The sequence below is a fragment of the Nicotiana tabacum genome, chromosome 17 (genome assembly GCF_000715075.1).
Source record: "Nicotiana tabacum cultivar K326 chromosome 17, ASM71507v2, whole genome shotgun sequence".
NCBI lineage: Eukaryota > Viridiplantae > Streptophyta > Magnoliopsida > Solanales > Solanaceae > Nicotiana > Nicotiana tabacum.
The window spans coordinates 13608867-13680955 of NC_134096.1; the positions used below are offsets into that span (position 1 = coordinate 13608867).

At 36.9% G+C, this 72089-nt stretch overlaps 3 protein-coding genes across 4 annotated transcripts; all 3 read left to right on the forward strand.

Annotated features, from left to right (window-relative positions):
- Positions 1 to 33930: 33930 nt before the first annotated feature.
- On the forward strand, positions 33931 to 37040 carry LOC107781181 (tubulin beta-8 chain-like). Its single transcript, NM_001325310.1, is given in 3 exon segments — positions 33931 to 34324; positions 35534 to 35803; positions 36367 to 37040. Coding segments are annotated over 3 exon segments (1338 nt in total).
- Positions 37041 to 39138: 2098 nt separating this feature from the next.
- LOC107781186 (uncharacterized) lies at positions 39139 to 40984 on the forward strand. The gene is made up of 3 exons (XM_016601852.2): positions 39139 to 39281; positions 39480 to 39812; positions 40520 to 40984. Exons 1-3 carry the CDS (start codon positions 39224 to 39226, stop codon positions 40756 to 40758), a joined length of 630 nt encoding a protein of 209 aa, XP_016457338.2. The 5' UTR covers positions 39139 to 39223; the 3' UTR covers positions 40759 to 40984.
- An 11133-nt stretch (positions 40985 to 52117) lies between these two features.
- LOC107828968 (uncharacterized) lies at positions 52118 to 56378 on the forward strand. 2 transcript variants are annotated; one of them, XM_075234040.1, is made up of 3 exons: positions 52118 to 53468; positions 54924 to 55002; positions 55667 to 55810. In XM_075234040.1, the coding sequence occupies exons 1-3, from the start codon at positions 52951 to 52953 to the stop codon at positions 55673 to 55675; spliced, it is 606 nt and encodes a 201-aa protein (XP_075090141.1). In that variant the 5' UTR covers positions 52118 to 52950; the 3' UTR covers positions 55676 to 55810. The 2 variants fall into 2 exon arrangements, with proteins under 2 accessions (XP_075090141.1, XP_016511852.2); XM_016656366.2 differs by lacking the exon at positions 54924 to 55002 and having other exon boundaries at positions 52125 to 53468; positions 55667 to 56378.
- The last annotated feature ends 15711 nt before the right edge of the window (positions 56379 to 72089 follow it).

The following is a 72089-nucleotide window of genomic DNA, read 5'->3' on the forward strand; positions in this document are numbered from 1 at the left end:
TTGTGATCATGTCCGGGTAGACTTAGGTTCACACCATACTTTAATTGTACTATTTGAGTTATCCTTGCTCGTTTAATTCTTTTATTTCGCGTTACGACTTGAGACTAGACTTGCATAGGGTGGTAGACTCGCTATTGTAGAGATGTGATGAGCTACTTGATAATCCACGGAATAATTTGTGCTTCCCTTATGAATTCCTCATGCGTTGTGCATTTTCATCGCAAAGCTTTCCTTAAAGATCATAACTCACACGTTTATTCGTGAGTGGGGTCAAGGACCCGCTAAAGCTTCTTATTCTAATGGGGGTCGTTCGCCACAGTAAGATTTTGTACCACTCTTATGGGAGCAGACCGTTCGTCTCGGTAGTAAATAGATGCATCTATAATTCGTGTCGTTCTACCCTCGATTGTGCACACATTATTATGGGATCGGGCCATTCGCCTCGGCATTTCTATAAATACTCTTATGGGATCAGGCAGTTTGCCTCAGCAGCATCGTGCGTAATATTTGACAAGAAGCCATCATATCTGTGAGCTTTCCTGAATTGAGTTGTGACGATCTACCTAGTGGGGACCATTTTAAATATATACTCCATTTGAGGAGGTGACTGATAACTGAGAGCTTGTATTTACTGTTCAGAGGAGGATCGTACTGAGTACCTATATCTGTTTACAATGTTTATTTACTTTTACTATGCCTCATACTTGTTTACTTTGATATATTGGACCACTAGTAAGTGTCGATGTCGACCTCTCGTCACTACTTCTCTAGGGTTAAGCTAGATACTTACTAGGTACGCGTTGGATAACGTACTCATGCTGCACTTCTGTACTTATTGTGCATGTATATATTTCTGGTGGTCTTTTGGGCGCAGAGGCGCAGCTATTGTGGGGACTTTACGGTGAGCTGCATCCCATGTTACCATCCGTAGCAAATAGAGTCTCCATCAGACAAGACCCAAAACCCACTATAGGTCGTGATGGCGTCCAACATCGCCGTTAGGCAAGCCAACAGTGAACTATCACGTTAATTGTTCATTTTATTACTTTCGAAATCATAAATTTTATAAAGTAAAGAAATTTACACCTTTAAAATCATGGGTACATACATAATTAGTATTACATAAAAATAAAAGGTGATAATAATATAATATTTGTCTGCAATATAAATAATTATCAACTAGAATATTCGTCTGCAATATAAGGATCAACTAGAATATTCTCAAAATCCGGTGCCACAAGTGCATGGGCATTTATTAAGGAGTACAATAATTATACAATATTTGTCTGCAATATAAATAAGACAGGACAAGTAAATAGTACGACAGAGACTCTGTGGGTTGTGATACGTAGTCTGGAATGCAGCTCACCATAAAGTCTCCTCGTCAGCTACGCCTATGCGCCCAAATGACCACTAGATGAACCTATCACATCCTGCACATTTAGTGTAGAAGTGCAGCAAGAGTACGTAAATCGACGCGTACCCAGTAAATATCTAAGCTAACCCTAGAGAAGTAGTGACGAGGGGTCGACATCGACACTTACTAGAGGTCCAATAAAGCAATATGATAAATCATAAGTAGATATGAAGCACAACATCAATGATGGGGTAAAACTATAAGTTACATAATCTCCCATAACTTTCTTTTAAAGATATAATCTTTCTCGGTCTTGTATTCTATCTCGACGGCTCAGATGTATCAAGTGCCAGTATCAATGAATGAGGAATACCATATAATATGCCAGGCATCAGTGGAAGGGTAATGTCGTGAATATTCGGACTGCTAGCAATATAATGCACGATTATGCCGAAGTCATTTAGCTATATCCAGAATAATGTGTAAACTGCCGAGGGTCGAGCGGCATGAACCACATATGCATATATTATACTGTCGAGGCGTTCGGCCCGCTCCACAAGAAAATAAGAAACTTATCGTATTACGAGCCACATGATTACAACACAGATACAGGTGCATAATAATGAATATACCCCTTTACGTTTATCAAATATCTTGGCAACAACTCAAGATCAAATATCTTGGCAACAACTCAAGGTGATAAAGCTCGGCCTAATATATTTATATGTTTCTAAATCAATTTCAGTTATAATTTCAATTAATTAAGCTAGCAAAATGAGTCCAAACAATTCAAATATTATATAATAAAGTCATAAGTCTACCCGGACATAAATATGCTTTAGCTACATACAGACTCTCATCACCTCATGCGCAATATAGCACCCACAACTAGTATCACATAACAATTACATCACCTAGAGGGTAGTTTCCCCCTCACAAGGTTAGACAGGAGACTTACCTCGCTCCGAAGTTCCAATAATCGGCTCCAAAGCCTATCTAACTCCTCAATTCAAAGACAAACGACCTGAAACTAGTCAAATAACGTGCAAACCAATCACGATATACCCAAAAACACTTAATTAATCGATTTATAACAATTCTTAACTCTACTAGAAAAATCAACAAAGTCAACCCTCGAGCCTACATGCCCAGATTTCAAATATTTTCTAAGATGAACATCACCCATGGCACCACGAACTAAGATATATAATTTATTCCTAATTTTATGTCCAATTTCGTGGTCAAAATCAAAAAATACCATTTCTACATTTTCTTCCAAAAATCCCACAATTTTCCACAATTTCTTTATTAAATCCTTATAGAATCCATGTAATTAACATACAATATGTGGGAATTACTGACCTTGCAATAGATGATGAAACTATTGCCTCCAAGACCTCCAAACAATCGCCCGACCAAATGAAAATGTAAGAGGAATGGGCTAAACCCTGAAATAAAGTCTTAATAACAACCTCGGATGTCGTATTTGCGACACAGGGTTCACATTTGCGAACCATTGCAAATGCGAAGAAATGTTCAAAATTGCGAACCAAGGGAAAATTCACAGACTTCGCAAATGCGAAGAAATGTTCGCAATTGTGAACCAAGGCAAAATTGGCAGAATTCGCAAATGCGAAGAAATGTTTGCAATTGCGATATTTGAGCACCAACAACACCAACAATCAAATTGTTGTTTAAAACTATTCTGAAACATGTCCGAAACTCATTCGAGCCCTCGGGGCTCTAAACCAAACATCAGTACAAGTCTAAAAACATCATACGAACCCACTCGCGCGATCGAAACGCCAAAATAACATCTAGAATCACGAATCGGATGCCAAAACGCATGACTTCAATCATGAAACTTAAGAACTTCTAGAAACCTTTCCATGTGTCTGATTCCTATCAAATCAACTCGAAATATCGCCAAATTTTGTGTACAAGTCATAAATGGCATAACGGACCTATTCCCACTTCTGAAATCGAAATCTGGCCCCGATAACACCAAAGTCTACTCCAAACCAAACTTAAAGAACTTGAAAAACCTTCAATGCGTCAACTTTCAATATTAAGCGCTGAAACGCTCCTGGGTCATCCGAACACATGTCCAAGTCTGAAATCATCATACGAACCTGTTGGAATCTTCAAATCTCGATTCTGATATCGTTTACTCTAATGTCAAATCCTGGTTAGCTCTTCCAACTTAAAGCTTTCGAATTTAGAATTTTCTTTCCAAATCAACTCTGAACTTCCCGAAATTCAATTTCGACCACACGTACAAGTCATAATACCTGAAGTGAAGCTACTTAAGGCCTCAAACCGCCAAACGACGCGCTAGAGCTCAAAATGATCGGTCGGGTCATTACATTTTCTCCGACTTAAACATACGTTCGCTCTTGAACATGCCAAGAACTGTTCTGGAGTTATCCAAAATCATTGTTTGACACCTCGTGCACCTAATCGTGCCACTACAACCCATGTGAGCATATTAGATCGAGCCAGACTAAAGATCCTCCCTATAACCTTAGCTAACAAGCTTTAGAACCAAATTCTAACATTCGAAATTCTCCACGAGACCTGATTCTATCATACGAACACTGCATCAATCACCACACACTGTATCAAAACATGATCATGCACCTATTCTGAAATCACACCATGCACCACCTAAGTCGGTTGCCCATAATAACATCCTACGACCACAATAGCTGCAATTTCACGGATATAATGCCCGCAATACACCTCATAACATATTATAAGCCATGTTCCAACTCTCGCAATACTGCCACCACAAAAGAGATATGTAGAAACTCATAACCACCTGCCAAATCAATAAATCATGGAGTCCCTCCACCTAACAAGAACCAGTACCTCATTCTGATATGAATAACGATATTTTCTTTTTAATATACCCGACATAAAACTGATCGCACATGATCTCAGGTCCAATAACCTTGTCTTACCTAGTACAAGCTGCTCGGGCAATAAGACACCTCAAACACTGTCTAAAATCGCATACAGCTCCATCAAAGCGTCAATAAGCTACAACTTGAATATGACCCAAAGGGAAGAACGGACTCTGGCAAACAACCATCCAGCCCGCTAACGAATAATACGGCCAAACCGATGTTATGGATCTATCTCAGAGATGGTAAACAAGGCACACAAAATAAGTATAAGAAATCGTACTTAACATCTCACTGTTGCGGCGTGCAACCCGATCCAACTATGACACTGTTGCAGTGTGCAACCCGATCCAGACATGACACTATTGTGGCGTGCAACCCGATCCAAACATGACATCATTGTAGCGCGCAACCCGATCCACACAATAAACCTTTGACGAAGTGTCACCCAATCCAAACAATATACCCGTAGTGGCGTGCCACACGATCCACACAACAATCAATAAGGAAACACCCATCAAGTTGTAATGCTTATACTTATGAAATGCCCGAATATCAACCACAAGCACGCCAAGTGCATAATACAATCCTGGGAGACGGATAGTGCCATACGCTACAAAAACCCAAGCACGACTAAGGTGCAATAAGGACCTTCATCTCGAGAGCCATCTTACTCATATAACACCACAAGCTACAGAGGATCATAACACATGTGCGAATAATCAAGCCATCTCACAACCCACCTGGCACAATAGAGTATTACATGGAATAGCTGACGACGGGAATAACATCCAATTCCCAATGACTCCTCCGTAAGCAATGATATGTCGTAGAGCACATACTCACATTAGACTCACCAACGGACCTCAAGACGATTCTGATCATACCATATTGGGCCAACAACCTTTCAAGGATCCATAATGGCCCTATTCATGACACACATGGGCAATCGTCCAATCCGGAACAAACTCCCACAGTCCACAACCAAAGGAATAGGGCGTCTTTCAGGCATAAACTCTTACATTAGCGATAGTACCAGAATCTCCATACTTGGTTTGAATCCTTAACAATCAAGTGACTAACATGTCACACTTATACAATTTTCCCGTGGGATGCGCTCTCACGATCTTCCGCACCAAGTAGCAAAGTCTGCACCTCTATACCACCAATCGTACTAATTCTGTAAAGCAAATCATGAATCCGCAAATCAATACACAATGCCTCTTCCACAGAACACCATTCTCAAGCGACACTAAGATAATGTCAACTTACTCTAAACATCTGAATTCTACCATGCCCATCCGAGCTCCTGACATTCTTATCAACACCGAGCCGCAACCTTGATCCTCAACTTCCAATTCTCATGTCGCTCACTGCACTTATCATGTCGCTACGCGAGAGTATAAGAATTCAAGAATTCATCATAACCCCTGAACTACTAGTAGAATAAACACTTCATTAGCTAGAAACCTTTCACTTAACTCATTTTAGAAGAACTATTGCAACACGCAACTGAATTCCCATGAACGCAGAAAATACAAACCTCAAGTCGTAGTATAAAATGCCATAACTCTTCTGGGATCTATTTAAACAACAAGGCCATAGGAATCGAATACCTCCCAAATCAAGAAAATTACGGTGGATGTCAAGACCATACATACAACCACAAACCACCTGTATAACTTAACACGCCAAAGAAACTGATCATTTCCACAATCATGTTGATTCAAACCATTACTAACCGACCCCACTTCTTTTAATTTACTCTTGACTTGCCTTAGAAATAATAATAGCTCCATTCAAAACATAACGAAACCCAACAACACTCATCCCGAGTGACCCAATTCACAAGACCACATCATCTCAATACACATGATCCATCTCATACCCTCTTTATACGCACAATAGTATCTCCAACTGGTACACCCATTCTGAAAAACCTTCCGCGAATACGAAACTGCTTTTCCCATTTATCCAATACTGCCCCGCAAACCCGATGATAACATAGAAAATTCCCCAAGTATTCTTCACACTCTGCTGCAAAATCCTGGTCTTCAGCCACACAACGAACCCATTATAACCACTATTGAAAGTCACCCATTCTAACTTGGTCCCGAATATAAAACCAAACTCTAGTGCGTTGTCAGCACATGAACACTCCAAAAGAAGCAACCGGATGAATTATTTTCCTTGTACATCACATCCACAAGAAGCATAATGTCTGAGTTTTCCCAAAACATGCCTATGAATCGATAAGGTGAAATATAGCACACATTCATCAAAGTTCTTTGCTCGAATTACCCCTGATGTTTTCTTTTCTTAGTCATAAATAATCCACTGATGCACCGATAACCAAAAACTGCACAAGCAGACAACCACGTGATCCAATCATAGATTGTGGGCTCCCCCACTTATCTTTAAGATACAATCACATAAATGTAGAACCCATAATGATTCCTCCTTCTCAATTATCGTGATCTCGCACAGATAACCCGCCAAATTCCTCGTAATCTCTTGTTAAACTTTTCATGAACATTCCGAATTGTCAGTCACAATCGCTTATTCAACCTCCTGCTAGGTAGTAAGTAGATGTCTTCGTAGAAACTTCATCAAAATCGCGCAACCACTAACCTGCTCACAGGAGATAGCCCACATGTGGAATTCCTTACCGACATCTTCCAACGACGCTGCACTGGGTACAACTACCACAAAATCAGTAAACCCTCTTTTGACCATGCTCGTCCACCAGTTGTGCAAGTCTATTCATTCCCCGTTGACATCAACTGAAAGTCCGACAATACATTCCAAACTCGAAGTCACGCCGTATCCCATAACGATAATCAAGCTCTTACACCCCTAAACACTCCAAGCAAACTTCTTTCTCTCATATTCAACCTTACTCGGCATAGTAGCCACCATTCCAAATAAAATTCGTAGACCTAGTCATTGTCCACCATGATCCCCAAATCGCTCTAAACTTTTCTCAAGGCATGTGGCTATCCTACCACAAAATCCATATGCTACTCCGCCACTCCCACTTTGGTTAAACCATCTCCTTTAAGCAACTTCTCGACCTCTGACTTTCATACTTGACATGCTAGCAATTCAATCACCGTGAGACACCTCCCACCATGTCCTTCCTCATTCTTCGCTCCCCAAATACTACCTCAAAGCAAAATCCATCTTTGTAAAACCTGATCTAATAAATTGCTACCAACTATAAACCTCCTCGAATATCATCTTTCTCAAGCCATCAACATCAGAAACATCGATTCAATTATGAAACCGCTACACACCGCCATCTCTGACAACCGCTTCTCAAGCTTTATTTCACAACACCCTACCCCTAAGGCAAATCAAAGGAGACTCAAACACCTATAGGCCTTAATGTGTTCCAACAAGGTCAATGACACCACACCACAAATGAAAATTCCACCACGCTAAAAAATATCAAGTCTCGTTACTCCATCAACCAAAGCCCGAACATCCATAGTCCAATTGCCTTTCCTCCGCTGGAATTAAATGTCGAACCTCTAAGCCATGAACCGAGAAATCCTCATTTTTGAGTCATTCACTGCTTCGACACATAAACAAACACCCTACTATTACACCATCATTGTGCGATAACAATGCATGAACATCATAATAATCTGTGCATAGCCTCAAAACCATAGGAAATACTAATACAGGGCTGAAATGACAAACCCCTTCAATAAGACGACGATAATAACTAGCTCAAATACGCAGGGAGAAACATCTTGCACCACATTTGCAGTACCACTACAACTCCCTGATGCCCAAATGATAACAAGCGCTCCACGTCGCATAAGATTGAGTAGGAAGGAAATGAAGGCGTAAGATTTAATGGAATCAAATCGCACGATGAGGAATCAAGATGGGAAGTGCTCCTAACAGCCATGTAGTCTCTCGAAGATAATTACAAACGTCTCTGTACCGATCCGTAAGACTCTACTAAACTTGCTCATGACTCGTGAGATCCAAGTGAACCTAGAGCTCTAATACCAAGCTGTCACGACCCAAAACCCACTATACGCCACGATGGCGCCCAACGTCATTGTTAGGCAAGCCAACAGTGAACTATCATGTTACTTTTTCATTTTATAACTTTCGAAATCATAAATTTTACTAAGTAAAGAAATTTACACCTTTAAAATTACGGGTACATACATAATTAGTATTGCATAAAAATAAAAAGTCATAATAATATGTGAATCCATAAGCATCAACTAGAATATCCCCAAAATACGGTGCCACAAGTGCATGAGCATTTACTAAGAGAGGACAAGTAAATAGTACGACAGAGACTCTATGGGTTGCGATACGTAGCCTAGAATGCAGCTCACCATAAAGTCTCCTCAGCAGTTGCGCCTATGCGCCCAGTTGACCACCAGATGAACCTTCCAGATCCTACACATTTAGCGTAGAAGTGCAGCATGAGTACGTAAATCGACGCGCACCCAGTAAGTATCTAACCTAACCCCGGAGAAGTAGTGACGAGGAGTCGACATCGACACTTACTAGAGGTCCAATAAAGAAATATGATAAATCATAAGCAGATATGAAGCACATCTGCAATGATAGGGTAAACCTGTAAGTTACATAATCTCCCATATCGGACTGCTAGCGATATAACACACGATTATGCTGAGGTCGTTCGGCTTGATCCAGAATAATGTGTAAACTGTCGAGGGTCGAGCGGCACGAACCATAGATGCATATATTATACCGTCGAGGCGTTCGGCCCACTCCACAAGAAAATAAGAAACTTATCGAATTACGATCCACATTCTTGCAACACAGATACATGTGCATAATAATGAATATACCCATTTACGTTTATCAAATATCTTGGCAACAACTTAAGGTGATAAAGCTCGGCATATATATATATATATATATATATATATATATATATATATATATATATATATATATATATATATATATATGATAAAGTCCTAAGTCTACCCGGACATAAATATGCTTTAGATACATACGGACTCTCGTCACCTCGTGCACACGTAGCACCCACAACTAGTAGCACATAATAATTACATCACCTAGGGGGTAGTTTCCCCATCACAAGATTACACATGAGACTTATCTCACTCCGAAGTTCCAATAATCGTCTCCAAAGCCTCTCTAACTCCTCAATTCAAAGACAAACGATCCGAAACTATTCAAAAAGAGTGCAAATCAATCAAGATATACCCAAAAACTCTTAATTAATCGATTTATAGCAATTCCCAACTCTGCTCGAAAAATCAACAAAGTCAACCCTCATGTCCGCATGTCCGGATTCTAGAAATTTTCGAAGATAAACATTACCCATAGCACCACGAACTCAAATATATAATTTATTCCTAATTTCATGTCCAATTTCGTGATCAAAATATAAATATACCATTTCTAGGTTTTCTTCCAAAAATCCCATAATTTTCCACAATTTCTTTATTAAATCCTTATAGAATCCATGTAATTAACTTACAATATGTGGGAATTACTTACCTTGCAATAGATGATAAAAATCTTGCCTCCAAGAGCTCCAAACAATCGCCCAACCAAATGAAAATGTAAGAGGAATGGGCTAAACCCCGAAATAAAGTCTTAATAACAGTCTCAGATGTCGCATTTACAAACCAAGGTAAAATTGGCATATGTTCGCAATTGTGAACCAAGGCAAAATTGGCAGACTTCGCAAAAGCAAAAAAATGTTCGCTATTGTGAACCAAAGCAAAATTGGCAAAATTCGCAAATGCGAAGAAATGTTCGCAATTGTGAACCAAGGCAAAATTGGTAAACTTCGCAAATGCGAAGAAATGTTCCCAATTGCGAATCAAAGCAAAATTGGCAGACTTTGCAAATGCGAAGAAATGAACGCAATTGAGAACCAAGGCAAAATTGGTAGACTTCGCAAATGCGAATAAATGTTCGCAATTACGATATTTGAGCACCAGCAGTCAAACTTTTGTTCAAAACCATTCTAGAACATGTCTGAAACTCATCCGAGCCCTCGAGGCTCCAAACCAAACATAAAAAAGTCTAAAAATATCATATGAACTCTCTAGCATGATCAAAACGTGGAAATAACATCTAGAATCATGAATCGGATGTCAAAATGTATGAATTAAATCATGAAACTCAAGAGCTTCTAGAAACACTTTCGCGTGTCCGATTCATATCAAATCAAATCGAAATGGTGCTAAATTTTACGTACAAGTCATAAATGGCATAACGGACCTATTCCCACTTCCAAAATCGAAATCTGACCCCGATAATACCAAAGTCTACTCCAAACCAAACTTAAAGAACTTGAAAAACCTTCAATGCGTCAACTTTAATATTAAGCGTTGAAACAATCCCGGGTCATCCAAAACCCAATATGAACAAACGCCCAAGTCCAAAATTATCATACGAACATATTACAACCTTCAAATCCCGATTTCGAGGTTGTTTACTCAAAAATCAAATCCTGGTCAACTCTTCCAACTTAAAGCTTCTGAATTTAGAATTTTCTTTCCAAATCAACTCTGAACTTCCCGAAATTTAATTCCGACCACACGTACAAGTCATAACACCTGAAGTAAAGCTACTCAATGCCTCAAATAGCTGAACAACGTGCTAGATCTCAAAATTACCGATCAGATTATTACACCATCAGAGTTACTTACATTCTCCTGTCTAAATTGTATTTCAGACAGATGTTGTATTTTATTATATTTCTTAGTAGGTGCTCATGCACTTGTGTAATGAATCGACCGGTCATTTTGAGTATTACATCCACGTTCCCCTATTTACTGCTCAATGTATGCTTTACATTTGTTATGTGACTTGCCAGGAAAATTGGTTCGGGTCCGGTGAGGTTCTGAAATTTATTGAGACACTTAGTCTCCAAGATGAAAACTTAAGTTGAAAAGATTGACAGGAATATTGACTTATGTGTAAATGACCTCGAAATATAATTTTGATGATTCCAATAGCTCTGTATGATGATTTTGGACTTATGAGCATATCCGAAAAATTATTTGGAAGTTCGCAGTTTAATTAGGCTTAAAATGGCTAAAATAGAAATTTAAGTTTGGAAGTTTGACCGGGGAGTTGACTTTTTGATATCAGGGTCGAAATCTGATACTGGAAAATTTGAATAGGTCTGCTATGTTATTTATGACTTGTGTGCAAAATTTAAGGTCAATCAGACTTGATTTGATAGGTTTCGACATCGAATGTAGAAGTTGAAAATTCTTCATTTCATTAAGCTTGAATTGGGGTATGATTCGTGATTTTAGCGTTGTTTGATGTTATTTGAGGTTTCGACTAAGATGGTATGATGTTTTAGGAGTTGTTGGTGTATTTGGTTGAGGTCCCGGGGTCCTCGGGTGAGTTCCGAATAATTAACGGATCAAGAATTAGAGTTGTGAGGTTGCTGAAGTTGTAGCCCCTCTGGTGTGATCGCACGTGCGAGGGTCTTGGATGCAGGTGCGGCAGCTCGAGCGCAGGTGCAGAGTTGGAGGATTTCAGCAAAGGTCGCATGTGCGATGGGATTTTTGCACCTGCGATTGTGCAGATGCTGGCAGGGATCGCAGAAGCGGAGGCTCGCTGGGTAAGTGATATCCGCAGAAGCGCATTTCTTCTGCAAAAGCGGATGCGCAGGTGCGAGCCCAGGCTCCGTAGGTGCGGAAATTCTTGGGCAATGTTACAAACGAGAGTTTTCGAGAATTTTCTCATTTTGGATATTTTGGAGCTCGATTTGGGCGACTTTGGAGATGAATTTTTCCACACAACCTGGAGTAAGTGTTATTGACTCCCTTGTGATTATATTTCATGAATTAATCTTTATTTTTGGTGTATGATTATCTAATCTTCAAGAGAAATCGAAGAAAATTTCTATAATATGATAAAACAAATTTTCAAGTTTTGAATACCGATTCGGGGTCGGATTTGAGTGAAATTAGTATGGTTGAACTCGTAATTGGATAAGTTGTCAGATTTTGTGAGTTTCATCGGATTTTGTGATGTGGGCCCCACTTTTGATTTTTCGAGCAGAGTTAGAATTTTTATAAATTGTTAAATTGCAAGTATTGGAGTATATTTTGATTAATTTACACGTTGTTTGACTAGTTTCGAATCATTTGGCGTGGAATTGAGGAGATATGAAGGTGTTCGGAGGTTGATACGCGTTGAATGGAATTTCTAAAGTATTGTTTAGCTTGCTCGGCATTGGATTCGCTTGTTCGAGGTAAGTAACACTTATAAACTTAGTTCTGAGGGTATGAATTCCCGAATTTGGTGTTATATAAATTGTTTGGAGGTAACCCACACGATAGTTGACGAGCGTGTGGACGTGCACCATAGAAATTGTGACTTGAATAAATCCTGTGAAGTTATAAAATTAAAAAATTATGTTATTACCCGAATATTCTCCACGTGTTAGAAAATTGAGTTAAGACTCGTATTAAAGATCATGATTAGGCTACGTGCCAATATTTTTAGGACCCACCGGGTCAGATTGCTATTGAATTTAATTGTTTTTAAAATGTATATTTCATACTCATTCATGTTCATCCATTGTGAGGATATTCATGGGATCGGAGCTGTCCGCCTGCAGCAGGCCATATTGGCTTTATATTATTATTATATGGAACAGGGTTGCCCGCCTACAGCAGGCCATATTGGCTATATATTATTATTATATGGAACTAGGTTGCCTGCATGCAGCAGGCCTTATAGGATTTATCATTATATGGATTGGGGCTGCCCGCCTGCAGCAAGCCATATCGATTTTATATCATGCTTGGACTGAAGGAGCCCATCCGAAGTCTGTACACACCTCAGTGAGCGTAGACGATTATATATTCGGGGTGGACTTCCCAGGGCATAGACTTGCCTTACTTATTTATATTGTGATGAATTTCCCTAGACATAGATCTTGTCCATATCATTTACATTTGGGGATAAATTACCCAGGGCAGGATTGGCCTTATATGGTACTAAGTGACTGACTGTCAGTCAATGTGTGTGTATATATATATATATATACGGGATGGAATATACCTGGGCTAGATTGGCTATAAACAGTATCGAGTGACCAAATGATTAGTGACCAGTAGTATATGAGGCCTTTCCACTGAGATGTCACCTTCCTCATATCATGCAGTGTTGATCTATTTTGCTTGTACTGAGTTTAATTGTTGAACTTGAAAGCATTCCTACATTTCTATACCATTATTTATATGTACTGGATTGTACCTGCGGAGCTCATCACTACTTTCAGCCTAGAGGTTAGTCTTGTTACTTATTGAGTTGGTTGTACTTATACTACACTTTGTACCTCGTGTGCATATCCAGGTGCTTTCTGACTCGGCGACTGTTATATATAAGAGTTCTATCAGTTGGAGACTATCATAGTAACTGCCTGGCATCCGCTGACCTTGACTCTCTTTCCTTCAGTTATTGTACTGTTCTATACTTTTAGACAATATTTTATCACTCAGACTTTGTATTCATATTAGATGCTCATGTACTCAGTGACACCGGGTTTTGGGAGTGTTTATATATGTATTTGTGAGATTTTTTTTGCTCAATTTAAATATTATGTTTTCAAATTTAAAAAATATGGTGGTTTATTGAGATTGTCGGCTTGCCTAGTATTAAGATAGGTGCCATCACGACAGGTGAGATTTTAGGTCGTGACAAGTTGGTATCAGAGCCTAGGTTACATAGGTCTCACGAGTCATGAGCAACTGTCTAGTAGAGTCTTGAGGATCGGTATGATGACATCTATACTTATCTTCGAGAGGCTACAAGGTATTTTAGGATAAACTTTCCATCTTTCTCTCCTTATCGTGCGGAATTGATTCAACTTGAAATATAACTCTTGGAATTCCTTCCACGCATTCGTGTGTGTGTATGTGAGCGCTCGGTATCAGTTGTGCACTGTCGGCTTATGATTCCATGAATAAGGTTCGAGATGAGTATTCTATGTTTTTGTGATGGGCCAGTCTGGGGGACTTCAGGCCAGGGTTAGACCGTAGCTTAAGCTCGATAACTTCAATTGTAACTTGTACATTTGGACTCATATGTCCGGTAATGTCCCTACGAGTGGAATTTGTGGCTCGATGAGCGGTGGAATGGCTTTGTGATGAGTATGATATTGACTGCGGGATGTGTTAAGATGATCTGAATATGACGAGAAGTGTTTCCTTGAAATGTAAAAAGGACCATTGGGTGCTTGAGTTCGTTTTGATGTGACGTACAGTATCGAGTATGAATGTTTTGAAGGACCTTTCACGTTGTTAAATTTTGGGACAAATTAAATTCTCATGTCTTGTTAATGAGTTTGGACTCAGAAAGATTAAGTGATTGCATAGTAATTGTGACTGCGAAATGGTATAACAAGATGCCAATTTGAGGCTAAGTAGGTGGATTATCCCCTGCGGAGTAATCTACGCAGGTGTGTTCCTTATAATATTGAGTGGAGAGTTTCTTTTCTGCCAGCGGGGCGTATGTGTTGAGATTTGAATTTGAATCTAGTTGAGAAAGTTGACTTGAGTGTCAAGAGAATGAATGCGAGCTTAGCGGACGATTGAGGTATTTTCATGGTTGGCGTTGCATGAGCTTGAGAAGAATTTTCGTTAAACTGACTGTGCTATTATGGCAGTAATAGAGTATGGGTATTGTGAGTTATCAAGTGTTTTAATCTATGACTTTGTGCCAAGTGGGGGAGCCTGCTATTGGCAATTCAATTCATGGTTATATGTTAAATTTTAGTTTTGGTCTGAGGCATACTTGTGGATTAGTTATGACTTGTAGAGGTTGAGATCGAGTATGACTCGAGTACTGAAATTCCTAAATACGGGTTATATTGCGCTTTATGAGTATATGAAAATCATGGGATGAGTGAGTTGTTATTTGTGAATGATGTAGTGCGCACGGAGTATGAATTTGATTGGTGGTGTTAAGACAGGGTTACCTCTTTGCGTGTTGTTGTGTTAATGGGACACGTGTCTTTCAGCCCATTTGGGCGGTGCAATTTAGATTTGAGCAAAGTGAGTGACTCCCGAGAAGGTTCTAATGGGTTCGAGATTTATATATAGCAATCGAGATTTTTTCCAGATTTGTGTATGGATAGAATATGAGATTTACATTTAGTGGTACCGAACTTGAGGTAATTATGTATGACTATGGATTCTACATTTTAGTATAAGAAAGGTAAGAAGAATAATTTTAACATAAGGTATTTTCAGAGTGAGTGTTATGATTGTGGTATTTATGGAGGTGCTTAAGAAGAATACAATGGCTTATGGGCCTTAAGGCGATGTGGTTTTGTGTTAGGATGTCTTGTAGTGAGCTTCGGGTAAGGATCGTGGAATCCTCACAGGGAGAAGTGTCAACTTGAGGGTAATTCAGAAGAAACTCGGAGAAAATAGGACGGCTGGGTAGTAGGCTGGACCAGTATGGTATGATCAGTTCTTTGGGTACCTATGAAGTGGTAAGTCTCAACGGATGTTTTAGTGGAAATATTCTTGGGCTGGTGACCTGCGTGGCTTAATCGAGTTAGAGGAATTCAGTTCTGATAGCTTGGTTATGTGCAAATGGATTTCAAAGTGTTCTTGATCGTTTCAACCATGGTTCGAACCAGATATTTTCTACCGATGTGGGGGACATGTTGTGTATTGTTTAGCTTGCTCGACATTGGATTCGTCTTGTTCTAGGTAAGTAACATTTCTAAACTTAGTTATGAGGGTATGAATTCCTAAATTTGGTGTTATATAAATTGTTTGGAGGTAACTCATACGATAGTTGACGAGCGTGTGGACGTGCACCATAGAAATTGTGACTTGAATAAATCTTGTAAAGTTGTAAAATTAAAGAATCATGTTATTACCCGAATATTCTTCACGTGTTAGGAAATTGAGTTAAGACTCGTATTAAAGATCATGATTAGGCTACGTGCCAATATTTTTGGGACCCACAGGGTTAGATTGCTGTTGAATTTAATTATTTTTAAAATGTATATTTCATACTCATTCATGTTCATCCATTGTGAGGATATTCATGGGATCGGGTTGCCCGCCTGCAGCAGGTCATATTGGCTTTATATATATTATTATTATGGAATGGGAATGCCCGCCTGCAGCAGGCCATATTGGCTTTGTATTATTATTATATGGAACGGGGTTGCCCACCTGCAACAGAACTTATAGGCTTTATCTTTATATGGATCGGGGTTGCCCGCGTGCAGCAGGCCATATCGGTTTTTTATCACGATTGGACTGAAGGAGCCCCTCCGGAGTCTGTACACACACCCAATGAGCGTAGATGACTATATATTCGGGATGGAATTCCCAGGGCATGGGATTGCCTTACTTATTTATATTGTGATGAATTTTCCTGGACATGGATCTTGTCCGTATCATTTATATTTGGGGATAAATTACCCCAGGGTTGGATTGGCCTTATACGGTACTAAGAGACTGATTGTCAGTCGATATGTGTGTGTGTGTATATATATATATACACACATATACGGGATGGAATATCCCTGGGCTGAATTGGCTATAAACAGTACCGAGTGACCAAATGATTAGCGGCCAGTAGTACATGAGATCTTTCCACTTAGATGTCATAATCCCCATATCATGTAGTATTGATCTATTTTTTTGTACTAAGTTTAACTATTGAACTTGAAAGCATGCCTACATTTATGTACCATTATTTATATATATTGGACTGTACCTGCGGAGCTCGTCACTACTTTCAGCCCAAAGGTTAGTCTTGTTACTTATTGAGTTGGTTGTACTCATACTACACTTTGCACCTCGTGTGTAGATCCAGGTGCTTTCGGACACACCGGCTGTTAGATTTCAGAGTTCTACCAGTTGGAGACTATCAAGGTAGTTGCCTGGCGTCCGCTTACCTTGACTCTCTTTCCTTCGGTTATTGTATTGTTCTATACTTTCAGACAATATTTTATCAGTCAGACTTTGTATTCATATTATATAATCATGTACTCAGTGACACCGGATTGTGGGAGTGTTTATATCTGTATTTGTGAGATTTCTTCCGTTGAATTTAAATATGATATTTTCAAATTTAGAAGACATAGTGATTTATTGAGATTTTCAGCTTGCCTAGTATATTGAGATAGGCGTCATCACGATAGGTGCGATTTTGGGTCGTGACAAGTTGTGACACCGGATTTTGGTGGTTCCTAGTGGATGTTCATTATTATAGTCACATAATTATTATCATTTTATCTTGTAATTTATACTTTATACAGGAATTGTCAAACCACGAGATCTTTCCATCATTGGATAGTGTAAAAGCATATGAGTCTGCCATGCAATAAGGACAAGCTAATTTTCCCGCTGTACTCCATCCCTACAACATTGAATACGCTGGAAAATTACTTATTGTGCACATCAATACAACGTGCATTTTAAAATTATTCTTACTTGAAACATCATATGTTTAATTTGGACCCCCTCCTCCCATAAATGTTTTAACTCTTCAATGAGGGGTTGTAAGAAGACATCAATTTTCTGTTTTGGATTTTTTGGACCAGGTATAATCACAGATAAAAACATGTATTCATACTTCATGAACATCCAAGGTGGCAAATTATATGGCGTGACTATCACAGGCCAAAAAGAATATTGTTGGCCTGATTGACCAAATGGATTAAACCCATCAGTGGACAATCCCAATCTCACATTTCTCACTTCAGATGCAAAACTTGGATGTGTTTGATCAAAATTCTTCCAAACAGTAGATTCTGAGGGATGACCCATGACACCTTATATTTCATGCTCAGAATGCCACCTCATATGCTTTGCAGTAACATTTGATGCGTACAACCTTTGTAGACGCGGAGTTAAAGGAAAATAATACATCTTCCTATAAGAAATATTAGTTTTCTGCTTGGAATGTTGATATTTTGATCTCTTGTACCGAGGGTGGGCACAAAACTTGCAATTGACAAGTTCATTATCTTCACACCAATAAATCATACAACTATTTTTGTAGCGGTCGATCTTCTCTACTGGTAAGCCCAACCCTCGCATTAGCTTTTTGGTACTATTAAAGCTATCTGGCATTATGTTATCACTTGGCATCAGTTCTGATATAAATTGACATAAATCATCGTACAACTTTTCAGAAAATTGATGTTTTGCCTTTAGATTCAAAAGCCGAGCAACGACGGACAACTGCGAATGTCCGTGTGGGTTTCCCGGCCAAATTTCCTGTTCTGATACTTTGAGCATATTATAAAGATTTTGCATGGTTGGATTTGGTTCCTCTTCTATATTACCACCAAAAGAAGGTCCACCAACATCAAAAACCATAGACTGAAATGCATTATGAGATTGAGTTTACTTTTTATTTTGACACTTACGATGATTACAAGGACATCTTAGCTTTTCACCGTCCATGCATTCTGGATGTCTTTTAGCAAATTCTACAAACTCCTCAACCCCTATAACAAATCTAGGATTTATGAATCCATCTTCCAATACTCTAGCATACATCGACTCACGATCAGAATTATTCATATTGTACGCTCTAACACAAAGAATAAATATGTGTTAGAACTTACATGATGACAAACAAGATTATCTGTTGTAACTAAAGTTGTCTATTATCTAGCTGTTTTTAAAAAAGTAAATTTAATATGTTAGAATATATTTGTACTAAATTAGACATGTCAAGCATGCATTCTGCTATAGAATCCAACAGAAAAGGGCCCTAATTTAATAAGATCCAAAGATAACTAGAAAAGTCACAAGTTTCTTACCTAAATGTATCAACATCAATAAAAGTCCCAAGGAAAAAACATATGTAATGACAAATATTGAAATAGAGGTAACCATTCACTAGATAAATCAGAAAAATATCTAGAACTGCGCACTTCTTGGAACTGTGTAATGTCTTTTTTAATCTTTCTGCTAGGGAGGTGCTTGACTCCTTGCTTATATGTTGAAGAAACTGATCCAAAAAAGAGAATAAAACAGAAAATTATAAATTACCATAGTTTAAGACATTTAGACAAGATAAATAAGATAATTAATATTGTTTAAGAGCACTTAGTTTACTTTATGAGATTCCAGCAATAAAAGGATATAAATCAATTTAGAGCCAGGAAGCAACATATATAGCAAGTATATAACCAAAAATAACCAAAAAGAAGGTATAATCATACAAGTTATAGCAAATTGAAAATCACCACCACTCCTAAAGAATTTTTGAAACACTCAAATGCACTCAATATGAGGCTTATCCTACGCACCCGGCCCCTTTCGACAACTAAGAGTAATTTTGAGTTCCTAACCATTGCGACAGTAACTCTACCATGAATGTTATATCCTATGAGGAGGTTGATGAATTGTCTATGAACTACAATGATGAATTAGCTCAAATAGGGTTTTAACAACAAGGACCATATTCATCTAAGTAACTAACATATTATTACCTAAAAAATATGAGAAATTTATTAAGTATTTATAGGAAACTTTTCAAAAGCTGGAAAACAAAAGCATGCACATTCTTCATCTTTTTAATTATTTTCAAGACAACAAAGTTGATATCTACAATAAGCACAATCGCTCCCTTTAGCAAAATTAGAGCTTTTTCCTTTGATCAAAATTAAGACCAAATCAGAAACAAGAAATTAAAAGCTCACCTATCTAAGAAGTATTTCAAACCCACTTCAAGTGAATGATCCAATATCAAAGCTTAATAAAGACCCATTAAAAATTGTACCTAAATTAGTTGCATGCAAAAGCTTTTTAGCTAAATCAGAGTTTTCCGAGCTTAGATAGAAGAACCCAATAGCAATACCCAAATATTATTCACTTTGGAACAGAAGAAATTATAAATGATTATTTGTAGGATGAAAATGGATAATCCAAAGAAGCATGACATTACACAAAGAAAAAAATTAAAAACAAGAAAAGCCAATAAAATTTTTGAAAAGTTACAATATGATTCATGTATATGATGTCTTTAATTTTAAAAGAATGGTAAAAACTAGAAACAAAAATAAAAATAACAAGCTTAAATCAGTAAGGGATTTTGAAAAATAAAAAATTATGATGAGGATAGTTTTGTCTTGAAATAAATTAATTTTCTGTTTCTGCTTCTTGGAAGAAACTAGAATTTTCTGCTTCTTCCCAAAAGCAGAAAAATTGCTTCTGCTGCTAGCGTAAAGTACTTCTCCTTCTTGGTCAAACAACTTAATTTTTTTTTAAAAAGTACTTTTAGCCTCACAAAAACTTAGCCAAACATGCTCTATGTCATATAATTGAGATAGATGAAGTATTTATCTACTTAATTTTTAATGTATTAAATTTATCTAACTAAACAAGTGTTCATATTCAAGACTTTCTTTTTTATTCATTTCACTTTTGTACACCTTTTTCTTGTTCTTTCTTCAAATTATGTGAAACTAATTGAGCAAAAATTATTTGTAGCCGCAGAGTGAAAATAATGACAACTGGTAGCCATAAAATAAGGTATACAATTTATAGTCCAAAACCAATTATAAGGGTTAGCAAATGAAACCCAGAAAACCATCGGGAGACTAGCTTCTTAATGCAACCACAATAACTACTAGCCTGGCCTTGGATAATCACCTAACCTTCTTTTACACTTAATATTAGTAGTCAAGAAATTTCAAATCCCACCAAATCACACCAAAAATTCTTCAAACCTAGTGAAATCCCCGTCAAAATCTACCCTTTCAGCCTAAATATTCCATTAAACCCAACATTATTCTCCATAACCACCAAACTTCTTCCTATTATACACAAACATTTTTTATCTTTTACAAAAAAAAAAAAATTTTTAGTGATCCAATCTAAAAAAATATAATATTCCAAAGCAAAATTACCCATGACATAAGAAGAAGATGAAGAAGGTGATGTATAGGTTTTACACATACTATACACATTATACACTAGTATAAAGTGTATATAAAGAGTGAACAATATATATATATATATATATATATATATATATATATATATTATGATACACTTTATATACAAAATATATATAACTTATATGAACATTGAATTTGTATAAAAAGTGTATATGCATTATATCAGTGTAGATACACCTTTCATATAATACATAATATATACATATTATATACAATACTTTCAACACTCACCATAGCCACTGTAATCTTTCACGTCCTACATTTATAATAAATGTATCATTAGTGTATAATGTATACACATTGATTATACACCATATTATACAATTATTATACACTGATTACACATGTATAAATAAAGGAGCATTCACAATAATTGAGGATAATGAACTTGGCCGGAAAAAGTTTTTTTCCGACAATGACTATTTTATTTTCTCCATTTCTCATCTTCTTGCAAAATTCATCCAAAAAAATACCATACAATACTATATCTGAAAGTGGACAGAAAGCGACAACCACCGTCAGACTTTTGCCAGAAATTACTCAAAGAAGATAGATATTTTGGCATCTAAGTAAAAGAGGAGGAGATCGCAAAGAAAAAAGAGAAAATTAAAAAAAGACGTGTGTTGGTGTCGCTATAAGATAAGAAAATAAAAAATAAAAAAAGGAGGAAGTGGAGAAGGGAAAAGATAAGAATGAGAGGGAAAAATGGAAGAAACTAGTATATTGAAGATTGGAGAAGATGAGAACAGAGAGAAAGAGGAGAAGTTGTAACGACCCGACTTGTAGTTTTGAACATTTACGCTCATTTCGATAATTTGAAGTCTTGAACAGCTTCGTAAGGTGTACTATGACTTGTGTGAATTGTCGGCTTTGATTTCGGATGATTTAGGATTTAATTGAAAGAACAATCCTTGTTTAGAAGTTTAAATGAAAAGAGTGGACCGATTTTATTTTTTGTACAAATAACTATGGAATAGAGTTTTGATAGTTCCAATAGCTCCATATGGTGGTTTCTGACTTAGGAGCGTGTCCGTAAAATTATTTGGAAGCCCGTAGCTAAATTAGGCTTGAAATGACTAAAATATAAATTTAAGTTTGGATGTTTGAAAGGGGAGTTGACTTTATTGATATCGGACTCGGATTGATATTTCTAAAAATTGGAATAGCTCTGTTATGTCATTTATGACTTGTATGCCAAATTTGAAGTCATTCCGGATTCATTTAATATGTTTCGGCATGAGTTTTGTAAATTGAAAAGTTTGAAACTCATAAATCCGAATCGAAGTGTGAATTGTAATTTCGATATTGTATAACGTGATTTGAAACTCTGAGTACGTCCATATTATGTTATGGGACATGTTGGTATATTTGAACGGGATTCCGAGTGGCTCGGGTGAGTTTCGGGGAGAGTTTTGAGCGAGTTCAGGCATTTCGGCACTCTGATGTTGTTCTAGAACGTTGGAAGTGCGGACCACACAATTTCATATGTTGAGGATCATTTTTGAGTGTTGTAGCAGATGAAAAGATGCTGCAGCATATGAAAATATAAGGCCCGCAGAGAAAAAATGCAGACTGCACAATTTTGTCTGCGGCCGCACTTCACGGTGTTCTGCAGGTTCGCTGGTCCGACTTCGAAAGATTATATATTTTGATCCACAAGAAATTTAGAGATTATGCAAAAACAATAGTTGTAGACCTTCGCGTCTAGTTTCCAGAAAGGTAAAGAAATTATTATTTGGAACTCTGTAGAGAAAGTTATGGCCAATTTACTGCGGCCGCACAATTATTTGTGCGACCGCAGAACTTGGAAATGTGAGACCGCACTTAGGAATGTGCGGACCGCACATTGGGAGGTCAGAGGGTGTAATTTATAACCGAGGCCTAGGTATTATTTTGTTTTTAGGATCTAGAGAGATCGGTTTGTGACGCTTTTTCGTGAGTTTTTCAAGAAATTCATCGGGGTAAGTGATTCTAACTCAGATTTGGTTAACATACATGAATATATCATTATTTTCATCATTTAATCAGTATCTTGAGATGGAAATTTGGGAAAAATTATAGAAATTTCATAAAACAAATTTTTAGGATTTGAATACCGATTCAGAGTCAGATTTAAGTGAAATTAGTATGGTTGAACTCGTAATTGAATGGATTGTCAGATTTTATAACTTTTGTCTGATTTCGAGATGTGGGCCCCGCATGCGATTTTTAGTGTAATTTTGAATTTTGCGAGAAAATATTATAGTATTTCGATATGGAATTAATTCATATAATTGTGTGGACTGAATCAAAATAATTATGACTAGATATGAGACTTTCGGAGACCAACTTTCGAGGCAAGGGCATAGTAGAGTGAGAAATTACACGGTTTGGGGTAAGTAACACTTCTAAACTTGGTTCTGAGGGTATGAATCCCCAAATTTGTGTTATATGAATTATTTGGAGGTGACGCACACGTTAGTTGACGAGCGTGTGGACGTGCACCATTGAAACTATGACTTGAATAAATTCTATGAAGTTGTAAAAATTAAAGAATCATATTATCATCTGAACATTTCTCACGTGTTAGAGAAATTGAGCTAAGGCTCTTATTAAAGATCATGTTTAGGCTACGTACCGATATTTTGGGAACCATGGGGTCGTGTTGCTGTTAAATTAATTATTTTAAAATATATATTTTATACTCAGTCATGCTCATCCATTGTGAGGATATTTATGGGATCGGGCTGCACGCCACAATAGGCCTTTTAGGCTTTACTATTATATGGATCGGGGTTGTCCGCCTGCAGCAGGCCTTATTGGCTTTATTATTATATGGATCGGGGTTGCCCGCCTGTAACATGCCTTATTGGCTTTATTATTATGTGGATCGAGGCTGCCCGCCTGCAACAAGCCTTATAGGCTTTACTATTTTATGGATCAAGGTTGCCCGCCTGCAGCAAGCCTTAAAGGCTATATTATTATACGGATCGGGACTGCCCATCTGCAGTAGGCCATATCGGTTTTATATCATACTTGGGCAGAAAGAGACCCTTCATAGTCTATACACACCCCGAGTGAGCGTAGATGATTATATATATATTCGGGATGGACTTCCGAGGGCATGGACTTGCCTTATTTATTTATATTGTGATGAATTTTCCCTGGACATGGATCTTGTCCGTATCATTTACATGTGGGTGTAAATTACCCCAGGGCTGGATTGGCCTTATACGGTACTGAGGAACTGACTGTCAGTCGATATGAATATATATATGAGATGGAATATCCCTGGGTTGGATTGGCCATAGACAGTACCGAGTGACCGAATGATTTGTGACGAGTAGTACATGAAGTCTTTCCACTGAGATGTCACATTCCCCATATCATGCAGTATTGATCTATTTTTCTTGTACTGAGTTTAATTGTTGAACTTGAAAGTATGCCTATATTTATGTACCATTATTTATGTATTGGACTGTACTTGCGGAGCTCGTCACTACTTTCAGCCCAGAGGTTAGTCTTGTTACTTATTGAGTTGGTTGTACTCATACTACACTCTGCATCTCGTGTGCAGATCCAGGTGCTCCCGGATACGATGACTGCTAGATTTCAGAATTATTTCTGTTGGAGACTATCAAGGTAGCTTCTTGATGTCCACAAACTTGATTCCCTTCCTATTTAGTTATTGTATTGTTCTATATTTCAGACAGGAATTTTTATCAGTCAGACTTTGTATTCATTGAGACGCTCATGTACTTAGTGACATCGGGTTTTGGGAGTGTTTATATTTGTATTTGTGAGATTTCTTCTGCCGAATTTAATTATTATATTTTCAAATTTAAAAGATATGGTGGTTCATTGGGATTGTCGGCTTGCCTAATATTGAGTTAGGCGCCATCACGACGGGTGAGATTTTAGGTCATTACAAGTTGGTATCAGAGTTTAAGTTACATAGGTTTTGCGAGTCGTGAGCTGGTTTAGTAGAGTCTTGCGGATCGGTACAGAGACGTCTCTACTTATCTTCGAGAGGCTATCGAACCCTTAGGAAAATTTCACTTTCTTGTGTTTCTATATTGCAGAATTGATTTCGTTTGAAACATAACTCTTTAAATTCCTTCCACGCATTCGTGTGCGTATGTGAGCGCTCAGTATCATTTGTGCATCACTGGCTTGTGATTCCATGAACGAGGTTCGAGATGTGTATTATGTGTTTATGGGCCAGTCTTGAGGATTTGAGGCCAGGGTTAGATCGCAGCTTAAGCTCGGTAGCTTCAGTTGTACCGTGTACATTTGGACTTATATGTCCGGTAATGTCCTTACGAGAAGAATTCGTGGCTCGATGAGCGATTAAATGGCTTTATGATAAGTATGATGTGATTGCGGGATGTGTTAAGATGGTTTGAATCTTGATTTGACGTATAGTCTCGAGTATGAATGTGTTGAGAGATCTTTCACGTTGTTAAATTGTGGGACAAATTAAATATCATGTCGTGTTGATGAGTTCAAACTCAGAAATATTAAGTGATTCCATAGTAATTGTAGTTGCGAAGGGATATAGTAAGATGCCAATTTGAGGCTAAGCAGGTGGGTTATCTCATGTGGAGTAATCTACGTATGTGTGTTCCTTATAATGTTGAGTAGAGGGTTTCTTTTCTCCCAACGGGGTATATGTGTTGAGATTTGAATTTGAATCTGGTCGAGAAATTTGACTTGACTGTCACGAGAATAAATGCAAACTTAGCGGATGATTGAGGTATTTTATGGCGGGTGTTGCATAAGCTTGAGAAGAATTTTCGTTGAACTGACTCCAATATCATGGCAGTAATACTGTATAGGTGTTGTGAGTTATCATGTGCTTTAATATATAGCTTTGAGCCAAGTGGGGGAGCCTGCTGTTGACGGTCTAATTTCATGGTGACATGTAAATTTTAGTTTTGGTTTGAGACATAATTGTGGATTAGTTATGACTTGCAGATGTTGAGATCGAGGATGGCTCGAGTAAGGAAATTTTTGAATACGAGTTACATTGCACATTATAAAAATTTAAAAATCATGGAATGATTAAGTGGTTATTTTAAGGAATGTAGTGCGCACGAAGTATGAATGTTTTTGGTGATGTTAAGGCAGGGTTACTTCTTTGAGTATTGATTTTGCTAAAGGATCACATGTCTTTCGGCCTGTTTGGGATGGAGCAAATTAGATTTGAGCATGGTGGATGACTATCGAGAGGGTTCTAATGGACTCAAAATGTATATGTGGCAATTGAAATTTTTTCAAATTTGTATATCATTATAATTGATTACTTACATTAGATGGTATCGAGGCGTGCAGTAATTCTGTTTGACAATGGATTCTACATTTCAGTATAAGAAAAGAAAGAGGAACAATTTTAAATTCGCATAAGGTATTTTCAGAGTGAGTATTACATTTATGGTATTTATGGAGGTGCTTAAGAAGAATACAGTGGCTTATGGACCTTAGGGTGGGGTGGTTTATGTTAGGATGTCTTGTAGTGAGATTTGGGTAAGGATAATAGTGTTCTAACAATAAGAAATGTCAACTTGTGGGTAATTCAGAAGAAACTCGGAGAAAATAGGACAAATGGGTAACATGATGGATCAATATGGTAATGGTATGCTCGATTATTTTGGGTTTTTCTGATGAGGTGTGGCTTTACAGATGTTTTGTGGCAATACTCTTAGACTTGGCAACCTGTGTGGCTTGGTCGAGTTAGATGAATTCAGTTCTGATAGCTTGGTTATATTCAAATGAATTTCAAAGTGTTGCTGATAGTTTCTACCATGGTTTGAGCTGGATATTTTCTGCCAGTGTGGGGAATGTGTTGTGTATTGTGATTTCCTCCTAGAAAGAAGCAAGAGAAAGGTTTCTAACTAATAATGTATGTAATTTGCTGGTGACTCAGAGTTTATAATGAGATTCTCGTGCTTATCACATGATTAGATGTGGTATGGTGTGCGGGATTTAGATTTACATGCACAAGGTGGCAGTTCATTATTGAAAGGAAGATCACGAATTTTAGACAGAATGGTTAGTTTCAGATATTTAGATGAATGTTATAACAGCTTGGTAATCCATGAGGAGGGTGCGTATTTCACAAGGCGCATTGTGTTTAGACTTACGGATGTTCATTGGTATTGTGGTACTCAACTGGTTGATAGATTGTCGACATTCAAATTATTGCTATGTGGCATAAAAGAATTATGAAAGTTTTCCTCGTGGGATGATCATGCATGAAAGATATGTTAGTCATTCGAGTGCTGAAGTTGGGATCAGTTGCGGTAGTTCATGTATTCTATGAATTTGGAGACTGGGAGTTCTCCGAAGCGTATGATTTCAGGGTTGCAGCATGTTTGAGGTGAGCGTTTTATTTAAACTCAGTGGAGGCACTAGTTGCGCTAATTATTTGCGATAGCTATGCGCTATGAGTGCGCATATATGCGAGGTTTGAGCCCATGTACGGGCATAAGAGCAAGTATTCCTACTCGGAAGAATGCTTAGGTTATGATATGCCTAGAGTTAACTGTTAAGCGTAAAGTTATAATATTTCTCGTATTCGTACCTTTGTTGAGAACTATCTGGGCTATACTTGAGGTTACAAAGAGGTTGATTCCCTAAATAAACTAGGTAGTTACTAATTATGCGTTAACCTGCTGATTTGAGCTGTGATAGCGCACTTTGCACATGCCTACTCTATGACGTGTTATTTATACTAGTCCAGGAGCAAGCGAATTCTACTTCATTTATCATATACATGTGTACTTATTTGATTGCTCATGTATGATATGCTTGGACTGGAGGCATGTGACCATGCCTGGTAGATTATATTATTGGCACGTGAGTTATCCGTGCGGATCCATATACTGATATTATTGGCACGTGAGTTATCCGTGTGGATCCATATACTGATATTATTGGCATGTGAGTTGTCCGTGCGGATCCATATACTGATATTATTGGCACGTGAGTTGTCTATACGGGTCCAAATATTGATACTATAACACGTGAGTTATCCGTGCGAGTGATGATAATGTGAGCTCTAGAAGAGCTGGTTACTCTTATTAAATTCGTGTGTCTTGGTTCTACTTTATATAATGAGCTTATAGCATTGCAGTTGTGATGGTGCTTGTGGAACTTGTAATATTGTTCTCTACTTTGAGACATCTTCCATTTTGGGTACAAGGTTGCGCAGTTGTGGCTTGAGTTGTATTGGTGTGGCATGTCAGTGGGATAGTTATGTTTAATAATATATGGTCATTGAACCTAGAATGAGTACTATCAGATTTGATTACAGTATATTCGAAAGGATAATATTGAAAGTCAGCTTAGAAAGTGATTATGGTTTTGGTTCGAGAGAGCTCCATGACTTGTTAATCTAATAAATGGTTATGAGATTCCGTGTGTTTCTTTAAATATCAGTAGTGTATGAAGATTTTGCACCGAGGTTTGGATTGATATGGGGTTTAATACTATTACCGGGTTAGTTTGGAGTAATTACTGTGATAAAAATGGTGCTGCGAGCATGCGAGTTGTGTAGTATGTTAAGTGGTTATATATGGGGTTATGGCTAAGGCCTAATACAACTTATTAAGACTCAAACAGTGTGAAGATGTGAGATTCAGGCCTTGAAAAGAAATTTTTGGATGTTGAAAATTGGACTCCATGGTTAATGGGCTAAGGCTAAATTAGTGATTTTTAGTTATGTGGTGTTGTCAGGCCTATATGGTATAGGGTGACGTGGGATCACCCCCGGGTATGTGCGTGGTAAGGTGGAATAGTGATTTAAAGGTTTAGGAATAACTTTTGGCACGTTCGAGGACGAACGTATGTTTAAGTGGGGGAGAATGTAACAACCCGACTTGTCGTTTTGAACATATATGCTCATTTCGACAATTTAAAGTCCTGAGCAGCTTCGTAAGATGTACTATGACTTGTGTGAATTGTCGGCTTTGGTTTTCGGATGATTCGGGATTTAATTGAAAGAATAATCCTTGTTTAGAAACTTAAATGAAAATAGTGGACCGATTTGACTTTTTTGTGCAAACGACTCCAGAATAGAGTTTTGATGGTTCCAATAGCTCCGTATGGTGATTTATGATGTAGGAGCGTGTCCGAAAAATTATTTGGAAGCTCGTAGTTAAATTAGACTTGAAATGGATAAAATAGAAATTTAAGTTTGGATGTTTGACCGGGGAGTTGACTTTATTGACATCGGACTCGGATTGAGATTTTCGAAAATTGGAATAGCTATGTTATGTTATTTATGACTTGTGTGCCAAATTTAAAGTCATTCCGAATTCATTTAAAAGTTTCGGCACGAGTTTTGTAAATTGAAAAGTTTGAAACTCATAAGTCTGAATCGACGTGTGAATTGTAATTTCGATATTGTTTGACGTGATTTGAAGCCCTGAGTACGTCCGTATTATGTTACGGGACTTGTTGATATATTTGAACGGGATCCCGAGTGGCTAGGGTGAGTTTTGAGCAAGTCCGGGTATTTCGACACTATGATGTTATTTTGAAACATTGGAAGTGCAGACCACACAATTTCATGTGCTGAGGCATATTTTTGAGTGTTGTAGCAGATGAAAGGTGTTGCAGCATAGGAAAAATGCGGACCGCACAATTTTGTCGGCGGCTGCACTTCAGGGTGTTCTGCAGGTTCACTGGTCTGATTTCGGAAGCTTATATCTTTTGATCCACAAGGAATTTGGAGATGATTCAAAAACAAAAGTTGTAGCCCTTCGTGTCTAGTTTCCAAAAAGGTAAAGAAATCATTATTTGGATATCTGTAGAGAAGGTTATGACCAATTTACTGAAACCTGGTAGTGAAGAGGTTGTGAAGTGCGGCCGCACAAGTTTTAGTGCGACCGCAAAATTTGAAAATGTGCGACCGCACGTGAAAATGTGCGGACCGCACATTGGGAGGTCAGAGGGTGTAGTATATAACCGAGGCCTAGGGTATTATTTCATTTTTGGGACCTAAAGAGCTCAATGTTTGACGATTTTTCGTGGGTTTTTCAAGAAGTTCATCGGGGTAAGTGATTCTAACTCGGATTTGGTTAACATACATGAATATATCATTGTTTTCAATATTTAATCAGTTTTTTTAGATGGAAATTTGAGGGAAATGGCAGGAATTTCATAAAATGAATTTTTGGGATTTGAATACCGATTCAGAATCGGATTTAAATGAAATTAGTATGGTTGAACTCATAATTGAATAGGTTGTCGGATTTTGTAACTTTTGTCGGGTTTCGAGACGTGGGCCCCATGAGTAAATTTTTAGTGTAATTTCGGATTTTGTGAAAAAATATTAGTATTTTGATATGGAATTAATTCCTATAATTGTGTGGACTGAATCAAATTAATCGTGACTAGATACGAGGCTTTCAGAGACCAATTCTCGAGGCAAGGGCATAGCAGAGTGAGAAATTACACGGTTTGAGGTAAGTAACACTTCTAAACTTAGTTTTGAGAGTATGAATCCCCGAGTTGGTATTATATGAATTGTTTGGAGGTAACACACACGATAGTTGACGAGCGTGTGGACGTGCACCGTTGAAAGTGTGACTTGAATAAATTTTATGAAGTTGTAAAAATTAAAGAATCATGTTATTATCTGAACATTTCCCACGTGTTAGAGAAATTGAGGTGAGACTCTTATTAAAGATCATGTTTAGGCTACGTGCCGATATTTTGGGACCCATGGGGCCGTGTTGCTGTTAAATTAATTATTTTAAAATATAAATTTCATACTCAGTCACGCTCATCCATTGTGAGAATATTTATGGGATCGGGCTACACGCCGCAACAGGCCTTTTAGGCTTTACTATTATATGGATCGGGGCTGCCCGCCTGGAGCATACCTTATTGGCTTTATTATTATATGGATCGGGACTGCCCACTTGCACCAGGCCTTATTGGCTTTATTATTATATGGATCGGGGCTGCCCCATGCAGTAGGCCTTATAGGTTTTACTATTTTATGGATCGGGGTTGCCCGCGTGCAACAGACATTATAGGCTTTATTATTATACGGATCGGGACTGCCCGCCCGCAGTAGGCCATATCGACTTTATATCACGCTTGTACTGAAGGAGCCCCTCCGGAGTCTGTACACACCCTAAGAGAGCGTAGATGATTATATATATATTTGGGATGGACTTCCGAGTGCATGGACTTGCCTTATTTATTTATATTGTGATGAATTTTCCCTGGACATGGATCTTGTCTGTATCATTTACATGTGGGGGTAAATTACCCCAGGGTTGGATTGGCCTTATACAGTACTGAGGGACTGATTGTCAGACGATGTGAATATATATACGGGATGGAATATCCCTGGGATGGATTGGCCATAGACAGTACCGAGTGACCGAATGATTTGTGACCAGTAGTACATGAAGTCTTTCCACTAAGATGTCACATTCCTCATATCATGCAGTATTGATCTATTTTTCTTGTATTGAGTTTAACGGTTGAACTTGAAAGCATGCCTACATTTCTGTACCATTATTTATGTATTGAACTGTACCTGCGGAGCTCGTCACTACTTTCAGCCGAGAGGTTAGTCTTGTTACTTATTGAGTTGGTTGTACTCATACTACACTTTGTACCTCGTGTGCAGATCCAGGTGCTTCCGGATACGACGACTGCTAGATTTCAGAGTTATTTCTATTGGAGACTATCAAGGTAGCTGCTTGACGTCCGCATACTTGATTCCCTTCCTGTTTAGTTATTGTATTGTTCTATATTTCAGACAGTGATTTTTATTAGTTAGACTTTGTATTCATTTAAACGCTCATGTACTCAGTGACACTGGGTTTTGAGAGTGTTTATATTTCTATTTGTGAGATTTCTTCCGTTGAATTTGATTATTATGTTTTCAAATTTAAAAGATATGGTGGTTCATTGGGATTGTCGGCTTGCCTAGTATTGAGTTAAACGCCATCACAACAGGTGAGATTTTGGGTCGTGGCAGAAGTAGACGGTTGAAAGAGGATAGGAGTGCATTGGGAATAGTGACTATAACTTGTCAATAAATTAAGCGTAAAGACTATTTCGGGTCCATGAAATATGGACTAATAAAATTTTGAGTGGTCATAAATGATCGTTTTCTCAAACTAATTTCTTCGTAGACAGGCACATATAATTTCGGTAGCTCAAGACGGTAAAGGATTCCTGAGTTGCTTTTTCAATTCAAGCTGATCCCCTTTCTATTGTATATTATTCAATTTAATGAAAGTCGACAATTGAAGAATAAGGTGATAATGTCTAACAAACACGAACAGCACAATTAATATTATTCAAATAATATACGAAGCAAATCAATCTTAAGAAGAGTATTAAGCAAAATAAAGAAATAAATACATTAAATTATAAGAATAAAATAAAAATCGATGGAAAGGTAAATAGCATATATCAAAAGTAATTCTACTAGGGGTGTCAATGGTTCGGTTCAACCGATTATTTTATAAAATTTGTACCATACCAATTTTTCGGTTATTCTATTATGTATAACCAAACTTAGACTTTTAGAAATCGTACCAATCATGTCGGTATCGGTACGGTTCGATAATTTTTCGGTATTTTCTTAAATATCATTTAAAAGTTATAAGTAAAAGCAGAATGCAATAACATATGTACTTTTATAGGACTTAGCAAATTCTCTAGATATTTTTAGTATTTAAAAGGTGATGAATTAAGAAAGCATGAAAGAAGACTAGAGTATAAATCCATCAAACTAAGCAAAGACAAAGAGAATATAAATCACACGAGTGAAAAAATATTAAGCAAGTTGGAACTCAAGAATAAAGTCTATAGGAAATTAAATTAAATATTCAAAAATATAAATTTAAATCATATGAAAGAAAATATATTCAATACATTGTAGTTTGCTACTCATAATCACTAGAATACCTTGTGTCTTACTAGTAAATATGTTGGAAATAGTTTAGTTCAATAAGAGTAGTATAATAGGTTTAGGAATTTGGATGTTGAGTTTAATTATTTGTTGCCGTGTAACCGTTTTCATAATTCCAATGCCTAAGGAAAAATTTAATGTTTTACTATTTTTAAACTTAATATATAAATATATTTTCCCTATGAAATACTATTCGGTACGACTCGGTATTTTTTCGGTTTACTTTCATAAAATAAAAAATCTACCATAATTATTGGTACAGTTATAAATTTATATAAAAATCGACGATTTTATTAAAAAAAAATCTAAAAATCGGTTCGGTGCGGTACAGTTCGGTTAGTTTTAGTCGGTTTTTAAATATCCATTGATACCCCTAATTCTAATAACTAAACGTAAAATTAAAATAATCTCTTTTCATTCACGTCCAATTCAAGTTTTCAATTATACCCAAGTTACAACTCGATCTGAAATATATTTCATTACATAAACAAGAATTTTAAAAGAATATTATTTCAAATTTAATTTTTCACTTTTCACAAACTAAACCGTAGATTATGTACCGCTTACACATAACGTCTTCAAATTGTACCACCCACCCACTTGTCCGGACTAAATTTTCCCACCACTCAAATATTTCAAATTTCAAAAACCACAAACCCCCTTCCCCCAAACAACCCTTACTATATAAACTCCTCATTATCCCTTTTTCTCCTCTCACACAAAAAATCCACCAACTGTCCTCTCTCTTTCTCCTCCCTCCTTCGAACGAAACCCTAATAAAATGCGTGAAATCCTCCATATTCAAGGTGGCCAATGCGGCAACCAAATTGGGGCCAAGTTCTGGGAGGTTGTGTGCGCGGAACACGGGATTGATTCCACCGGCGCGTACCATGGGGAATCGGATATCCAACTTGAGAGGGTAAATGTCTATTATAATGAGGCGAGTTGTGGGCGTTTCGTACCTCGTGCTGTTCTTATGGATTTAGAGCCTGGTACGATGGACAGTGTTAGATCTGGGCCTTATGGTCAGATTTTTAGGCCTGATAACTTTGTTTTCGGTCAGTCTGGTGCTGGGAATAATTGGGCTAAGGGTCATTACACTGAGGGCGCTGAGTTGATTGATTCGGTTCTCGATGTTGTTCGTAAAGAAGCTGAGAATTGTGATTGCCTACAAGGTGCTTGTTAAAATGTTTATTCGTATTTTATTCTTGTGAATTTTACTGTCTTGTTCATTTGAGAATCTTAAGATTGTGATTGCCTACAATGTGTTTGTTATAATGTTTATGCGTATTTTTAATTTATTAAACTGTGGATATTGTTTTTCTTTTATTATTGTAAGTTTTATGTAGAAGCTTTAAATTTTGTGATTGCCTACAAGGTGTTTGTTTGAGTGCTTATGCATATTTTGATTTACTAACTTGTTGGATCGTTTTTGGTTACAGAAGTTCTGTGATTCTATTTATTGAGAAGCTGAAAACTGTGAGTTGCCCGCGAGGCTTTTGTTTAAATGTTTATGCATATCCTGATTTGTTAACTTGTCTATTGTTTTAATATCACAAGTTCTATTATTTCCTTAATTGAGATGCTGAAATTTGTAATTTTCTGTCAGGTTTTTGTTTAAATGTCTAACATATCTTGGTTTGTTCATTCATGGTGATTGTTTACAGTATTCTAAGTTCTATGGTTTTATTCATATGAGAAGCAGAAATTTTGATGGCCTATGAGGTGTATGTTTAAATTTTTATCCACATGTTGATGTATCTATTCATGATGATTGTTTTTTGATACTATACATCAATTATATTTATTCTTTTCAGATGTGCTTGTACTTTCCTTTTGATGCATGAACATAGTATATGTTGTTGCCATTACCTTAGTCTATGTACCGTGTTTTGTTTGGGTTTTTCCCTAGTTAAGGAACCCATATGTTCACGTAAGGATAATTGAGATTTCTAGCTCTAGAGAGACCAAATTTGCTTTAAAAGACGAATTGTGTAGCGTTGAATGAATGAGTGGTCATTAACCTGAGGGCCCTAAGTTGGTTCTATTTGTTCTGGATGTTGTGCACAAAGGAGCTGATAGTTATGATTGCTGAAAGGTGTTTTCTAGACCTTTATGCATATCATGATCTATTAACTTGTGTGATTGGTTTCATCATCAGATGTTCTGTTGCTTTATTTATTTGGTTATGTGCTCAGACCTCCACTCCCCCACCCCCTTTTTTATACGTTTGACATATTCATGTAACATTGTTGTATATATGTGGAAGTTCTATTGTTTTATTCATTTGAGATGTGCTTGAAACTTTTTCCTTTTTTTTTCTTTTTATATGTACACATAGCCATACATGCACCGTTGTTGCTTATATGTGGAACTGTATGCAGGGTTTCAGGTGTGCCATTCCCTGGGAGGAGGGACTGGGTCTGGAATGGGGACACTTCTCATTTCAAAGATAAGAGAGGAATACCCAGACAGGATGATGCTAACATTCTCTGTTTTCCCATCTCCGAAGGTCTCAGACACTGTTGTAGAGCCTTACAACGCGACATTGTCCGTTCATCAGCTTGTGGAGAATGCAGATGAGTGCATGGTTCTTGATAATGAGGCACTCTATGACATTTGTTTCCGTACCCTCAAACTTACAACTCCTAGCTGTAAGTATCCTCGATTCATACGGATGACATTGGTCGAAATTTTCTAGGGGTTTATTTCAACATGAGACAACTTTGACACATGAAAGGTGTTTCAGGGTGTCTGATGTTGAAACTAATTTTCTCATTAGGGCCAATAGTCTCCCCTGCAATGTGGCCATTGTTATTTATGTTTTCAGTCTTATTTTCTAAAATCTAACCTTGCTCAATCTTTTATGGATTGAGAATGATGAATCTGAATACCTGTTATCTCAATAACATAACTATTTATAAACAACTGGGAAATCATGGCCATCCTTGAGATAGAGAAACAAAACACTATGTGTTTCATCAACTGTTTATTTTATTAATCTGTTTTCTCTCTTTAATTTGCATCCATAAACTAAATTTGATGTATTTGCTTAGCCAACCCCAACTCATTTGAGATCGAGGCATGGCTGGTTGGTTGTGTTTGCTTAGCAACAATATTGACCAGTCAATATGAATATGCTTTATGCTGTGGATTGTTTGTTCTACAGCTTCTTTGAAAATTTTCCCTTGCTGATGGTGCCTTTGTTTTCTAACAGTTGGTGATCTGAATCACTTAATATCTGCAACCATGTCCGGAGTTACTTGTTGCCTCAGATTCCCTGGCCAGCTTAACTCTGATCTGCGGAAACTTGCTGTGAATCTCATTCCTTTCCCCCGTCTTCACTTTTTCATGGTTGGGTTTGCTCCACTTACCTCACGTGGTTCACAACAGTACCGAGCTTTATCTGTTCCTGAGCTTACTCAGCAAATGTGGGATGCAAAGAACATGATGTGTGCTGCTGACCCTAGGCATGGCCGCTATTTGACAGCATCAGCTATGTTTAGGGGGAAGATGAGTACCAAGGAAGTTGATGAGCAGATGCTTAATGTGCAGAACAAAAATTCTTCATACTTCGTTGAGTGGATCCCCAACAATGTCAAATCAACTGTCTGTGATATTCCACCAACTGGTCTGAAGATGGCATCAACTTTCATTGGAAACTCAACATCAATTCAAGAGATGTTCCGTCGTGTCAGCGAGCAATTCACAGCCATGTTTAGGAGGAAGGCTTTCTTGCACTGGTACACTGGGGAAGGAATGGACGAGATGGAGTTCACTGAGGCAGAGAGTAACATGAATGATCTGGTCTCAGAGTACCAGCAGTACCAAGATGCAGTAGCAGATGAGGATGAAGGATATGAGGAGGAAGAAGAAGCATATCATGACTAGTGAGCTAATAATACTGGGAAATCTTATCTTATATTTTAAGCAATAGTTCCTTTCAACTGTGGATGTAACCTCAACTACCATACCAATAGGAGGAGATGAACTTTCGTAGTGAAGAGAAAGCGACTAACCTGTATTTTTGTTGAACTTGTCACTATCCTTTAATTGCAAATTGAATATTTTGTTGCTTATGCTAAAATATCTATGATTGGTTAATGAGAAAGCATGTTGTAGTTGGTCCATACTCCTAATACCTACATAATGTACATAATACATAAAATGTTAGATACAGATACAATTGTGTTTATCTTGTGATATAACTTTCGTGTGTCAATTGATCTTGGTAGATACACATGGCAATTGGATGATCCGCTGAATTGTCCTCATCGAAACAACCGAAGAAAACAAATCCATTTCACCTGTTTAAAAATGGATTAATTATTATGAATCATCTAAGTACTGAATATTTGAATTGAGCAAAACAAATTTTATACCGTCGTTTGAGATTGTCGTTGATTGAATGGACTGAGTAACTTCGGTTTTTAAGTCAAATCTTTTGTGTTTGTGTGTGTGTATAATACAAATAATTCTTCAAGAAAATAGAAAAATGAGATTCCTTTATGCAACTTCACTGAGTGAAATTTGGAAAATAAAAGAAAGACACATGGCAATTGGTATTTCCGCAAAATTGTCCTCAATGAAATTAGGGAAGAAAACAAATCCAAAACACCATTATGCAGGCTCTATATTTGAACAAGAAAAGGTCTCCATTCGGCTGACTATGCAAAGACAAATCACTTCCACACTGCCAAATTTCAAACATAACAACAATCTAAATTAACCCAAAATCATAATGAATCTAATCTTTATACACGGATCAAATTACGTAAATAAATTTAAGATCAAATTATGTAAAAGCCAATTAATTGTAGTTTCCAAATCTATAAATTTTATTTCAAAAAATTTAAAAATATTATGTTTGAATTCGCGATCAAAATTAAGAATTTTAACTCTCAAAATCCGAACATATCACATAAATTGAGAAGGAAAGAGTTTTCTTTTACGAAAAAGCATCACCGGTTGGATAGAAAGTACATACTAATTTGTAACACGGGGTAAATCTCTAAAACCGCTACATGTCTTAGACCCAAACCTACTTAAAAAACAGAATTGTGACAATTAAGCGGCACTATTTACACATAATCCAATGCAAAGGCACTGGCAATATACTACAAACCATTTAAAAAACGGCAAAGGTCAAATATACCTCTTTATTTTCGAAAATGGTTTAAAAATACTCTTCGTTATACTATTGCGTTATCTATACCCCTACAGTCATACTTTGGGTTCAAATATACCCTTAATTTAAACGGAGAGACACGTGTCATCGTCTCGTTGGTCAATTTTCAATATCTCCTGATTAATTAAAAAGACCCATTACACATACCCGAAAATATTTTTTTTTTATAAAAAATGAAAAAAAACAAAAAAATATTTTTTTACTAAAAACAGAAATAAAAGATTTTTTCCTCCAGTTTTTACAAAAAAAACTGCTTTAAAAAAACTGAAAAATATTTTCTAAAACAATATTTTTGTAAAATCTGAAAAAAAAAACCGAAAAGCAATTTTCTAAAGCAATTAAAAACTGGAAAAAAACTGAAATATTTTTAATTAAAAACTGAAAAAAAGAAAATATTTTTTTTTTCAGTTTTTACAAAAACATTGCTTTAGAAAATTGTTTTTTAGTTTTTTTTCAGTTTTTACAAATATATTGTTTTAGAAAATATTTTTCAGTTTTTTTTAAAGCAGTTTTTTTGTAAAAACTGAAAAAAAAAATGTTTTCTGTAAAAAAAAATATTTTCTGCAGAGGTATAGATAACCCAATAGTATAACGAGTGATATTTTTAGACCATTTTCGAAAGTAGAGGGGTATATTTGCCCTTTGCCGTTTAAAAAATACTGGTAATTTAAAAATTATTCGCTATATCAGTGTGTAACTTATATCCAAAACTAATTTTATAACGGCGTCCAGGACCTTTTTACTGATCGAGTGGCATTTCTTATTGGACTCATCTAACTCCTGCCTATATAAACACCCGTTTTTCTTCCATTTCTCTCATCAGAAAATTCTCCTCTTGCATTCTCTACTTTCCCTAACAAGAAAGCCTTTTCTTCATTTACCAAATATGGAGCTCACTATCTTCCTTGTTTTCTCACTTCTCATCCATGGAGCTCTTGGTAATGGTATGTACTCTTCTTTTATACGTGTATATATATATATATTGTTCCGATGGTCAGCCCCCACCTACAATCCCAGGGTCGTGGGTTTGACCATGATTGAATAATAAAAAATTACATATATCATGTTTCCTAAATAACAACCCTACTTCAAATTCACTGACTTAAAATCCTGTAATTCTTATTATTGTATGAAAAATGCAGGAGAAATTGTATGTGAAGATTTGTCAGTAGGAAAGTGTGCCTACTCAGTTGCTTCCTCGGGGAAAAGATGCACTTTGGAGACTTATGAATCAAGTGAGGGAACAAGAGGATACCAATGCAAGACCTCAGAGGTAGTAGTGGCTATTAATGGAATAGCAAATTGGATTGAAAGTGATGAGTGCATAAGTGCTTGTGGAGCTAATAGAGACTCTGTTGGCATTTCTTCTGATTATCTTCTTGAATCAAGTTTCACCTCTAAGCTTTGCTCCCAAGAATGTTACCAAAAGTGCCCAAACATTGTTGATCTTTACTACAACTTGGCTTTGGGAGAAGGTATTCCATTTCATAACTTTCAAAGTCTTTAACTTCTATGTAGTATTAGAAGGTTTATACTATCCGATCACCTAAAAGATAATTACAGTCTTTTCTAGCTCCTAAAGAAAGATGGCCAGAAACTTCCTATTAGGAATGACTTCCTTTCAGGTTGTGTTGTTACAAACCAGACTGTTCTACTAGGGCAGGGGAGATGGATAACTAATCTAATACAGTACAATTATGATCGGGCAATAGCGCAGATAAGATCAGACTGAATGTGTGAAGGATATGGTAATCGTCGATAATAAGTGAGATTAGTAACCTACGAGAATAAAACAGGTAACTTGTTCCATCATGTTAAAATACACCGATAGTGTAAAGGAACTTTTAAACATTGACAGTGTTAAAGAACTTTTACAGCATCTCTGGTTATAAGATAACTTATAGAAACTTGCTACAAGCGGCTAAAATATGGGCTAAAACCTTTAACTTTTAGCAAATTTTGGTAATTAAGCTATACATTTCCTTCTTGTTTAAGTAACAAAAAACATTGCCCTGAGATACAAACGTTATTTTAACATTAAATTGTCTCATGACTCTGAGGATACAACTAATAATGGATGTTTAAAATTCAACCTGCAACGTAATCGAGTTTGAATGTCTTGATTAACTATCAATTAGCTATTTATGTAAAGATCCCTATAATATTTCGTGCTTTGTGGCAGGGGTATATTTGCCAGCATATTGTAAGGGGAAAAAATTGAACGGACGCCGTGAAATGAGCCAAATCCAAAGTTCAGGTGCAGCGTTGGCACCAGCCTCCGACGGATATGGCCGTCAATTGACTGAAGGCCCCGCCGCCAGTGCTGGATACGGCGGCGGATATGGCCGTCAGTCGAGTGAAGGCCCTGCCGCAAGTCCTGCCATCACATTCGATGATATGGAGGCTGCTGCTCCTTGGTGATTCTGAAGTAATGTACCATTTCTGATAATCAAGTCTTCTCCAGTTGCATTATAATGTGGCCATATTACTTAGGAGTTCATGTTGCTTTGTTCAAATTTTCCTTATTGTTGTTTGCTTTTACTTACAAAATAATCTAGAGATATTTGGGGATTATTTTACTTTTGTTGTCATATCATCTACTTATATATGAATTTTTATTATTAATCTGATCCATTTTCACTTTTTTTTTCCTTTTCCTTATCAATGAATGGAAGTTATGCATGAAGTAATACAAATAATGTAGAAGTAAATAAAGATTGATACATCAAATAGACCGGCCTCCTCATCATATTAAAGGAACGCGGCTCTGTATGAGGTTCATATAGTAGGATGTGCTAAGGCTCAACACCTCCATGCAACCTTTTTGCCGATCGTCAAAATTTCTTTTAAATTAAATTTTGAGTTAATATATAAAAACACACACTAAACTGTAATCACTTTGCGAGTTTCATGCTTAAATTATGTGTTGCTTTTATTGTCCCCATCCATGAACTACAAATTTTCAAGGTTGAAAGTTGTACTTCTTAGATTTTAGGGGGTTATTAACCTTGAAAAGCTATAGTTCTGGGGCTTCTTAATTCTGATCTGTAACCTGACACCAACTGTGTATGCATAAGAAGTTGCATTTGTCTACATACGTATTAATTCCCATATCATCACTACTTAATTACATGACATTGTAAAGAACTTTACATGATTAGTGTTGTTTTATCTATTAACATGTTAATTAATAATACTATTAATATAAGTTTACCAATTAGTACATATTATATAAAAAATATCTTATAAGCAACAATTCTGTAGAAATTATTTTTGCACTACTTAAACTCTTATTCAATATTTTCTTTTCCTATTAAGTGCTAGTGGTTAATACTACTAGTGGTGTGTTGATGTTACTATTATAAGCATCTGTCCAAATTTAGGCAACTTCCTAATTGTACGCATTTAAACTATCCCTCCCTTTCCACCCCCCGCCAAAAGAAGAAAAAGAAAGAAAAATGGTCAATAGTGGATATTTTCCTCTTTATTCCCCCACTTCCTTTTTTTTTTTCCTTGTGGTCCTTCATTACGTACCAAGATTCTCTTAATTCTTTTGAAATCTTAACACAAATACACATATGCATGCTATTTTTAATTTAAGTATTTGGTTGAACAACTATTTAAGTTAATTAGTCAATTCTTTTATCATTGTAATATATAGGCCCATTTCGTCCAAGTTATAGTGTCCAGTTTGGGATCATATGTGCGTCTCTTGTGAAAACATAGATTTTAAGGAAACTTAGAGGTAAATGTTTCTAATAAAGGATAAATTTCTCATAAATGTTTGTAAAGACGGATTCAAGATTTTAAGTGATCGGTTCTATCGTCAAAAAATTTAGTATGAACTTATTGTACATCTAAAATTTTATATTCATATCTAATATATGTTGAAATGTTAATCGTTTTTCATAAAATATTAAATATTGGTTCGAACGAATCTGCAACCGAAAAGGTGAATCCACCGGTGTATGTATAATAAAAATTCCTAAGGATAAATAAGAGTTCTTCCAAAATTATCTACTGAATACAGGAAAAAGAAAAGGAATAAAGTTCAAAAAAGGAGGTAGGAAATAGTGTACAACGTGATGATGTGCAATTCACATTACACTAAGCTTCTTAAGATAGTAGCCACATGAAAAAAGTTGTCTATAACCATAACAAAATTCAGAAAATTTACTTATCCAATTATGATCACTTTTTCTGTTTCACTTTAAATGAAAGTATTTGAATGAGTACGAAAGTTAGGAACCTTTGAAACTTGTAATCCTACATGTGCCATGATATTTTTATTGCTATAAAATCATATCACTAAGAATATAATAAAAATTTAAAGTTAGATTATTTAAAAAATAGTAATATTATAATCTTTGTTAAACTTGCTAAAAAACAAAAGAATATCATATGAAATAGAGAAATAACTCCTAAATCACATCAATAATTACTTGTATTGTTTTGTATATTCATCTACTATCCGAAATCTATTGACTCGAATAATTTAAATTCGCACCACATGAAATTATTAAAAGGAGAACCGCTCTTTACCAAGGGTTTCTTCATTCCCAAAGTTTGAATCCGAGATGTTTGGTTTAGGGTGAATGAATCACATCCATATACCATCACATCCCTAAGTGTTAATAATTTATTGTAACAAATGCCTTTAAAAAATATTAATTAGAAAAATAATTTAACTTATATATATTATTAGGTCAGCCAAATAATTTTTATATATAATCCTCCATAAAAAATAAATTTACAATTTTTTAAAATAAACAAAAATGCAAATTATTTACTACAATAGATAAATATGATTTGATAATGCAAGAACTCTTTAAACCGTCATATTAGTTAAACTTTAAGGGGTGTTTGGTATATGAGATAAGGACAATAATTCAGGGATCAAGTTTGGGATTAAACTTATCCCATGCTTGGCTTGGGGTATTAGTCAATTTCGGAATAATTTTTATACTAAAATGGTGAGATTAGTTATCCCATATAGAAGTTGGGATAACTATCCCCTGGGATATCCCACTATTGTACCAAACCGGTTGAGATAAGTTATCTCATGATTAATTATCCCGGGATTAGTTATTCCGAGATTATTATCTCACCTTTCCATAGAGATAAAAATAATACTACAATCCCGGGATAACTAATCTCGAAATTCTAACTAAGCATGAGATAAAATCATCTCAAATTTAATCCTAAGATTAATTATCCTTTATCATCGTACCAAACGGGCCCTAATGGGTTGTTTCGTATGATGGATAAGCAAAAATAATATTGGGATAAACTTTAGTAATGTCATATCTCTTATTTGGTTACTAATACTGTAATAAGTTATTTCAATATTAAAAATAGTCGGGATAACTTATACCTACCAGATGATAGAATAGTAATCCCAGGATAAAGCAGTAAAATTGACAATTCCAAGATTTATACAACATACTAAACAATTTATAAAAAATAATACTAGGATAACTAACCCAGTATAACTAATTTCAGCATAACTTGTCTTTAAACCAAACGACCCCTAAGCAGTGGCAGAGCCACCTTATAGGAAGAGGTATTAAATGACACCCCTTCGCGAAAAAAATATACTGTATATATGGATAAAAATAAATTATATATATATATATATATATATATATATATATACACACACTATACTATAGACTCCCCTCAATTTCCTGATATGTTTAGTTTTATATATTTTGACAATACTTGACCAAAATTTTGGCTCCCCACTTCCCCAGAAAAAGTGGAGAAAACAAATGATATTTTTATGTTCCTAAGACTGAGCAGACACTTTTGGCAATTACCCTTCACATAAGGGTCCCTCCCCTCTCATTTTGTCCCTTGTGCACCACAGGAAAAGGAAACAGTATGTACTTCATATAGCCTTTTTCCTGGGTACGAAACTAAAATATAGTTTTTTTGGATTCAAATAATCAAAATATGTGGAAAAATAACTGGTGACAATAATATATATAACACGCTATACCTTAACAACCATTTGCCCAGTTAAGTATAACGCCCTTTTAAAAGACGCTATATATATAAAGCCCTTTTGAAAGGCGTTATATTTATTATGTGGGCCCATCAATAATTCTTCTGGGCTTAACTGACATAACAATAATTCAATTGGGTATAACACTCACTCAAGTCTTCTGAAATATTTCTTCGTTAAGTTATTTTGCATTTTGTCATAATGTCTGAAGAGCGAAGAATTAGGGTTTTATTATATTGGGGAGGGAGGGTAGGTTGTGGTGGCGAATAACTCAGTAAGCTATCGTTTATCTCCACAGTGTCATGTAAGTTGACACTTACACTGGAGTAAGATACATTGGTATCGTTGTTATGTAAAACAATGAGTGTGAGCAAACGTTCAGTGAATATTAAAGTAACCGGAAGATATCCGTATTTTGTTACTCCGCAAGGGGTTGCTTGTTATGCCGAGTTTAACATCGAAGATGATGAAACTCTGAGAGATTTTTTGAGGACTCCGGATGAATACAGGTAATTTCTTATGATAAAAATATTGGAAATGTACGTCAAGGCTGAAGACGTTCGCAATAATGAGGTTGCGCAAAGTAGGGATATCCCTTAGTCATCGGGTGGTTATTTTGGAGCAATTTTAGCCGAACAGGTTCCGGCTGAATGAGTTTGGCTTGATCTAAACTTATCTCCACGGGCGAATGAGGAGCGAGAAAATAATTTCTCCCCTAGTTTATATAATTCACAAGCCGAGTGGTAAACTTCAATTTTCCTTTGTGTTATGATGTTTATTTTTGATGTATTGAATTTATATTAACACTCATATATTCCACAGGGGGGTACCGACCAGATATGAATTTTACAAGTTATGAACCAATGCCCAGTTAGAATATGCCTAGTTTTGGTGTGTTGGATCATGGTGGTCCATCCAGGAGTCATCATCAACAGGATAATATCCATCATGGGATGTCAACACATTATGATTTGTAAGTGAAGTGATATATCTATATGTAAAGTTTGGATCAATTTGAGTAAACTCATTATTTTATTGGTTGTGCAGTAAAAACGAGCAACTTGAATGTCCTGTCCTTACTCAATTGCCCGAAGACGACATATTTAATCGGGATCTGACAGATGCACAGAGTCAGAAAGAGAATAGTAATTATGATAACAATGCCGATGAGTCTGGAGATGACACACCCTTCCCTGATGAGGGTGATGAGGAGGAGGAAGAGAATGCTGAACTTGATTTGACAAGGGAGCATGCTCCACCTCCTGTTAGACCAAGAGTGTACGAGTCACACGTGTCATTTCATTCAAGGGAGATTCCCTACCTTGATCATTTGCCAAGTATGCCGGATGTGGATGCCCTCACAAGGGATATTGACGAAATTCGGACAACAATGTGGGATGAATATAGAGCAACATTGCTGTCAAAGGGCATGCTTTTTCCTGATAAAGTGCGCCTAAGCAGGGCGGTGCAAATGTATAACGTAAAAGAGTGTCGTGAGATCACAATAGCAGAGTCATTGTCATGACACGGAATTTCTACCGTCGGGACCGTGATGGCACCTAATATTTCACTTGCTAGGCAAGCCAACATTAGATAATCATTAAACCAATCCTTATTCCATTCAGTGAATAACAACAATTTAGCTAAGATGAAATAAAGTGAGTGCGGAATAATATAAAACCGGTATTAATTACTACCATCCGGATCTGGAGTCACAATTCACGAACTTCTAAAGTTTTACTACAAGTAAATATCTTAAGGAAATATAATTATTTTCGATGCAAATGAAACAATAAAGGAAATTCATAGAAGGGGACGCTAGGGCCTGCAGACACCAACATGACTACCTTGGGTCTCCAAACGGATCAAGCCAGCAGCTAGACTCAGGGTCAACTCGGTCCGGTACCAAAATCTGCACAGAAAGTACAGAGTGCAGTATCAATACAACCGACCCCATGTACTGGTAAGTGTCGAGTCTAACCTCGACGAAGTAGTGACGAGGCTAGGACAAGACACCTACAAATAAACATGTACAATATATCAATATATACAATAATAACAACAATTAAAGAAGCAAGGCAAGGAATATTGGGAAGGGGACATGCTGAGGGGATTACATGGAAAATAATCACAAAAGGAATGAGAACATGATCAATCGATATATCTTTAACAGAAAGAAACAAGTAAACACAGTAAAGGAAAGTGCACGACATCACCCTTCGTATGTTTACTCTTAACCTCACTATAAGAAATAATAGAAACAATACGGCATCACCCTTCGTGTATTAACTCTCTCATAACATGGCACGACATCACCCTTCGTGCATTATCACTCGCTCACAAAACGTTGCACGGCATCAACCTTCGTGCATTAACTCTCTCATAACATGGCACGACATCACCCTTCGTGCATTATCACTCACTCACAAAATATTGCACGGTATCACCCTTCGTGCTTTAACACTCTCCCTTACCAAGACAATGAACAATAACAACAGGGAGATAGAAATATCAAGAACAAGTCTTACTTCAACATTCAATTCCACGTTACTAACCTCAACTTTGAGTCAATACTCAATAAATACCAATTTCCGTAAAACATAATAAGAGTTGTTCAACATAACAAATAGCTAGTCTAATCATGAACAATATGATCAAGGAATACCACGATTATAATAATAAGACTCACTCGCATGTTATGACTCGACAACAACGCATAAGTACTCATCACCTCACCTATACGTTGTACTCAACATACAAACATGTAGAAAATAAGCGAATAATACCTAATCCCTCAAGCCAAGGTTAGTCACGACAGTTACCTCGCTTCGAAGGCCACTCAATACTCAATCACAGCTTTTCCTCTAGAATCCACCTCCAAACCACTCGTATCTATTAAAAAATGACTCAATAATATCAAATATTGCTAAAGGAATCAATTACATTGCATAAATTTAGATTTTCCAAATTTTTCCCCAAAAAGCCAAAAAATAACCCGACCCGCTTGGTCAAAACCCAAGGTTCGGACCAAAACCCATTCAACCCCAAGCCCAGATATATAATTGGTTTTGGAATCCGACCTCAATTTGAGGTCTAAATCCCCAAATTTTGAAACCCCTAGTTTCTACCCAAAAATCCCCAACTCCACCATGAAAACCTTAGATTTTAGGTTGAAAATCTATGAAATATAATGGGTAATTGAAAGACTGTGGTTTAGAATCACTTACCAACACTTTGAGGAAGAAAATGATCTTTGAAAATCGCCTTTAGGCCGTCTAGCTTTTGGAAATGTGAAGAAATGGCATAAGTCCCGTTTTGGGACTGTTTTATGAACTGGGCGACAGTGTTCATCGCGTTCGCGAGGACACTGTCGTGTTCGCGAAGAGCAGAGCTTGCCAAGCTTACGCGTTCACGAAACCCCTATCGCATTTACGAAGGTTATGCCCCCCTGGCCTTCACGTTCGTGAGTCCTTGCTCGCGTTCGCGATGAAGAGTGATTGACCCCTCCCTCCCCCCCCAGATCCCAAATACTACACGTCCGCGATGAGCTGGTCGCGTTCGTGAAGGGTAAAGCCCCCATCACTCCGCATTTGCGACCAGGCCTTTGCGTTCGCGAAGAGAAAAAACTCATCCTGACCAGCTTACTCTTCGCGTTCACGAGAGTATCTTCGCGAACGCGAAGAAGAACACACTAGAACAACTGTTGCAGCAAAAATACAAGATTTTCTAAGTCCAAATCATCCCGTAGCCTATCCAAAACTCACCCGAGTGCTCGGGGCTCTGAACCAAACATGCACACCAGTCTAAAAATATCATATGAACTCGCACGATCAAATCGCCATTACAACACCTAAAACTACGAATTGAACACCAAATCGAATGAAATTTTCAAGAAAGCTTTAAAACTTCTATTTTCTCAACTGGACGTCCGAATCACGTCAAACCAATTCCGTTTCTTACCAAATATCACAGAAAAGTCTTAAATATTATAATGAACCTATACCGGGCTCCGAAACTAAAATACGGACCTGGTACTAACAATGCCAAACATCAATAAATTCTTAAAGACATTAGATTTTCAGACTTTTTAATGTTCATACAAAATCCATAACTCGAGCTAAGGACCTCCAAATTCGATTCCGGGCATACGCCCAGGTCCCATATTTCATTACAGACCCACCGTGACCGTCAAAATACGGGTCCGTTTCTGTTTACTCAAAACGTTGACCGAAGTCAACTAAAATCAACTTTTAAGGAAACAATTCTTATTTTCATCAATTTTCAACATAAAATCCTTCCAGAAACACGGCCGAACTATGCACGCAAGTCGAGGAGGGTAAAAATGAGATGTTTAAGGCTTAAGAGCGCAGAATCAAGTTCTAAAATATGAGATGACCTTTTGGGTCATCATAGTCATTTCCTAGTATATACAAGGTTATTTGTCGTAGATGGTTTGCGGGTTGTAATTGGATGCTGCGCGCGAGGAAGATGAAAACAAATATGTGGGTAGTGGGTAAATACATTGGCACCCATAATTATGAAATGGACACATTCAGTGAGAATCATTTTAACTTGAATGTTGACTTGATTTCTCTTGTCTTGATTCCACACATTGAAGCGTTCATAAGGTATATGATCAAAGAGTGTATAACATTTGTCCACCAGGAATATGAGTGTACCATTACCAAAAGAAAGGCATTTCTCGGGTGCAAACGTGCGTTTGAAATTGTTTATGGTAACTGGGATAAGTCATTTTCATCTCTACCCAGGTACATGGCCGCATTGCAACACTTTAACCCCAAGACTGTTATTGAATAGAAGCTTGAACGGAGTCCGGGAATACCAGAACATATATTCATATATGTGTTTTGGGCATTTAAGCTAGCAATTGATGATTTTGTGCATTACCGACCGGTAATATCCATAGACGCCACTCATGTCTATGGAAAGTATGATATTAAATTGTTGATCGTCGTTGCAGTAGATGCTAATGGAGGTATATTTTTACTAGCTTTTGCTATTTGTGCCAATGAAAGCCAAGAGACGTGGACACTATATTTGAACCACTTGAAGGAGCATGTTGTCAGGAAGCATTCAGGTATTTGTCTAATATTTGATCGGCATGGTGGTATTTTAAGTTTTGTACAGAATTTACGTACATGGCAGGAACCGTATTTCTATTACCGTTACTGTGTGAGGCACTTGAAGGCCAATTTCCAGAAGACACATCCCAACAAGGATTTGCATGATTTAATGTGGATGGGTGCAACAGATCACCAAGTGTGCAAATTCAGGAATCGAATGGCATTGATCAGGCAGGAAGACAAAGGAGCCTATCATTGGTTGATGCGACATGAGCTTGACAAGTGGACTTTGCATGGAGATGGTGACATAAGATGGGGAATTCTGACTACAAATATGTCAGAGTCTTTCAATGGGTTATTGAATTCTGCCCGTGGATTGCATGTCACTGCCATGGTGTGGATGTCATTCAAGCAAATGGCGGAGAAGTTTGTTAAAAGGGTTAGAGGTGCATCGTCATTGATAGAAATGGGTGTTGAATTTATGCCAATACCAATGAAAAGATTTGAGAAATACAGGAGGCGAGCACATTGGCATTCATATTTACAGTATTGCAACGAGCGAAATATTTTTGAAGTTCGCACCACTATCCATCAAAACCGGGAGAATAATACACACACCGTAAAATGAAGCGAGAAGGTTATGCTCTTGTGGGAAATGGTCCATCTACCACATGTTGTGCTCACATTCGATGAACTACTTTCAACATACAAGTTTTGCGGCAACCAGCTACGTTGATAAAGAATATAGTATTGCTACATACTTAAACACCTATAGTGGACAGTTACAGCCAATGGGTGCTGAGCATTATTGGCCGCCAGAATCATTTAAAATGGTGTGTAACAAGGATTATTTACGTCAACGACAAGTGCAAAAAAGAACGCGTATACGGAACCAAATGGATATTGGTGATACCGTTTATACGCGTAACTGTGGCATATGCTCGCAAACAGGACACGACCGTCGTAAATGTCCTTCGGCTGATTTGGGTAGCGGTGGTAATTCAGCTCCTGGTTGAAGTTCATCCAATGTGCCCAATTATCAAGGATACACGTAGTGTTTTGTTTATATAATTTCTTATAATAAGTGTATGTACTTGTTCATCTTGCATAATGTATGATATAAAATTATGTTTCCATTGGTATTAAGTCTTATTGATATTTAGCATTAATACTTCAGTACAACAATTTAACATACATCCCAAGAAAAAATAATAATTGTCATTCACCATTATCGTCGCTATCTGACACTATTTCATTGTCACTGTCTTCATCTTCTTCGTCAACATCGTGTATGCACCCTTCGGGACCGAGGGCATCGTAATCTAGGCCCCAACTGATACACATTTCTCGTATTTCATCGCTATCATCAATAAGACCACTTGCTTGATTTCTACAATAATGTGGGACTTCAACGTCCAACGTCTGTGGTAGAAACTTAGGTAGTCCCTCCCACTCGACAACTGTTGAGAAAACAGGATAATCATCGTCTCTATATAATTTATCATTTTCTAATAAATCCCAGTACTAATCCTCCGTTCCTCCTAGGAAGTTAAGATCATCCATTGCATGATGAACACCTAGTGCCTTTTCTATCTCTAGAATCTCCTTCATCAAATGTCGAATCACTTCTGGTTCATCTTTGTGTGTATTTGTTTGGAAGGTTGTAGAAAGTACTTGTGCCACAACAAGCCCATGCCAACGACATAATACTTCGTAATTACACCGTTTTGAGTAAATGGGAACCCATTGTATTTTTTAGCCCCAAATTTGCATACCTTCAGGCTTTGTAGAATGCGCTTCGCCTTCAATAATGTGGCCTGCAACTTTGAGATCAGTGTGTATATTGATAGGCTTATTTTCCAAGGGACGCAAAACACCATACAACTTGTCATCAACTAAATAAGTGTAGCAACCTAGCATATTTTTTTTAAGGTAAAGATCGATAGTGTTAAGACGTGTTCCATGGGGATTTGTTGAACTACCTTCACCCTTTTGCTCTTTTTGAACGACTTGTTAAATGTTAGTTGTATTTTTTAAATGAATGTTGTAATATTTATTCAAAAGGTCTTTGAAATAAAGATGACTTGGTTCAGTTTAAGCAGTTGTCTTATACCCGAAAGAATCATTATCACGCGAAGTATAGCGCGGTGAAATACCACGTTATGTGTATTGTCTTGTCGACCTGAAAAAGTTATTGTTCTGCAAAAGATATCTTTTGAAAAAGTTGTATTGTACTCGAAAAAATTATTATCACGCGAAGGGGACTGGATGGGTTTTTATGTGGGTATAACGCTTTATATTAAGATGTTATAGTATAGCGTCTTAATATAAGGCGTTATACCTTCCCGCTCTTTTGAGGTTCAAATATACAACAATAACATCAACAACAGCCTAGTGAAATCCCACTAACGGAGTCTGAGGAGGATAGTGTGTACGCAGACCTTACCTCTACTTCGGAGGTTCAAATATAACGCCTTTTAAAAGGGCGCTATACTTAACTGGGCAAACGACCGTTAAGGTATAGCGCCATTTAAAAGGGCGTTATATATATTATTGTCACCATTTTTTTTTTCCAGACACATTTTGATTCTTTGAGTCCAAAAGAATCACATTTTGATTCCGGACTCCTCTTTTCCCTATTTGTATCTCCTTTTTCATCTCTTCTCTGAACTGACACTCAAATACAGGTCCATTTGCAATATGTCACAATTACTTCTCCACTTTGAGAAAGCAAATATAATAAATAGAAGCAAATTGTTAAAGCACTAAAAACCCCAACATACTCATAAACTATCTTCATTTCTTTCCCCATTTCCCTCACGCTTCTCATCATCATCTTTGATCAACTCCTTTAAAAATTCTTCAATTGCAACATCCTTGCCACAACCTGTGATCTTAGAAACAGTTTCTTGAACTCAAAAACAGTCATTTCTTCTCTAAATGCTTCAACTTTTCCATCTTTTTTTGGTCAATCTTTGAGCTGCAAAAGAGTTTCTTGAATACTCATAAACAAGAAATTAAATAGATGAACCTCTACAACCTTCAATTTTTCCATCTTTCCCACAATTTGTGATCCGAGAGACAGTTTCTTGAATACTCAAAAACAGTCATTTCTTCTCTAAATACTTCAATTCTCCATCTTTTCCTCAATTTACAATTTCTTGAATGCTAAAAAAAAAATTCATTTTCTCTATATTTTCCTCTATCTCTGAGCTAAAAACAGTTTCTTGAAAACTCATACACAGCCATTTTGTTTATTGAACCTCTATAAGTTTCCATCTTTTTTTCAATCTATGAGCTAAAGAACAGTGTTTGTGTATTTTGCTAAACCCCTTTAAAAGCTACAAATTCTCAATCTTTTTATCAGTCTGAGCTGAAAGACAGTTTTCGGGTAAAGGGTACTGAATTTTTCAACTTTTAACGCTTCTCATCCTGAATCTCGATGAATTTCCTTAAATTCTTGAAGTGTTGTGTCTTTTTTCTCAATCAGTGAACAAAAAAGACAGTTTTTTTGGTTGAAAAATGTCAACTTTTGAAGCTAATAATGCTGACATAGAGGCAAATGGAAGTAACCGGAATGGTAGTTCCCGCCGTCAGCGCCGCCGTAGACGTCGGCAGCGGCCGTCAATGGCGGCGAGCAGTGAGACAACAACTACTGATGGGAGTCTCCACTTCACTGATTCAGACTCTGACCAGTCTTGGCACTCACCTTTAGGCTCTATGGCTGGTGAAAGTGAGGGTATTTTGGTAAATTGTGAGCCACAGAGGGACAACAAGCAAAGAGGGTCTTTCTCAGATGAGGAGATTGATTTGGAGAGTGGTGAATTGGAGTTGTTGAAATTGCATAATAAAGAAGAGAGGGATTGTAGGATTTGTCATTTGAATTTGTTGAAAAGTGGTGGCATTAGTAGTAGTGGTGGAGATCAAGTGCAAGAGCATTCTATAGAGATGGCTATAGAATTGGGATGTTCTTGCAAAGGTGACTTAGGTGCTGCTCATAAACAGTGTGCTGAGACTTGGTTCAAAACCAAAGGAAACACGTGAGTACTATAACTCTCTCTCAATAGTCAATCCCCCTCCCATTTTGTAGCTTCTACTTTTAGTTTGTGTTTCGGTTGCATTACATCTGGTGTTTAGAAGGGGAGTCTTGGCGTAATAGTTAAAATTGATGTCATGTGATCAGGAGGTTATGGGTTTGAGTCGTGGAAATAGTCTCTTGCAGAAATGCATGGTAAGGCTGCGTACAACCCTTGTGGTCCGACCCTTCTCCGGACCCTGCACATAGCGGGAACTTAGTGCACCGAGCTGCCCTTTTGCATTACATGGTGTTTGTTTTGTTAGAGACAGACTTGTATGAAGTATAGAATACGTGAAAAATTGATCGGAATTGAGTGGAATGAATGTAGAGGATTCGTAGAGCCAACAAAGAGTGGAGTAAACTTGCATGAAAGGAGTTCTTGCGCAAATAGGTTAAAAACAATTTTTTTTAAGCATATTATAAATAAATTGTTGAATCCTCTTAAGATATGGAAGCTTCTAGTGTAGCGGTAAAGGTGGCTAAGGCATTGGTTTAGGACACATGTTCAAAACCCAAATGTGGCTTTGCATTGGTTTAGGACACATGTTCAAAACCCAAATGTGGCTTTCTTATATTTTTTAGATCCCCTCGTTAGAATTCCTGGTTCCGCTACTGACAGTGAACCTCACTTAGTTTAGGATTGAGCCGTATTTGATTGATTGATTAATCTTCTAATAGACTTGCATGATAGCAGTAATTTTTATGTTTAAGTGAATTCTTTTAGTCTGCTTGTGAAGTATAATTCATGATCTATTTCTCCTAATATCTGATGTTTGATGGATGTTAGAGATCCCGTCCACTTTTCCATAGCACCCTTTTCGTGATACCCTTTTCTTATTACATACGCTTTGTAAACCACATTACACTTCATGAACCTTAGATTGGAAGGTGTTTGGTGGCGTGGCCAGTTTCAGTTCTGGTTAAGTTTGTGTAATAGTGTCATTTAATTGTTTGGTTGTAGTGTGGTGTGGTATATACCTCTCTTTGTTTGAGCACCTAGATTCTGTTTTCTTCTTGGTATCTACTGATAGTTTGAAGCACTAGGCTTCTTTAATCTTGGTTAGTTGACTGCCTCCAATAAAAATTATGTTCGGATTTCTACTGCATACTAAGTTGAATGGTTTGATGCATTTTGCTGAAGTTTGACTCTACAACCACACTGTTTCTGCCTTGCTCCTCTATCATAATTAGCGTTTCATGTCGTCTTTCTTTTGCCCTTTTTGTTGTCATGTCGTATCAATTAGAGTGCAATTGTTTACTATGAGCCGGTTGAATTATCTATTAAAGCAGACCGTTAATTATCACATGTTTCCTTCAGAAAAATGGGAAAGTTTCTAGTCTTAGTTTTTTTAATGACCTTTAAATTTGTCGAATGTTCTTTTCACACATTGTTTCATTTATATACTTCTGTTTGAAGGGTAGCCTTGGAGCATGACAATTTTGCCTATTGGTCACGGGTTCGACCCATGGAAGCAGCCACTAATGCTTATATTAGGGTATGCTGTCTACATTACACCCCTTGGGATGCAGCCTTTACCCGAACCCTGTATGAATGTGGGATGTTTTGTGCACCGGGATGCCCTTTTTTTAATATACTGAAGTTTATCTACTTCATTTGACAAGAGTGGGTTACTCTAGCGGTGAGCACCCTCTACTTCCAACCAAGAGGTTGTGAGTTCGAGTCACCCAAGAGTAAGGTGGGGAGTTCTTGAAGGGAGGGAGCTGATGGTCTATCGGAAACAGCCTCTTTACCCCAGGGTAGGGGTAAGGGCTGCGTACATACTACCCTCCCCAGACCCCACTAGTGGGATTATACTGGGTTGTTGTTGTTGTTGTTGTTATCTACTTCATTTCTTGCCTTTGTTTCATGCAGAGTTTTACTACATAGACGATTTCTTACTATTAGTCTCCTCTAGTTGCTTATATCCTATCTGGATATGATATACATCTAAATAGCTTCATAGAACAACCTTTTCAATTAATGTATATATCGTTTCTTCAAGTAAAATACTTTAGCTTCAGTTTCATCTGTTGCAAACTAAATTCTTTTCGAGTCAACATGAAAATGTGTGATCTGATATGCAAACATTTGTCCGTGTGTGTACATTAGTTTCTCAATCTGCGTTCCATATGCTAATTTCTTATTTGTGTATGATTCAGAATTTGTGAAATCTGTGGTGCCAATGCACTGAACATTTCTGGAGAGCAGACAAATGAAGCAAATAGCGCTACAGTTGCCACTGTTGCAGCACCTCTAGGCCTTTCTGAAACCCGAGTCTTCTGGCATGGACGCCGTGTCATGAATTTCCTACTTGCATCCATGGTTTTTGCCTTTGTCATCTCATGGCTTTTTCACTTCAATATATTGCCCTAGATGCAATTGAAGATCATTGTCCTAGCAGCAAAGGTTTGTTAATTTGCTACTTTAACAACTCCACCCCCGGTAATTTGTGTTGTAGAGCTGGCAGAGGAATACTCAGATATTATCTTGGTCGCACTACTGGTGTGGTATCTGGTACAGTTGCGTGGAAGTATCCGGAATGGGTATGTCAAGTTTTTTGCTTATTTTTTGTACATTTTGACGAATCCCTACATGAAATATCCACACCCTTATCACACTCATTGGAAGCGGATGTGTCAAGACAAAAGAAGGACTCGCATAATATATGTGTAACGGTATAGGCCATGCTGTAAACATATCTTCTATAGGGGTTTCAACCATTAGCTTCTAAATATTGTTCGCCGTGATGATTGTTTTGCTAGAATGTAAGATAGTTTTGGTCATCAAGATGAATTTAAACTTCTTCCCAGCTAGTGTACCTATGTAAGTATATGTATAGAAGTACGGCGATAAAGCAGTGGCATTCTGTTGTATATCATTCTTGAAATTTCTGTACAAATATCTCATGGCTCTTAGTTGAATTGTAGTGTATGTTAGTGGCAGCTATATGGCTGATGCAATCAACTGTTTTAACACCTCAACTTTTTCTTTGACAACGGCGTGTTCGTGCCAGCTTAGGCTCATCTCGATTATTCCACCGGTAATGACTCAACCGGTCGTTTTGCCTTTTAGATCCCCGTATGTGCTTTTACTATTTTATGACCTACGGGGATGGTTAGTTCGGGATTTGGAAGGGTTCGGGTTGAAATCGGAACACTTGGTTCCTTGGATTGACTTTAAAAGGGTTAAGTTTGACTTTGGTCAATATTTTGAGTAAACGACCTCGGAGCCGGGATTTGATAGTTCCAATAGGTCCGTATGATGATTTTGGACTTGGGCGTATGTTCGGATCGGATTTTGGATGATCCGAGAGCATTTCGGCGCTTAATGTTGAAAGTTGGCTAATTAAAGGTTAAAAATTTCTTTGAATTTGGTTTGAAGCTTTCGCTTAATGTTGAAACTCATGGTTCGGCTACTGTAATCATGAGTTTCAGTCCACTCTTCCAACCAAGCAGTAAAGTTTTTAACAATAGCTTTGGTGTTCCTCTTCGAGTTCCAAGACCCAACTCAAATTTTCAATCAATGTTATGCTAAGGGATGAAAAAGATATTTCAAGTTATGTAAGAAGATAAAATATGGGCCGTATTTGGTAGGAATGTCCCAAGCTGATAAAGAGTATTTTGTTTTAAAAAAAAAAAAAATCTAAATTAGAAGCTAATTTTTCTATTTCTCATCACTCACACACACCTAAATTTTCCGTGTCAATGTTCAAGTGAGCGAAGACTATTAAACTGCCAAGGAAGGTAATTAGGACCAAAAATAGTTCGGGTATGCACTGAATTAAAAACTATCGGAAATAGCTCACTTCTGTTCTCCATTAGCAAACTTGGCCAAAAAAATCCTCCCCGTTAATTTTCTGGGCCAATAATACCTTCATTCTAACGGCTGTCCACATAAGCCTTCTACGAGTCATTGATTAGCTGACATGGCAATCCACATAAGCAGACCCCTTTCTTATTTACCCTCTTTTTATATCGATAGTGTTGATACCTAATTTTGCCCTCATATTTTAAATAAACATATATACTTTCAAAATGTCATTTTTGCATCATTATTTAATTTACAAGATTTATGCAAGTATTTTCTATAATTTTTCATAATTTTTATAGCTTTAAAATTGATTTCTTTGCACTTAAACTACTTGATTATTTACTAGTTATCCTTTCAAATTATTTTGTGATGACTTAATCATCCAAATTTATTATTTACATCCACATACATGTTTTAAAATATTTTACTTCATTTTCATATAATTATATTTGTATTTTTTGAGCCATTTACATAATTTTGTAATAATAGCCTATATTTTACAATAAATTGCATCTGTCATTTTATTTAAAGTCAAAACAATTTTTACATTTTTATAATCTTCAACTATTGTTTTAAGTATTGAATTGCATAAATAGAATTTTTATATTTTATTTAACTATTTTATTAAAATTATTTCCCCTTAATTACCTACTTTACAATATGGCCCAATTATGCCTTATTTCTCAGACCAATTAAGGTCCAAACGGACAGGCCCATCCCAATTGACCCCCAGAAGCCCAAAACCAAACAACCTAATAGGTCTGCCCATCAGCGACCCGTTTTTACCCGACCCTAGCACCCTCTAATCTCGGCCGTTGATCTCAAATGATCAACGACCCACAATAAATCTCCACATTTCCTTATATCCCCTCACCCAAACCCTAATCTCATTTCCCCACTTCAGTCGCCTCTAAATCCTCTTTATTCCGTCTGTCTCTGAGAAACTCTAGTAGTCGCCTCCTGATTTCTCTCCGATTCCAACCTAACAATGGAACCTCTTCTTGATTCACCTTCCTTATTTTTACCACATTAGTATCTATACGACAATGGTGTTACTTAGTATTTGCCTAAACTTGGCAAGTACTATCTCTCATAATCGGGCCCGTTCAACTCAATCTTGGAGATTTGGACAAAATCTCATCCATATACATGAAGAATAACTTGATTCTTCATACTAGTTGGCCGATTTTGAGTTTTAAACCCCAACTAGGGTTTGGAGTTTGATTTCTTTCCTTTCTGGTTACTCTACTGATTTTCATGCGAGATTTTACTCCTTTTGTTCATGTTTACTTGATTTCTTTCCTTGTTTATCCGCCTGATTTTACCACTATATAAACCCCTCCCCCGATTCCCTTTGAACAGACTCGAAGGACTAAGAACTACTGTTAATCTCTTACTTTCATCTTCTATATTATTTTTGCTCTCTCTTAATTGTGGCCGGCTGAAAGCCAAGGCCACCGGAATCTTCTCTATTAACCTCCCTAGTGCGAGCACTGTCCGGGGCTTACTGAAGCTCCTATGAAATCTGACGCACTAGGATTTGGGGGTTCTAACTGTTGTCTTTCTTTTGCCGTCACTACTGAGATTTTGAGTTACTCACTCTTTTGCTCGTTTATCTTCGCAACTGGTTAGCATTCTTGACCGTTATAGCCTTAATTATTACTCCTTTACTTGTTCATATGTATGTGTATTATGTATACCAACACTGTTTGAACTTCTAGACAAGCATGCCTTAAGCTTCTTTGTTATTTGTGAACTCTCAGCATGGTATCATTGTATGCTTTTTGTAATTCTATTGTCTCAATGATGTTCTGCAATTTCATGTTCCCTAGTGTCAAACTTGATAGGTTTTAACATGTGTAGTAGACCTTCACTCTGTGTATTTGATTCAAGTAGTTTCTGGCCTTCTTAAGTTTTGCCTGATTGGTCATGCTCATGTTAGCCTTAATGTCATGTCCTTTGCTTGTTATGAGTTCACATTCATGCCTTGGATTTATGGGATCTCTGTAGAAATTGCTTGCTCAGAATCTGCTTTAATGAATCTCTTCCTACTAATCTACTATTTCCTGCAAAGTGATTCTTGACTCTCCCATGTTATAGCATTGTCTTAATATATAGCCAAGCATGTTTGTCTGTGATTTGTAACTCTGATGATTGTGTCCCTTGACCTGTCAATCCTGTACTCTTAGCATTGCTTCTAGGATAAATACCAATGTGTAGTTTTCTCTCATGTGAGGTCGACTGACATTGAATCCCAATGTTTGCTTGTCCTGTCAACATGTTCTTTTACCTACTATGAGTTCTTTAGAATCTTTGTGCTATAGTTAATGTCTATCATGATAAGTTAAGTGATAGGTTTTCCAAATTGTGCCCACTAGCATGTTGTTATGTTGTTTGAACCACATTCTCATCAGGTTCTCATGTTAAAACTTTCATATAAAGACTGTACTGTACCTGCTTCTTGTTCATGATTCTGTTAGACTATTAGCTAAAGGTCTTTAGGTTGTTTCTGGATCATGCTTTACTTTGAAACTCTTTGAAATGGTTTGTTGTCCTATGATGCTCAACCTTGTCACTATCAAACTCTGTTTCTGGAATTACAAATATAAGCTTGCCTCATATGTGTCTTGTGTGCCTTTCTATTTAGTATGATCCTATTTATATGTCTTGGCTAGAACTGTTGATGGTTACAGCTATAAGAACTAAGCATTTAAGTTATTTTATGAATATTGTATCACTTGCATAGCTAAATTTAGTATCCGTTTGGGTAAATAAGTTATTCATTGGGCCTGGAAATGGGTCATGTGTGTTGTTGGACCTAGGGCACTGGATTCAGGTGCACTCTGATTATCATGTGAGCCTGTGGTTTGGGCCTGCTGTTTGTCCGGAGAGTAAGACCATTGAAGGCCTGGGATATCCCTAGTTTACTTTTTTGTTAGGCATGTAATTGCTTTAGTGGGCTTGTATTCGTTTCAACCTATGTTTTGTCATTTTCAAGTCCGTATTATTTTATTCTTGGGCCTGTAATAATTTGTAAACAAATAATTGGGGTACTAGTGAAATTGGAAAAATGAGTATATTCTAATATTTGCATGAAAGGGTAGAAAATATGCCTATAGGGTCTATGCGTTATGTTTGGCTGTTTCGTTCAGCATGCCTTGTTTGTTATTTTTTCTTGTATATGGTACACTAATAGAAATTGTGCCTATAGGAAATTATGCATCCCTCGCTTCCACACTGTTCAAACACGTTAGTATCTACCATGCTCATTTCTATGTTACTACTGTACATTTAAACAACATGCCTATAGGAAGTATAACGTATGCTTTGTTGACCTAGATGCCATGCCTATAGGACTTCAATTAATTAATTGGTCAATTGATTCTATTACTTTTAAGTGTACTACCCATCTAGAAATCATGACTATAGAATTCTAATCTTTTAATCGATTATTTTTGTTGTTTTCATTACACTGCCCCGCCTAGACGACATGTCTATAGGAGTAAAGTGTTATAAAATCAAGCCCAATTGTCAATTGTTATAAAACCTACCCATAGGATGTCTATCGACGACTTCACTGCCTACTTACACAAACGATTAGATATCATGTTTATAGGACTTGCAACACTCTAATTTGCATACACGTTAGTCCAGAAATTATAGTACTGTCTATATAATAATGGAATCCATAATCACGTAGAAATCATGCCTATAGGACTTAACGGTTCCAACACGTCTTAATGCTATATACTTCCTAACCAGAAATCTATTTGCTTCCTTTTCATGCTTATGTGAGGAGGTTACATGAACCCTTTTATTGTAATTATATGCAGTCCTATCTGTTTTTGATTGTTGCCTAGTTTTATCATTTTGAGAAACTGAGTTGAGTCTAGAACTACCAAATAGTAGGTCCAAAGCCTCATGGATCCTAGACATGGGACAGGTAGCGCATGCATAGGGCACAACTTAGAATTGAATTAGAACGCTTTTAGGTAAACAACTTCAACATTATAATCGGATAGCGGGAGATGATAGTTTGTGCCCGCTGAATAATATGAGCAACTCCTACCTAAAGAAAGTTGCGAAGTATTATTTATATTGCACGGAGTGATCCTTTAGGATAAAAAACTTAGGATCCCCTTTTCCCTTATATGCTTGCTAAATGATTTAGTCATTAAGTATAGACCGACGCAGTTGTAATCCTTTGTGATCTTTAAAACCTGTACTAATTATTCATATAGTTTATTTTTCCTTGCGCTGGTTTATGTTATAATGGGACTTTCAACTTTCATGTCCTTCTTTATTTATAAGCTCGCCTAGTTTAATCATATAATCCACATAGTATAAAATTCGACCGGGGGACCTCGAAGAGTGCCTAACACATTATCTTTGAGGTAATCTGAGCCCTTACCCGATCTTTGGTGGCGTTGACTAGTCAAACAGAGTTATTTGCAAATAGGTGCCCTAACGCACCTTAAAAAATCGTTAGGTGGCGACTCTTCTCTTTTAACACCCATTTAAAAGAGTTGTCACTAGAGTTGTACAAACCGAACCGGAAAACCGCATCAAACCGAAAAGTCAAACCAAACCGATTAAAAACCCCGACTAGGTTTGGTTTGATTTGATTTGGTATTGAGTAAAAAAACCTGAACCAAACCGACATATAAATATATAATTTTTGTATATACTTTTAAGATTTTATATAGAATTTTCTTTAAAACATATCTAGAAATATTTGGGATTCTCTTGCGGGATATAATATTTAATAGTATATGAAGTGCTCCATAATTATTACCCTTAAATAATAGTTTGCATAATCACTTTCTCATCAAGTGTTACTGAAATGCGTCAATCTCTTTGTTCTTCCATATTCATATCATATGTTAAGATCTATTAAATTCTTATATCTTTTTCGAATGTGAAGTGATTATTATTATTTAGGTATCATATTGAGTTTTATGTTTAATTACTAAATTTGGTTAACCTTGAAAGTGTACATCAAAAAAATATCATTGTCATGCCACTAAAAAACAAATATATTATGTGTTACAAAGAAAATTCTCCCATAAGAATATTTTAATAGATAATATATTTTTCAAAATTTTATATTTTTACTAAACATATATTTACTTATAAAAAATTTAACAAAGTAAGATTAAAATAATATTTAAGTAACAAAAAACCCGAAAAAACCCAAAAAATCCTACAACACCGAACCAATCCAAACCGATATAGTTGGTTTGGTTTGATTTTGATAAAAACCGAACCAGCCCGGTCCATGTACACCCCTAGTTGTCACACGTCAAATCCCGCTTTCGCGAGAAAACGGGGCGCAACAGTCACCCATTCCCAAAACCCTAATTGTTATTGTTCTCCAATTTCAAAAATCTCCATTTTTCTTTGAAAATTTCTTATCAATGTCTGATTTATCTGTGAATACGCATGATATGCAAGAAGGTGTTGTTGCGGATTAATTGCACTATATTTGACGGCTTGGTCAGACGCTAATGCTAGGAGAAAGTTTTACAAATGCCCAAGATACAAAGATAGTTTTGAATTTATTTCATTTTTGGTTGATTTATTTGATTCATCTTCTTTTGTCGGGTTAGGTTATGATTTGCTAAGTTATTATTTGAGATGGTTCTTAATTATTAGTATTTATGTAGAAAAAATGACTAAATGTTTTCACTGAAAATTCTGATATGATGTAGGTTAGTTCTTGTGGGTTTTTTGAATGGATTGACAAAGAGATCCCTCGTCGAGCGGTGATGGTGATCAATGATTTAAAAACTAAACTTGATGCTGCTAATATTGAGAGGAACAATTTGAGGAATAAAGTTCATGACATAGAACAAGCTACTATGATTATGAAGATGAAACTTGAGGAATTGGAGGATGCTATTAAAGTCGAAAGAGATAACTCTAAGAACTTGTTTGATGAAATGGAAGATGTTATCACGGTTGAAAGGCATAATTTGAAGATGAAACTTGACGAAATGGAGAAATTTAAACTTGTGAAAGCTGAAAAAGCTGAACTATCATTTTGGTTTCATGGGCTTTGTTAGTTTGTTAGGTTGTCGTAGAGATGATGAAGTAAATATATGTTGTTTTAGTATTGTAACGACCCGCCCGGTCGTTTTGAGTAGTTTAGCCCTGATCACCTAATTTATGTTCCTTTTATGTTATATAGTGGTTGCGTGACTTGCTGGGGTGTTTGGTGTCGGGTTCGGAAGAGTTTCGGAGTAATATGGGATAGATAGTCCCTAAGCTAGAAGTTTAAGTCGTATGAATTGACCGTAATTTGACTTGTGTGAAGATGACTCCGGAATGGAGTTTTGAAGGTTTCAATAGCTTTGTAGGGTGATTTTGGTATTAGGAGCGTGTCCGAATATTTTTTTGGAGGTCCGTAGGTCATTTCGGCGTTAATTGGCGAAAGTTGAAAAAGTTTGACCGGGAGTGAACTTTTTGATATCGGGATCGTATTCCAATTTCGGAAGTTGGAGTAGGTCTGTAATGTCATGTATGACTTGTGTGCAAAATTTGGTGTCAATCAGAGTTGTTTTGGTATGAGTCGGTGTTCGTTTCGAAATTCGAAAATTCATAAGTTCTTAGGTTTGAATCGATGTGTGATTCATGATTCTAGTATTGTTTGATGTGTTTGACACTTCGAGCGTGTTCGTATGATATTTTAGGACTTGTTGGTATGTTTGGTTGAGGCCCCGAGGGCCTCGGTTGTAATTCGGACCATGTTCGGCGCGTTTCGGATCACTTAGGAACAGCTGAAGTTCTGGTTTTTCACAGATCTAGTTTCTTTCTATGCGATCACGAGGTCTTGTCCGCGATCGCGAAGGGGTTTTTGTGTACTGATGGATTTTACTCTACGCGTTCGCAGAGAGAGGGACGCGATCGCGGAAGGTTGGTTCCCAGTGAATTGCGAACGCGTGGTATAGATCGTGTTAGCGTAGAGTAATTGGGGGGCTACAGGTTCACGCACGTTTCTTCATCGCGGTCACGTGGTGTGTTACGCGATCGCGGTAGCTTGATGAGGCAATGTTATGCGTTCGCATGAGGTTTTCCGTGATCGCGGAGTGTTATTTTGGGCAACAACATTTTTGTGCTTCGCGAACGAGAGGCATTCCGCGTTCGCGAAAAAGGAATAACTAGGCAGTAGAACTTAAGTTTGAAATCGAGAGTTTATTTCATATTTCACAATTTGGACTTAGAGAGCTCGGTTTGAGGCGATATTTCAAGGGATTTTCAGAGGAATTGTTGGGTAAGAGTTCTTAACTCGATTTTGATTAAATTCCACTAATCTATCATTGATTTTATCATGTAATTAGGGATTTGAGTTGGAAAATTGGAGAAAAGTGATAAAACTTCTTAGGCTAAATTTTTTTAGTTTTGAAAGGAGAAATGAGGTCGGATTTGAATAATTGTTGTATGGTTGGACTCGATATCGAATGAGTGTTCGGTTTTTATAATTTTGGTTGGGTTCCGAGGTACGGGCCTAGGGTGACTTTTTGGAGCAAATTTTTAATTCTTTGCTAAAATCATAATTTCATTATTTAAATTAGATTCCTATAGTTATATTTATAGTATGAAATTATTTTGTCTAGATTCGAGCCGTTCGGAGTTAAAAAATCTAGTAAAAGACCTAGTTGATTGATTTAGCGTAGTTTGAAGTAAGTGACTTGTCTAACCTTATGTGGGGGAAATTTTCCTTAGGATTTTGTATTGTTGTGACAATTGTGATATGTGGAGGCTGTGTACGCAAGGTGACGAGTGCGTAACGGGCTAAATGTTGAGATTTCGATTTTAGCTACGTAGTTTCTTTTTCATGTTTTAATTGAGTTACTTTAGCATGTTATAGCCACCATGTTTAGTCTAATTTCACATCTCTACTTGTCTCATATTTTATTTGCAACTTGTACTACATGTTTAGTTAAATTACATATTTTCTTAATTCTGTATTCATTATTTAACCGTGGGATTCTTTACTTGAAATTTGCCATCCTTGAAATATCTTGCTGTTGAGTTTGGTGTTGAGTTGAAAAGGTCGTGGTTTCTATTGAGGCCAAGTGTAAGTTGTGAAATATCATTCTATTGAGTTGTAATGTTTTCGGCATTCGTGTTATTATTGAGAGGATTGTTTGGTTGTTTGCACGAGGTTTCTGTCGTGCTGTTGTTGTTACTATTTGCACGAGGTTTCTATCATGTCGTTGTTACTATTGGTACACATGCAGTGGTATAAGATCTGGGTGTTCAAACGCATGCGGTGAGATAAGGTGGGCTTGATATGCGTGGCTAGTACGGGAACTACTAGAAGCCAAACGGTGTGATAGGTGAGCTAAAACGCGGGGTGCTATTTCGGGAAAATAATTTTCAAAACTAAATGTAAAGGCTCTCGCGGTGATATAAGGAAAGACTGTGAGTTACTTTTAAGATTTGGGACTATGAGGAGGTACCTTGGTAGGGGCCCCTTTTGATCTTCTCTATTTGTTGTATTTGTTTGGTTGTTGTTTCCTTAACATGTAAGATTCTTGTTTTTTCCTTCATGTTGTATTAACTGCCTTGATTTCGTGTTGTAAACTTTTCGTAAATTCTTATTATCTTCAGTAGGGTCTTGACCTGAACTTGTCACTACTCTACCGAGGTTAGGCTTGACACTTACTGGTACCATTGTGGTGTACTCATACTATGCTTTTGTACATATTTTTGTATAGATCCAAGTACATCTTATGAGACCCAGCACTAGCGCGCTGAGCTTGCTATTGGAGACTTCAAGGTACACATGCCCGCGTCCACAGGCCTCGGAGTCCCCTTTTATCATGTTCTTCCTTATTTATTTATACTCTTATAGACAGTGATGTATAGGGTTGTCCAACACTATATCTAGAGCTTGTGACTTATATTTCACCAGGTTTTGGGGAGTTGTACGCATTGTGTTTATAGTTTCTATTTATAAAATTGTTGGAGTTTTGAGATTTTAAGTTTTATTTAATGTTTTCGCATATTGTTAGGCTTACCTAGTCTTAGAGACTAGGTGTCGTCACGACATTTTACGAAGGTAATTTAGGCTCATGACAAGTATGTTGTTGTAGTATTTTGGTTTAGTTATAAGGATGATGAAGTGAAAATTTACACCCATGATTTCGTACGTGAGAGTACGTCGTAAGTCAATTGATGTAAGCTCGGAAATGAGATCATCTTTTAAAGTATATAAATTAAGTTAATCATGTTACCTTGGAGATTACAAATCTTTAAGATCATGGATAACAAGTACCAAGAGGGTTTAAAGGCTTAGTAGCTAAACAAATTGAAGAAAATAAGTTCCGTCGAAAGTCGACAAGTTTGGAATGTTATAACATGTACTTTTGGGGTGAAACTAGGGTGCTTAACATGATAAGGAGGTTATATTATGAGTTATTTTAGTCGTATGATAGTCTTGTATTACATTTTGAAGTCAAGCGAGTTGTGGAACAAAAGTTGGCAAAGGTCATGACAAGTTACATTCATAATGTGCTGAATATTAGGTCAAATGTAGCGGAGGTTTTCTCCAAATATACTTGGAATTACAGGATGATACACATATAAAATGGAATATATACGAGTCTAATTTCTAACGAATTAAACCGTTCGTCGATACGACATCGGAGTAGAGAGATATTTGCATTTTTGCGAGACTGCGCAGACTGCATAGGTGACAAGTAGATGTGTCACTAAAGCTTTTTGAGCAATATATTTTGTGTGTCATATGAGGTCTTTTTTGGGACATATTATATACCAAATTTAAGATCTTTTAATATAGTTTCCAACTCTCTTAACCGTTCATTCATACAACATCTGGATAAAAAGATATAAGTATCGGAAGAAGGGTCAATGCTAGGGTGCCAAGCTAGCACCTCTTTGACTTTTCAAAAGTTGATATATATAGGTTTTAAATCGTCTTTCTCTTCATTTTTCATAGAAAACGACCATAGAACCCCATAAACTTACCCTTACGCTCTCTAGAAGGATTTCAAAGAAGATTAACATCCCGGGTACGAAATCAAGAAGTGATAACATTAGAACAATCCCTACGTCATAGGTATCGCTATACCACCTCTCTTTTCCTTTGTAGTTTGAGTTTTGGAAGGTACTTCATAGTTAATAAAATGCCTACTTTCTGTATTTAAGCTTTTAAATATCAAGAAAAGCGGATAAATTAGTTTTCTTATAGTTAGAACTCACGGGACGGTAATCGGAAGCCGTGAGTTAGATTTATTTCACTTTTAGTGGACTGTTTTGTAGTCCACTCATGTTGGCCTATTGTGCTGCTGATTTATGGAGTTTGGAAGGATGAAGGGCGTGGAGAAATGCCACATGTGGTAGGATAGTGGTATGGTTGCTCGTCGTTGTAATTTCAGGCTAATTGATAACTTGTTGATTAGGTATGTTATGATATATTTGGGTTTTTTGTTGTATTAAAGGTCCTGCATTGTAGTTAGGTTATTTTTTAATTGCTGATTATATTTCTCTGGATGTTGTTGTTGGTATATGGTATTAGAGGAGGCCCTTGTTACAGGGGAGATGCTACCCGAATTTACGTAAACGAGCTACTAGCTTAAGTACAAACTTAGCCTTTACTCAGCACTGATTTTGAGTCTCCTTATACTATGGTAGATTGAGTTGAGTTATTTGAAGAGTTGCTTGGAAGGTACTAAGGATTCAACGGGGTTAAGGTATGTTAAGTCACTTCCTTCTTTCTTTTGGCATGATCTAAAGTGAAATGAACGTAAAATGATAAGCTATTTCATAACGGATCTACTCCTAGCAACTAAGGTTGTCCATGTTGTTCTTTCCTTATAAAGTTATTCTAAGCATATATGTATGATGATTGAATATTATTCTAAACAAGTGTGTATGATCCTTAAATCTTACTAAGGTTCATATTGATGGTAGGGATGTCCATAATGTTCTTAAGTCACTCCAAAAGGTTTAGAAGATGATTCCATGAGTCTAGCATGCATTATATATAGTATCTATTTTACTCTACCGAGCCGCGCTATAGTCGGCCGGGTACGACACCTATTGTGCAACCACTGATCAGTTGGGTTTACCGAGCTCCACGTGGCCGGGTACGATTCTACCGAGCCTTATGATGGCCGGGTACGTTTTTACCGAGTCCTCTTTGAGGCCGGGTACGATATGATGATGATGCCCACATAGGCATATGTTTTTAAAATTTTATGTATATATATGTATTATGCATTTCATGTCCGTAGCCCCCAAAGGCACTCAGATGCTATAGGTTGTATCTCCTCTATCTCTTTTTACATTACGGTTCTTATTTATGCTTTCCTGCCTTACATACTCGGTACTTTATTCGTACTGACATTCCTTTTGACTGGGGACGCTGCGTTTCATACCCGTAGGTCCCGATAGACAGGTTGACAATCCTCCTAGTAGGCTTTCAGCTCAGCGGAAGGTGTTGGTACACTTCACTTGCTCCGAACTTGCCTATTTGGTCAGTATGATTTGGACATGTATTTATTGGTATGGCGGGGCTCTATCCTAACATTTATGATGTTTATGTACTCTTAGAGACTTGTAGCTAGATGTCATGTATATGGATACTTGTATGTCCTTGTCGGCTTATGTTTTGAGTGTACAAATAATCATGACGGCCTTGTAGGCCCATATATCACATGTATAATTTTCTATATCATGTTGGGCCATCCTACGTCTAGTATTCCCTTATATTTTATTCTGATTATCTCATGGCGGCCCTTATGGCCCATTTTCCCATGATGGTGTGATAAGAAATATACGTTACGTTGGTAATCGGTTGAGTAAGGCACTGGGTGCCAGTAGCAGCCCTCGATTTGGGTCGTGACATGAATGTATGTTAGTTTAGTATGTTGTTGTAGTATTTTGGTTTAGTTATAGTAACTTTGTTTAGTACTTGGTTGCTTCCTTGTGATTTGAAGCATCAAGTTTTGATTTTTGCATTTGCATTCAAGTAATAGAGGAAGATGAAATTTTTTATGTGCATTTTGTATACAGTAGCTATGGATCTATGGTATTGAGACTTATATTCAAATCTAATTGTTATGATTTAATGTATTGATGGTCCGATTGGGACTGAAATGTGGATATAACAAGATCTAGGCAGATTTGTGATTTTTAGTATTTATTTGAGATGGAATTTGGAGCATAAGATTGAAGAGATGGAAGAAATTGAAGATTGAAAAGTGAAGAACAATTTCTCCACGAAGGTCAATTGTAGAGCCAAAACTAGGGGTGCAAAAGTGCATGAAAAATGTTCTAAGTCGGGAAACTTTAGAAAAAAGTATGTCCAACTCCACGATATTGATCGTCTCCACGAACTACTCTACGATTTTAAAGGGCATCTGAAGCAAAGAATTATGCAAGTTTTGTCCAGCTCCACAATCTAAATCATGGAGCCATTCAGCCCACGAATCAGTCCGCGAACATCATCGTCTCCTCAAACAAAGCCACAACTGGACACCGTAGGAATTAGATTGTTACTTGCATAAGAAATAAAATTACGATGACACCAATTTGGTCACATGTTATTATAGAAGAATGCCAAAGTGATGTCGTGTTTATCACTGCTAATGGATATACAACTATACAAATGTTAAACCATTTGTTGCTAATTGAATCATGCAACGTGAAGTAAATGCATAATTATGTTAAAGTTCATAAAACTCAAGTAAAGAAGGAATGCTTTCTGAATAAGATTGAATTGTGCGAAGTTTCTTAGTTGGACCGTCTGACCAATAAGAGAGGAGTTTGAAGTTTACATGCATACAGAATGTATTAAACAAGTCTTTGCCTGTTGGACATAAAATAAATTGTTGTCATATAGTTTTACAACTACTAAAACCAAAGTATTTTTACTGCCATCATAGAGTTTGCAGTAACTAATACCAAAACACATTAAACAAGTCTTGCCGGAACACATTAATTGACAAAAATCAACATTTCAATTTTCAACAACCAAGATAAACTGACCAGCTTTGGTTGTTGGAAATAAATATCCAGCAACAAAGTTAAAGACCTGCAACTAACTACAATAACTAAGATCAACTTTTCCACTTTCTTTTGTCTTTCCACTTTCAATTGATTTTCAAGTTACTGCTTCTTTACCTTTCCAAGTGAACTTAGTAGGTGTGTAAGGAAGATCAGTGGGATAACTGACACCAGTATGATCTCCTCTTAAAGAGATCACTCTTGTCCCAGCTGACATCAATTGATTCTGCCTCATCAACAATCTTGTTTGATCTTCAGAAATAATCTTAGTCATTAAAGTAGGGTCACTTTCATGCTCGCTACCATCACCGAAGGGTTCTGTTTGGTGTCTTGGTACTCTAGGTGTAGGCATGAATACAAATTCACTTTCATGTTCACCTTCTTGTGTTGGTTGAGGGGTTGAACAACTAACATCCTCAACATTTCCTTCAGCACCAACCTATAATTAAAAAGAAATTTTTTTTGTTAAAGAACTACAATTATATAAGAAGAAAGATAAGTTAAGAAGCAGATACCTTGCATGTCCTTGAATTGTGGTCCAGTTCACCACAAATGATGCATGTCATTATAGTTTCCCTTCTTGATGCAGCCCACTCTCCTTGTCTCCTGTTAGCCTCATCTTTCTCCCTATTTCTTTTGACTTTTGGCCTTCCAACAGTTTTGGCAAGTGGAGGTGGTTCCATAGCATGTTCTGGTAATACTTTCCCGAACTTTTCACCTCTAACAGGCATCAACTTGGCCCTATATGTCATTAGGTAAGCTTCTTTGTTGTACCGCCAACTAATTTCAGTCATTGGATCCTCTCTGTTGTATTTTAGTGCCATGATGGTATGGGGGCATAGGATGCCAGTCAACTGCTAGGATCTACAAGTACATTTCTTTTCCACTAGGTTCACTCTATGTCTATCATCACCCTCAGAAATCTCATAGCCAGTTTCACCATTGACATGAACAGTACATAAGTTGGCAACCTTCAAATAAGCAGCATACAACTTCATGCAGTTAGGACTGAACTCACCTCCCCATGTTCTAGCTTCTTCTTCCTTCTCTCTTAATTTGTTCATGATCTTGATTCCAATATCCTCATGCATCTTCAGAATATGATTGCCTCTTGCTTCTAAGATTCAAGAGTTGAAGGACTCTGTAAAATTATTGTCCACCATCTGATTTTTGCACAATGTATCAAAGTATGACCTGCACCAATTCTGTGGTGGATACCTAAGCAACTCCTTAGCAGCATCTACAGACAATTCACCAAGATTCTTTAATTGATCTTTAATGTCCTCCTCATTGTCGCGCCCCTCCTTTCTCGCGAAAGTCGGGATTTGACGTCGTGACAACTCTTTCTAAAAGAAGGGTGTTAAAAGAGAAAGACCTAACGGGTTTGAGGTGCGTTAGGGCACCTATTTGTGAATAACTCTGGTTTAACCAGTTTGCGTCACCAAAGGTAGGGTAAGGACTCAAATAACCTCGAGGAGAAGGTACTAGGCATTCCTCGAGATCCACAACTGCAGGTCCCGGCCGAACTCGAATTATATGAATTAGTCCAAATAAAGAGAAAGACAAAATTGGGCAAATAAACAAAATAATTGATTTTAAGGCAAGGTGGGGGGAGGGTCCTAAGCTTTTAGCCTAAAGGATCACCACATGCAACATAAATAATACTCCGTAACTCCCTCAAAATGGGGTGTTACTCATATTATTCAGCGGGCACAGACTATCATCTCCTGCTAC

What these genes read in the sequence shown, in the direction of transcription:
- LOC107781186 (XM_016601852.2), top strand. Translation starts at nt 39,224, where the DNA reads ATGGAGCTCACTATCTTCCTTGTTTTCTCACTTCTCATCCATGGAGCT. An exon ending in CCATGGAGCTCTTGGTAATG is followed by an intron (nt 39,282 to 39,479) that starts GTATGTACTCTT and finishes TGAAAAATGCAG; the next exon opens with GAGAAATTGTATGTGAAGAT. An exon ending in CAACTTGGCTTTGGGAGAAG is followed by an intron (nt 39,813 to 40,519) that starts GTATTCCATTTC and finishes GCTTTGTGGCAG; the next exon opens with GGGTATATTTGCCAGCATAT.
- LOC107828968 (XM_016656366.2), top strand. Translation starts at nt 52,951, where the DNA reads ATGTCAACTTTTGAAGCTAATAATGCTGACATAGAGGCAAATGGAAGT. An exon ending in TTCAAAACCAAAGGAAACAC is followed by an intron (nt 53,469 to 55,666) that starts GTGAGTACTATA and finishes TGTATGATTCAG; the next exon opens with AATTTGTGAAATCTGTGGTG.